Source organism: Oryzias latipes, chromosome 1 (genome assembly GCF_002234675.1).
Source record: "Oryzias latipes chromosome 1, ASM223467v1".
Classification (NCBI taxonomy): domain Eukaryota; kingdom Metazoa; phylum Chordata; class Actinopteri; order Beloniformes; family Adrianichthyidae; genus Oryzias; species Oryzias latipes.
In genome coordinates this window covers 13,348,870-13,408,132 of record NC_019859.2, presented here as the reverse complement: position 1 = coordinate 13,408,132, position 59,263 = coordinate 13,348,870, and the positions used below count along the sequence as shown (strand labels likewise).

Below are 59,263 nucleotides of genomic sequence, written 5' to 3'. Positions count from 1 at the left end.
CAACAAATTTATAAAGGGCCTATAGTGTGCTATTCTTAAGCTTTTTATAGTAAACAATATCCATGTACACGATACTATATTATTTTTGGCACACAAAAGAATGCATTTTTTTATATCCAATATTTAAAAACATTTCCTGAGCATTTTTCCAATCTGGAAGTAAGACGACCCGATCTCTGAGGCACCACTGGCTTTCGCTCGTTGTGGGTGCCGCCCATTTCACATTGTCAACCTAGAGTCGGTCTCAGCAACATCCAAACTTTTGCAAAGTTGGATGTGCAAATTGGGCTGTAAAATGAAAGCGTTTTAGCTGATTACTAGCAATGCGGATGGAGAAAGTGTTTGTGTCAGCCTGGGGGCGGTGCAGGCAGCGCAGAATCTACTTGGAAGGGACTGTTCTCACTTGTCTACATCACAATGTGAGGACCCACTTGTTTTCATGGGTTGGGAGGGGCTGGCTCTCAGAGCGCAGGTTTTTAGAGGAATACTCAGAAATGTGTGAACAGATCAAATACCGCTTTGGGGTTTCTTCAAGGAAATGTTAAAGTAATCAACATTATATTACACTTTAAAAGCTCAAAAATGAATTTCGCATGGCATGAACTCTTTAAATTCACTAAAAACAACAATTCCCAGAGCCCCAACCCTGTCATATTTAGTTTGATTGAAAAGCTCCAAATGTCATCTATAGTTACCAAAGCAGTTATTTCAGTAGTAAGTAGTGGTTGGGCAACATTCAGGTTTAGAAATGTCCTTTAAATTAGGCACATTTGCATTGCTTGTAGTCAGGAGGTTTATACAAAGAGGCAAAACAGTTTAGAATTAAATGCTGTTGGAAAATTAAACCGATGGCCTATTTCCATTTTTTAATAAGTCTTTTAGTCAAAGCAAGTTTTTGTGGGTAAATAAATTCAACAATACCCAGGTATTTATCCAAAATTACTTGAATTGTTTCAACAGCCTCAGTCAGTTAATAAAAAGAAATAAATTGAATGCTCAGTAAAGTAAATTGTACTGGTACTTTACAGAAAAATGAAAAGCACATCTCAGACCTTCTGTCAATTTGACTTTTTGTAGGCATCCTTTCATTTTTGTGCTTTTTTATGTGCCCGTCTTCAGCATTAGAATGTAATTGGATGAAACCTTGATTTTATTTCCCACCTGCATGCAGGTCCAGCAGACATTCAGGCTGGGTACCATCTATTTTGAATTGATTTCCGGAAACAGACGCCAGAAAATGAGGATCCTCGTCTGTCTGAGGATGAAATTGTTCCTCCTGCATGTTCCCATGGGTAAGTAGTTCTTGTCCACACAGCTGTACTGGCAGCTGTGGCTCTTTTACAACATCACACAAACTGCATTCAGCTGCCTTAAACTTGGAAATATTAGTGACGTTTATGAATGCTTCATTTCAGTATTTTACCCAGATTTACATAAATAAGGATTAACACTTACACAAAAATGTTACTCAACAATAAGTAAAACAGGGTTGGGCAAACTGCAGCCTGGGGGACAATGCTGTTTTAAACTATTTATTTTGGCCTGCCAAACTGGAATAATTCAAATTGATAAGCCTTAATAATGTATTTTCCCTGTAATTCTGGTGTATCTCAATAGATGGGGCATAACAAATAAACTGACCCTTGTTTAGGTAAAGAAAGTTATTCTTCATTCATATGGTGGTGGAATATTTTTTGTTTTTGTGACGTTCATGTGGGTTTTCCATCACATTGTGATCCCGTTGGTGTTATTTGTCTTTGCTCCAAGGCGGAATTCCTGGATTGGAATTTTTTTTCACAGGGTAAATGTAAAGACTGTGTGGATAAAAACTGTAATGTGTGTGTTGAGAAAGGCGTGGATATGTTTCCTGGTTATTTTTACAAGTTTTTTTAGGGTTCTTGTATTCTTGGTGTGTTAGTTTCAGCCAAATACCATTAGAATTTATTGAATTCAATCTGTGTTTTACAGAACTCCTCCTGTGTTTGCAGGGACCAGATGAATGGAACTTTAGTGGAGGTGAGTAATGTGTTCTTCTGATGGTGAGGAATGAAAGGTCTGCAGACACAGGCCTCTTAGCTCCTGCAAACACACTACAATAATACAATTGTCACGTCCATCAGTTTTCTTCAGACAAAACTCAAAGTTTTTCTTTTTAACGTTTCCTCTTTCTTTTAAAGTGGATAAATCTTTCCTTGTGTTGGAGAAAGCTGCTCCTCCGTGCACACAGTGGGGAAGGTTACAGATGAAGCTGAGCTTGTCTGTTCCAACGTGGTGTTCTGCAGCCATAACCTCTGTAAAAAGAGAACTGGTTGGAAAAAGAAAAGTCCTGTTATGAAGGTTTCCAGTTGAAAACCAGAAGATTTTCCTAAAGGTTTACTTACATCCGTCCATGTTTTACAACTCCATCCCTCTCCCTGAGCTCCATCCTGCAGACTGTCTGGATCCGTCTTCAGAAAACAGCTGCACACTCCCCAACCAGGCCATCATCTCCAAATGTGAACGTTAGCAATTAATTGTCCACAGTCTATACCCTTTATTGGAATTTCATTAGTTTTAGCCCAGAACATTCTGTTTATTATTATTTTTTAATAATCTAGGTTTCAGAAAGAAACAATAACTGGCACGCAGTGACTGTTGTTCTTCTGGTTAGGTCCTCCAATGAGTCAAATTGTTGTACTTTAGTCAGATGTCTCCATTAACACGAACCACATGCTGCAAAGAACATGAGGCAGAACTAAGGAACACCTAAGATCCCTTGGAACACTGAGTGCTTTTCATTAACAACTATATACATCTAAATACACGGTTAAATTCTGACCTAAACAAGATCACCAAAGGGATTCAGAGAAATAGAAGAGGACCACATTTACTATCACTATTTCCTGTCAAACTGCTCTGGTCCAGTGTTCAGAGAAGAAAGGGAAGGGAAGAAAGAGAGGGAAAGAGCTCTCACAGCACACCTGTGAAGTGTGCACCTGCGCTATGTGCCAGCACTGAAATGGTGCTGACCCATTTTTTCCTGCTCTCTAGCAGCAACAGACAGCTTGCATCCTGTCACTTGAGGGAATTTCTTCCCTTGGGTGACAAATTGAAAAAAAGGGCACTTTGGATATCTAAATTAATGATAAACATTTGAAAGGAAATTAAGATTAAAAAGAGAAAGGAAGGCATGAAGTTTAATGCATAAAACATGAAGGAATCTTTTTTTTAAGAAGAAGAAGACAAAAATGGAACTTTTTAAAAGAATAATAAATAAATAAAACCCTTTTTGGTTGTGTTTTCTTCGTCGAACAAGAAAGTAATCAATCCAAGGGATAGAAGACAAGCATGAAGTAGTCTAAACACCTACTATTTTTTTTAACAATAATGTTGATATTGATGATGTTGTTGAGCTGCTGCCACAACCAATTTCCCTCATGGAATGAATAAAGTATCTATTTATTTTCATTTTGTACCATTTTATCCCTTTTGGGGTCACGGGGGTGCCAGAGCCTATCCTGGCCACTTGTGGGTGAAGGCAGGGGACACCCAGTCTGTCACAGGGTCATATATCACACACACATAGGGACAATTTAAAGTTGCCAGTTGATCTATGAAGCATGTTTTTGGATGGTGAGAGGAGGCTGGAGACTCTGGAAAGAGCCCGTGATCGCATGGGGAGAACATGCAAACTCTTCACAAAGAAGTTCCCCATTGATGTTCTGTTTTGGGTCCCCCAGCCTGGGCTTGAACCAGGGGCCTTCTTGCTGTGAGGCAAGAAGCAAGTGAGGCAAGGCAAGAGCGCTACCGTGCAGCCCTCGTTTAGTTTCATTTTACTATATTTGAAACCATTACACGGGAGGTGCTCCTTTAATTTGTTCGTTAAACTTTATAAAACACGTAAGATTAATTCACATACTTTTTTCTGTTAAAGTTGTACTGAGCTTTGTGTGGGCTTATTTTGGCATCCAGTCCGAAAGGGGGCAGTACTGCCCTCGTGCATGTTCTGCCAAACGCCTTTAGACCATTCATTTGTTCTACGGTTACATTTGAAAACAGGCGGCAGTTTCATAAAGAAAAAAGCCACGACAATATTTATCGGAAATCACAAAAGTAAGTCGGTTTTGACACCTTAAGGTCAAAGCGTGTTGCAATACTATTGTGTAGTTTTTCTTTTACACAAGAGGCGTAAACGCTCTTTGTCATCGTCGGATTATGTGTTTTTTTCCGAGTTGTTTCCTGCCCTGGTTACTTTGTCATAATAGTTTCAGGCATGTTTGGTGTAGTTGTAGTTAACGAAACGACATGCGCAGTTGCCGCTAGAGAGAGCCGCTAGGTTCAGAAAACAGTGTTTCTCCGAGTCTGGGGTCTGTTTAATTAACTCTGTACGTCATTTTGTTCTATTCTAGGCAAACATGACTGCGGATAATGAAATAGACATCAAGGAGGCGTTTCAGCGAGCACAGAAAGGCCACAACAACAAGGCGAAGCTGGTGGCGAGTTTAAAGAGTCGCTACAACAAGGTATAGAGCTAACATTAACAAAAAAAAAACACACACACAGGGCCTACTATTACCATTGTTGTTTGGTTTTATATGTGTGTTTGATATTTATTATTGTTTATTTATATATCTTTTCTGTAAATGGAAAAATGTGGAGCTAACAACATAAGCAGACACAGGGATGCTTTTCCTTGTATTTTGTTTAACTTATTTCTCAACTATGACTTTTTTTGGGTAGGTTCTGAGCAACTGCTGTTGGTTTTCAAGTTGGAACTAGTTAAGTTATATTAACTTAGGTACTTGAAATGTAAATAATACCTCAAAACGTCAGTGGATTCTGTTCTGTTTTAAATTAAAGCAGAGTTTAGCTGAATCCTTCAACATGTTTGGATAAACTGGGATGAGTACATTACAGCAACAACTAGATTTCAAAAGAAAAACCCAACAACCTGTAGCTTGTTCTCCTTTCTTCATCATCTCCATCAATAATCCCTCCATCTCTCTTTTCAGCTTGAGGATAAGACTCCTTTCCATGAGGAGTTCATCCGCTGCCTGAAATATGCCATGATTGTCTACAAACGTGAGCCTGCAGTGGAAAATGTCATAGAGTTTGTGGCAAAGTTTGCCACAAGTTTTCAGTCTCCACCTAAACCTGAAGGAGAGGACCAGCAAAATGAAGAGGAAGAGGAGGAGGAGGAGGATGAAGAGGATGATCACCCATTCTTGAGTTTCATCTTTAACTTTTTGTTGGAGGTATAAAGATTGTTGCACACAGGATGCATCCCAGAAATTTCTGTTTTTTTCTTTTCTTTAAATCTTACATGTGGTAACTACCGGTAATGTAAACCATTTAATACATCTGCCTCTTATTCTAAAAAAAAATCTTCACTATGTTTTTTAGTAAGTAATTTTTATTTTTATTTATAATAAATAGCTGTATTTATAGATCCCTTTTTTTTTAAATGCCTTGGTAAAAGTAGGTCATTATCTTGTGTTTTGTGATCCCTTCCCGCTATATGTCGCTAATTCGCAAATTACCATTAAATCCAGGAATCCGTTTAATTTATCCTGGACCTGAACAGAAAACGGCTTTGAATAATTAATTGATATATAATTATGATTGTATATAATTAGAAATTAGCTCAGGAATTAATGGGTTAAATAAAAAATATTAAAGTAAGCATACATTTTTTTGTATTGATTAATCCAATCCAGTAATCTGTGTTCTAACAAAATGATTTCATTTTTTTAGGAAGCTTTTTGTTTGGTTTTCAATGTATTTTTTATCCCTAATATAATTGGTCAAACCATAAAGGAGTATTTCTATGATCAGACAAATCATTTTAGAAATAAAATTCCACATACTGATATTTAATTGAATTGGAAATGTGACCTTCAGAATGAAACCGATTGTGTTTTTTAAATTGAAAATATTTTTTTTCTTCTGTAAAGCACTTTGCATTACTAATGTACGATACGTTCTTTATAAAAAACGTAATTCTATTGTGTGCCTTGTTTACACTGAATAGATACGTATAAAATTCATGTTTTTATAGATGCATTTAAAAACTAATGTTAATAATTTTACCTTTTATTTCATAGAAACAATGTCTGCATGACTTTAACCTGTGTATTTTGGGTCTTCCTTCCTCTAAGTCCCATAAAGCCAACAGTCACGCCGTGCGTTTCCGGGCGTGTCAGCTGATCAACAAATTGCTGGGCAGCATGTCAGAAAATGCTCAGATTGACGATGACCTCTTTGATCGCATCCACCAAGCCATGCTGATTCGTGTCACTGACAAGTTCCCCAATGTGAGGATTCAAGCTGCTCTAGCCATGACTCGCCTTCAGCAGCCAAAGGACCCCGACTGTCCAACCATCAACGGTGTGTTTGCTCACTTTTCTCTGTTTCCTTCGGAATTTAGTAGAGTTTATTCAACTCACAATATGGAACGTTTGAGTTAGTCCATGCCTACAAAAGCTTTTGTACGCTGGTATTTATGATCAAATGTGTAACTCTCAGCATCTTGCTATTTTTCAGCCTACATGTTAATTCTGGAAAATGATACCAACGCAGAGGTGCGGCGCGCGGTTCTTTCCTGCATCGCTATGTCTCCTCGGACACTCCCCAAAGTACTGAAACGCACTCGTGACATCAAAGACAACGTCCGCAAGCTAGCCTATCAGGTAGCCTTAAGAAAAAGAGGGTTTTTTTCCCCTGAAATTTAAGCAAAAAAGGCATTAGTTCATTTTTTAAGCACTTTTGCAATGTTAATGATCAATATTTTGACTGTCTTCTATTGAAGGTTCTTGCTGACAAAGTTCATATTAAAGCTCTTAGCATCGCACAGAGAGTCAGTCTGCTGCAGCAGGGTCTTCATGACACCTCAGGTAAACTTTCATCAGTCAAAATACTGATACTTTTTGAGGTACTTTCAGTAAGTTGATGTAGAATTTTTATAAATCTGTATATTTAGAAGTAATAAAACTTCCAATGAATGATCTCTTTCTCACAGTACATGTGTTATTTACGTTTCCGTGCAGAGGCAGTGAGAGAGGTGGTCTGCAGCCGCCTCCTGCCAGCCTGGCTGCTCCGCCTGGACGGTGATGTCATCGAGCTGCTCCACCGACTGGATGTGGAAAACTGTGCAGATGCGGCGATGGACACGCTGAAAGCCATCTTCAAAAGCATGCCTGCAGAAGAACTGCTGCAGAACAGGGAGGGGCTTGACAACAGGTCCGCTTTTAGCTTTCCTACTATTTGAAGAGATGTCGTAAAAATGTTGGAGGGTTAAAGAATCTGTTGCTTTACTTTTTTCAACAGGAAGGTGATCCCAATTGACTCTTTGACCTGTGAAAATGTGCTTTACTGGAGAGCGCTGTGTGAGTTCATCAAGGACAAAGGAGATGATGGAGAAGAAATGCTGGAACAAGTGTTGCCAGATGCTGCTGCTTATGCTGAGTACCTTTGTGGGTAAGAGCATCAAAGGTTTTAAATTGCTTTTGAAAGTTAGTAAACGGCTTGTGCAGTCTTATTATTGATTAGGAAGAAATTTATGGAAGAATCCCATAATACTTACTCTGCAACAATTAATTTTTTAACTAAGCCGAGTTGTTAATGTATTTCTCTGTACTTATGTGAGAGCGGGTTCCGATTTCTCAGTGGAATTCAGCAATGGAGGAGGCTCAAAGAAATCCTAAGTCTTAGGACACTACTCTACTACACCACTTAAGTGCTTGTACTTTTAAATATAACTTTATTATATTACTAACCAGAACAAAAGAGCATGCAATCAGAAGTAGAAGCAAGGACACACACACACAGTTGGAAAAAAAACGCAAAACTTGAACAAAAATCTGTAAAACAGAACAGTTGGTCAATTCCAGTTTGAAGCCAAAAAAAAACAGCACATTTTTTTACAACTAACAGGTGAATGAAAGGGCTCAAACTGCTGTTTGTGAGGCCTGCTCCTTCCGGCCATTTAAAAAAAGAGAAAAAATCTGATTTTTAAAATCAAAGAGGAAAGACAATCAAGTTGGGATGATATATTCACTCATAAAAGAATAAAATATTCAGCTTTTCAGTGTAAAACAGTTTAAATAAATGTAAAGCTTGACAGGATTACAGATGTCACAACTCCAGAGTTTGGATTTTCCCTACATTCAGTGAATTGGTCAGTTTGCTGAAAACTGACAGATTGTATGTAGACAATAAAGTAGTTAACACAACTTTTCCTAAAAGCTGTATTAACGTTTCTTTTTTTTGAAAATGTTAATGTCATTTTGCGTTGATGTAAATGGGTTGTCAGCTGATTCCACGGCGTGCGTTAAACAGTGACACTGCACACTTCGTCGGCCATTAACCCTTACTTAACTCGCAGATATCTGAAGGCGGTGCCGTTGCTCACAGAGGAGCAGAGAGGCGACTTCAACCAGCTGGAGCTGGTCATGACCAAAGAATTTATCTCTCAACAACTCATCCACCTCATCCGCTGCCTCGACACGAACGAGGAAGGTGGCAGGTATGAAATCCTTTGAATCCAAGGAAAACTACTGGAAAACATTATTTGTTTGTTATTGTATGGAGAGGATTCAACAAAAGGAAAAATGTAAAAGTTTAAGCCTTATAGATTCACAATCTGATCCTAAGAGAAACAGAAACAACAACAAATACTACATGGAAATGAATTCTTAGAGATCAACCAAAGCACGTTTTTGATCTGGTTACAGTTGGTACAATCTATGTTTGAAGACTTCCTGTTGTGGATTGAAATCCAGGCCTTAAGCTTATTGTCAGATGGGATTGTGTAGATTTTTAGTGCATGTCATGGTTTTTAATATTTGCAGAAAGCGTGTGCTGGCAGTTCTGCAGGACATGATGGCTCTTCCACAGACCCCCTCCTCCCTGATTTCCCTGCTTACTGAAAAACTCCTCTCCCTCATCCCTGATGACCACAGGCGCATCCAGACTGTAGGTTCCCTTCTGCTGTGTTGCTTTACACTGAGGCTGACTTCTACTAGATGCTGTTGTCTTTTTGCAGGTGGCAGAAATCATCTCGGACTTGAGGGAACCCATCATGGAGCCCAATCGGGCTGTGGATGAGAATGAGAGCCGACGGCAGCAGGTTAAGGTGGGCAACGCTTGAATGAAAAACTCCAGCAGGATCTGGATTTTGCCATCCTTTCCCCTGCCTTTAGTGAATAAAATGTCTAAGTCTTTTCACTAGAAAAATTAAGGCTTTTAACATTTGCCAAAGAAACCTTTAAAAATGTGGATTTCCTAACTTCAAATGTTTCATGTTTTTTATCTGCTGCATTTCCTCCTCATCAGTCATTTCTTTGTTTTCTCTCCTTTAAACAATTAATTTTTGGTGTTCCATTCAAAAAAAGAGCATTTGAAAATAAAATAAAATGACAGTAAATACATTGAGAAACCGTAATATGAAAACTACCTAATAAATGTCCAAATAACAGCCAAAAAGTGATGTTTTATGTTCCTGCTGCTATTATTTTACCTTAATAAAAACAGATCAAGTTTCTGGTTTAGGAGTCACTCCCACATAAATTAAAGGTGCTACAGAGAAAGTAAAGAATGTGTGAATGTTTTAAACTGATTTCTTCCTGTTTGTTGGAAATTGTTGTAGCTGCATCCAAACGTTCTCCTTTCCTCCTCCTCCTCCATGCAGCTGGCAGAAGTAAAGGTCCAGATCTTGGAAGCTAAACAAACTCTGGAGGATTGTATCGCTGCTCAGGAGTTCAGCCGAGCGGCAGAGCTGAAGGAATCCATCACACGCCTCGAGGAGAGCAGAAACCAAATCCTTCAGGACATCGCCGAGGGCGGCCAGCCGACTGACAAGGAGCCCCGCACCGAGAAGGTCCGGTGAGATCCAGGATGCGTCATTGCTGGGTTTCATGGAACTGATGTTCTTTTTTTTATGTCCTTTTATTAGAATGACCCAGAGACTCTTCTGAGGTGTTTAACGATGTGTGCTGAGCTGATGAAGCAGATGAACATCAAGACTCGAATTGGTCCAACTATAAGTGCATTGATGTCTTCCTTGGTAAAAAGCGTTTTTTATTTTTACTTTATTATGCTGTCAAATACATCTTTATGCGTGTTTTTAGGACGAAATAATGATAATCATTTATTTTATTTGAAGCACTTGTCAGTCAAGGTCCTTAAAAAAACAAAACACACATGAACAAAGTCGAAGGATTTTGTTCTCAACCCTTTTGATCTACTGAGAAACAGTGGAGTTGGTGAAGAATTTGAGTGATGTGAAGAAAAGAGGGAGCAGTGCAAGTTTAGGGAAAAATGAAAAGAAGGGAGTTCCAGTAATGAAGACAGGAAATAAGCTGTGGATGTGGAGGGAGGGAGGGAGGGAGGGAGGGAGGGAGGGAGGGAGGGAGGGGTTATTGCAAAGGTGAAAATGTGCTGACTATCGATGGGAGCGTAAAAGGAGAATGTGTCGTTGAGAGTGACACCCAAACTCTTTGCTGGAGGGGAGGTGGAACAAGAAAGCCATTTCTATCCAGAGAGTAACTGTTGGTTTTTGAAAGAGCAGATTTAGTGCATTTAGTTGTTGCTTAGTTTTCAGAAAGAAGGAGAATGAGGATTTAATGACAGAAAAGCACTTGGTAAAGGAAGAGGGAGAAGTACAGAATTTGGTTTTACTGCTCAAGCGGGGAATTCAGCACAATTCAGTCCAAATAGTGCTGCACGATATGAGAAAACTCGATATCGATATTGTGATTAATATGGATAAAATAATGGTATAAAAAAATAGCAAAAAAAAAAATCATTCCATTCACTGCAACAGTTAAAAATTAGACTCAAATACCTTCGACGTAGAGCAAACATCAAACATAAAAGGTCATCTGGTGATCAACAACGCAAACGGTCTTCGATTGTTAATGCATAAAGGATTTATTTCATTTGTTCATATTTCAAGCTGCATGAGTTTGTTTTAGCACATTTAAGGTAAACATTTATTGCGATTTTCGCGTCTTTTGCGGTATGCATATTGCACAGCTAATGACGATAACGATAAATTTCGGTATATTGTGCAGCTAGTCCAAACCTGAATTTTTGGATCGTTGTTTTGTTAAAGTTCGATTTAGGGTTTGTGTATTACAAAAACACAATAAAAAAACTGAAAATTCAGAAGAAGATTTTTTTGTCTTGCAAGACACTGAAACCTTGTGTTTGCAGTGGAGCACCAGTGTGTGAATGTGTGTGATGGTGATGTTCTGTGACTGTAAGCGCTTTGGCTTGTAGGAAAAGCTATATAAGTATACGCCATTTACAGATTTTTTACAATTTGTTCTAAAGCAATTAAGAATGAAGAAAAACCTTCCAGTTGGCCAATACTAAGCCTGGTATAATGTAATAAACCAACTACTAAATCCTTCTCAAATTTAAGGCTACATGTTTGACACTTTGAATGTGAATATCCTGGTTTGCTGTAGGGATGCAACGATTCGGTGTGTCATATGGTTTGGTTTTAGGCCTGCTGGGTTTTAACGAGGGTTCGTCAAGTGTGTTTAAAATGTCATTTAAATGTTTGGCCTTCCTTTGACAAACTTATATTTGGTTAACATGAAACCAGATCTTTGCTTAACACATTAGATTTCTTTTCATTTCATTTCTGTAAAATCGAGTAGAAACTGTGATATAAATTGATGCTAAAAGTTCAGATGCTTTAAGGAGAATGACACAAAGGAATCTGCTGGTTCTGTGATTGAGCTGCAGAAGTGTTGATGTGTGAACCCCTCCCTGCACAGAGTCACCACAGCAATACCCCAAAATGAGCTTGAATACATTTGTGAATGTATTTGTGTGTTTTCTTTGTTAGATTTTACCCAGTATAGCAAACGCACACCCTGCTGTCCGCAACATGGCTGTTGTGTGTCTGGGAACGTGCACTTTGCACAGCAAGGAACTGGCTAAAACCCACATGGTCCTCCTGCTCCAGGTCAGTCAGCATTCTTCTGAGCACCAACAAAACTACAAATGTTACCAACTGCACTGAGTTTTCTCCGTCCGTTTCCAAGATCTCCCAACTCGACGAGGTGAAGATCCGCATCAGCGCCCTCCGTGCCGTCGTCGACCTGCTGCTGCTGTTTGGCTTCCAGCTTTTCTCCGACACGGCGTCCGCACAGCCCAGCCAGTCCCCAGAAAAGCAGGAGGAAGAGGCAGGACCGGCTGAGAAGGGAGATGCTCCAGAAGACACCACGCAGAGTATCCTTGTGATGCTTTCAGAGCTGTTGGATAGCGAGGCGAGTTAGTCTGTGTTTTTCTAAAAAGCTCTCTGCCCTTTTTGCACTTTCGACTTGCTCTCAAAATGAACCTATTTGCATATCTGCTCAAACACTCGCAGGTGTCTGACCTGCGCACAGAGGCGGCAGAGGGCCTGGCCAAACTTATGTACACCGGCCGCATCTCCAGCGCCAAGATGCTGACGCGTCTGGTGCTGCTGTGGTACAATCCTGTTACTGAGGATGACACCCGCCTGCGGCACTGCCTCGGCGTCTTCTTCCAGCTCTACGCCCGCGAGAGCAGGTGTGACACGCACACACGCCGAGCTGCGCAGTCACGGCTGTAGAATATTCTCCTAATGGGAAGACAAATGGGGGTTATTTCTTGATTGGCACAGCCGCAGTGATAGCTGTTCATTTAGGCTGTTCCCTTCAGGGTTCACCACGTCAAATCAGCTGTTCCCACCTGACACTGTTAAGTTTTCTTTTCTTTTATTTCATCCACAAATCCCTTTCACTTTTAGGTTTTACTTCCCGATTTTTTTCAGTTAGCCCCATTCTGCGTCATATCTCAGGGCATTTTTTGTAACCTAATATAATAATGAGAAAGCTGACGGAGAAGCTCCAATTTGCCACATCCACAGGGTGTCTTTCACTCATCCACAGTCGTATGCTGCACCCTGTAACGGATCTTAATGCTCTGCAGAACTCTGTTCATGTTTTGTTTCTTTTCTAATGAATAGGAGTCCGTTCTCAAGCCACAAAGAGCTCCCTTTCATTTGCTCAAAGAAGGCAGAACTATCAGAAAAATGTCCTTTGATCACTTCAGTTCGCTTAAAGACTCACTCCGATCATCTTTGGATCTGTTGTAAAAGTGTTCCCAATGCTCTTGTAATCATCATCATACTGGTTTAAGCCAAACTAAAGAAAAAAGCCTGTGTCGTTTTCTAGGACATAGATTCTGCAGAGCAGCAATAGTTTATTAGAAATGTCCATTGTAACAAATATGTACATCGCTTAAGGGGATGTATGAGAATGGAGCAGGGAGCTTGTGGTCCGCCAACGGTATTTTCTACCTAACAAATAAGATCTTTTTCAAACAGCATTTTTTTTTCGTCTGCTGTTTTGTGCTTATATGTTGTCCACCAGGAGAAAAATGTCACAAGAACATGTTAAAAACGGCAAAAACACCATTTACATTTGAGTGGGTCTTTAACATGAGCCAGCTTCCAGAAGCTGCAAGGATCCTTGCTCTGGCACCTGAATTAAAGACGGATAAATAAATGCTGAGAACAAAATAATGTTTGATAGTGCTGCACGACATGAGGAAAACTCGCGATATGCGATATTGGTGATTAATATTGCGATAACGATATAATTTGCGGTATATAAACAAATGGCAAAACAACCAAAAACATCATTTCCATTTCACTGCAACAGTTTAAAAGTTATACTCCAAATGACCCTTGTCGACGTAGGAGGCAAACATCAAACATAAAAGGGCTCATCTGATTGATCAACAACGTAAATGGCTCCTTACGATTGGTTAAATGCATAAAGGGATTTATTTCATTTGTTCACTATTTCAAGCTGCCATGAGATTGTTTTTTAGCACATTTAAGGTAAACATTTATTGCGATTTTCGCCATCTTTTGCGGTATGCATATTGCACAGCTTGATGTTGCGATAACGATAAATTTGCGGTATATTGTGCAGGCCTAATGTTTGATCAATTGCAAAATCTAGTCAACGTTTCCCAAAATGTAGCAAAAATGAAATCTTCCCAGATTTCTGTCCTAGCAGGCTGAACTTGTGCTTCCAGATCAAAGCCGTTTCTTCACACTGAAATCAAATGTGACGGAAAGTTTCTTTCTTTTTTTCTTCTTTAAGAGTTCACCAGGAGGTCGTAGAGGAGTGTTTCTTGCCGACGGTCCGGACTCTCCTGAATGCCCCCGCCACCTCTCCGCTCGCCGAGGTGGACATCAACAACGTGGTGGAGCTTCTGGTTGAACTGACGCGTCCAAGTGCGCTCATCAAACCCTCCAGTAACACAGAGGTAGATGCAGGGACGCCCAATGGAGTCTGCTCAGATGCTAACGGCCCCCACATGTGACTCGTCATGTTTGGTGCCGCGTGTCTTCAGGAGGTCTGCGTCCACGACTACCTGGCGGTGCGCTTGTGTGGCGAGATGCTGAAGGACCCAACCGCCCCTGAGGTTCGCCTTTATGCAAAGACGCTAAGCAACCTGGAGCTGAGCAGAGACAGCACTGTGAGGGAGGACCTGCTGACGCTGCTGCAGCAGCTTGTTCAGGTACACACACCTGTATTTCTATTCATATATTTGAAGGATTCATTATTATTACCTGTAATTAATTATAATCAATTTCCGTAAAAAGCCTCATTTTGAGGTATTTTTGTTGGGGGTGCAACAAATCTCAGTCGATCAATACAGACCATGAATTTCTGCTTCTTTTTTTTTTGGATGCTGGTGTGCCGCGGGATTTTTGTCAGGGTTAAAGTGTGCCGTGGCTCAAAAAAGGTTGAAAAACACTGGATTACATCACATCAGCAATGGATTTTATTTATCACAATTATTTGCAATTATTTAATTGTGATTACTGCAAGACTTTGGGACCCCTAATTTATAGTTTTGGTTTCAAAAGTTGACCCTGACAAAGAATCCAAAGCACATGATCAAACATTCGTGGCTGCAGAAGAAACGTCTGGTGTGGTCGCAACTTTTCTTCTAAATGTCTGAAATAAAAAAGCTTGTTGGGCTACATTTTAGAAACTGTTTTTTTAGGGATTTAACAGCTTTATGTTTTCCAAGCTGGGCTGCACAGTGGTTAGCACTCTGGTTTGAATCCTCACTGGGAGTTTGCATGTTCTCACTCTACATGTGCTGGTTTTCTTCAGGAACTCCAGCTTCCTATCAGAATCCCAAAACATGCTTCATAGATCAAATGCCTATTCTAAATGACCCCTAGATGTGTGTGTGTGTTTGTGTGAGAGAGACCCTGCAACAGACCGGCGTTCTGTTCAGGGTCTATCCCGCCTTTGCCCAACAATAGCTGGGTGGGCTCCAGCAGCCCGTGACAGGTTCTGAAGACAGATGGACGTTTTCCAAACGGACAGTTTGTTCCTCATAACTGACAGCTCTTCAGTTTTCCATTCTTGCAGGACTGGCTGTCGTTTTTGACAGTTTATCGTCATCCTAATCCCACTGTTGCCTCTCCTACCACCATCCTTGTTCACACTCCTCACCGCCTTTGCTGTAACTCTTCCATTTAGCCTCCCTACAAGTTCCAGTTGGCTCAGAGTTAAGCTGCTTCACTGTAACTCCAGCGACCCGACAGGCCCCGAGCTTTGAGTAGAATCTTCCTGTTCACCTTTCAAGCCACGACGTTTCCTCTCAATATCCATGTAAATGCAGAATGGGATTTTTTTTACTTCATGATTGTGAGCTGCATTTTTTATTTTTGTGCTTTCCTCTTGTCGGCTGCATTTCTTAAACTGGTGCGGTGAGTCCTGACAGAGGTGGGCCAGTTTCATGTCTTAAAGCTCTTCCTCCTCTCGCTGTCAGACGGTGAAGGATCGCATTTGCCTGCGTGCTCTGGAGAAGATGATGCATCAGCTGATTGACTCCAAAGAGCAAGCTGAGCTCTTAAGCGCCAGTGCACTGCAACCGCTGGATGTCAACGCAGACGGTGAGAAACTCCTACATAAATCATTTGGGACAAATGGTTGTTTTCTTTAGTCCAAGGTGCAAATCCAGAAATCTGAATTGTCCCTTTCCACAGAAGCAACAACAGACGATCCATCAAAATCTGCCAAGAGAGTCAAAAGAGGTAACATCCTGGACACTCAGCTTTTTGCTGCAGCGTCGTATTTTTAGAGCTCATCTCGTTTACCTGCGTGAAGATGTTGACTCAGTAGGGGGAGGTAACCTGAGCGCGTTTGTCTGCACAGGTCAAAGGAAAGTCTGCACCGCCAAAGGCAGCAGAAAGCAGAGCAGGAAAGCCGAGTCATCAGAAGAGAGGTGGGTTTAGAGGTATTCACCTTCAAAAAAGTGTTTGATTCCCTTCATCCACGCCTGAACTCGCTGCTTTGTTTTTTGCTGCAGCGATGGAGAAAACGTTCCTGAGTCCGTCCCTACAGCACGTCCATCAAGGAGGGCGAAGAGCGCCGCGATGGAGAAGACCAAACTCGACCTCAACCCCCTCCTCAATCAGGAGGCCAATGTGTCATGAAACCCTTTTCAAGCTTTTTCTTTTTTTGGGCAGATAATCTTGTTCCTGTGTTTTCTGCAGCATCTTTTCATAATTTCAGCTCGAGGTTTTATCAACAATAAACTTAATTTTGTCTCCATCTTTTTAGTTTCATGGTGGACTAACAGATGAAACATTTATCAATCACCACTTCCAGAAAAATTTGATCTAGAATGAGCATCAAGAGTCTAGAAAGTGAATTTCAAACAAACTAAATGTATTCTGAAGTCAGCTGTACATGATGCCTAGATTTCAGTTAGAAAGTTGAGGAGGAATCAAATTTCAGTCATAGGTAAATAGAGCGGAACAGCAGTAAATCATTTCAATCAGTTCTCCAATGTGAATTCAAAACATCCGTTCATTTTTATACTTCCCTGTTGGGGTCACATGGTTGCTGGAGCCTATCCCAGCCACTGTGGGGTTAAAATTGAGACACCCTGGATGGTTTGCCAGTCCATCGCAGGGACATAAACCCACATTCATACCGAAGGACAACATAGATTCCATAATCATCCTATGAAGCATGATCTTAGACTGTAGGAGAAAGCCCACACAGGCACAAGGAAAACATGCAAACTCCACACAAAAAAGAACCCAGCTGGGATTTGAATTGATGCTACAACAACCAAGCAACCTGAACTTAAAAAAACGCATAGTTAAAATATTCCAGACATCATACGTTGCAAAGTATTTGTAAGTTATTCAATGGGCTACGAAATAGAAACTGAAATTAATGTTAAATTATGTTTGGAAATATATTTTTAGAGGCAAAAAAACCCACAAACTAGATCCACCAATTTGTATAAGACAAGCACAGAGACTGGTTTGATCCTAATTACAGACCCAATAAAGTTCAAAGAAGTGAAGTGAGAGGCTGGTTTCCTCCTCTTAAATGTCGCACAGGAAATGACACATTTTACTTTAAAAAACACCTTTATTGATCAAGTCACAGAGCTCTTTGCTGCATCTGTAAAGGGTAGTATAAAAATGCTCCAAGAGAATATTACAACAGATGATTAGCACCAGGTTCTTCCAACAAAGGTCAACTGTTAAACGTCTTTCATGATGACATGGCAACCATAATTGATGCACAGAAAGGGACATTCAGGCACAACACTCACTACGGGGGAAGTTTTGACCCACAAGCCAGACATTTGGGATCTATCAGAGCAAAAAAGTAGCATATAGATCCAAGATTAGCGTTGAATTAGTTAAATATCCGGCTTCAGCTACGACACAACTGATAAGCAACAGCAGTGGATCTAACAAAGCCCCAGTACAGGGTATAAAAAAAACAGAACATAAAACTTTAATAATGCGAAAAAAAGAATAATGCTTCAATCAAAATTAGTTTTTTTTTTTTAAGGAAAGAAAAGCGGATGAGAAAACTGATTTTTAAAACAGATTTTTTTTTAAACCCAGAATGACTTCATTACAAAAAAAGAAGTACAGTAACATCCCAGGCCATTGTGTACATCCATTCGTCTGTCAGCAATCAAATCATTTTTTACAAAATGATCAATCATCTGGCTTTCTATTGCACCAAAGAGACGTTTGTGTTACAGAAGGGATCGGTATTGGGGCATGGGATGTGCAAAACATGGGATGGGGTGGGTAGTGGGATTATTAATCTCAAATGGTATAGTGCAAGAGGTCCGTCTGTCTGCAACATACAGTAAATGCTAGGGGTTAACAGGAAATACACCCGACAAATACAACAGAACCTATTTTTCTAAAACCGCAGAAAGCCACTTCATTATTCAACACGCATTTCGAGCATTTTGTGGACTACTGAGACCTAAAAAATGGGGGAACACACTTTTATATTAAATCTTAAATTAAAAACATATATTATTTGGTTTTTAGTTTGGAGTTATGGTTTGTCTGTCATTCACCTCACAGTTAAACAACCGGAGCCTCAACGAGTCCTTCATGAAAAATATCTGGCTCTCTTGTTAGAGATATTAAAGGGCTCAAATTCAAAATTAAAGTAAAGTTTGTGAAACATTTTTTTTAAACAATGAGTTATGTGTAAATTCAGAGAGTGCTTAAGTAAAAGTTATATTAATATAAAAAGTGTACAGTTTAAAGCAGGGCTGACTTAAAGGAGCCAAATTCTGTAAAAGGTCGGTCGGTGGGGGACACACTTAATGCAGTCACGTTTTGTCTTTCCTCACAATCACCTAAAAAAAAAAAAAAAGTCGTTTTCAAATTCTCTTTGATGGAACGAGCTGTAATTGTCTGCACATTCTGAAAGACACAGGTGGGTTTTACCGGAAAAAAAACGACAAAATACAAACACTTCCATGGATAAAAGTAGTGCAACATTAAGCTTTTAAGTTAGACTGCTACATAATGGCTGAGTGTAAGACTGAACCGTAGAGGGTCGGCCAGTCCGTGTGGTCAGCTCAATGTCCAAAGGCACCACGGTAATTAGTCTCAGAAACCGGAGGCCTTCTGCTTTCCCACTTCATTTACTTTCCTGTCGGGATAAACGAAGATAAGTTAATTGTGCAACTCAATTCAAATTCTAAAAATGAGTATTAGGAGAAAGTAGTTACCAAACACAAAGTCGCGCCATTTCAGCCCGGTCAGGCCCCTCATTCGCGATTGTCTTAACGTTTTCGCTGGTGGCAGCTGTGCTAAATCAGTAGACGCATTGTGACTTTTGGGTTTGTCCTTTTGCCGCCCTGCTGGAGCAGAGTCCTTCATCTGGACAGATGTGGGCAAAGGGCTTGATGGCTCTCTGGAGGCAGTCTTCTTCATCGTGTTCCTTTTTCTTTGACTTTTCGAAGCTTTAACAACTCCCCGCAGTTCCCTCTCCTTTCCTGCAAAGAGGTATGCAGAGGGTGACCCATCATCCAGTGTCACAGTGCAGGAGTTCCAGCCCTCCTCGGCGGACTCGTTGTTTGGAGAGTTGATCTTCCTCAAAAACACCCGGCATTCCTTCAGGGTCTCGGGACTCCAGGCTTTGGAACAGAGCTTCTGCTCTTTGCGTTCGCCCAAAGGCTCTAGAGTTTGCTCAACACAACAGGTGGCAGAACCAATCCTAAAACAACCATAAGACCCATCTTTTACTGATCTATGTAATCTTTTGTAATCTGGTTGTAATCCAGACCTTCTCGGACAACTTCTTGCTACCGTTCTGTTCCTCCTCTTGTCACTCCTCTTTAACCATTGCTCCTTTTCTATTTTGGTTAGAAACCTCATCTTTGCTCTAAAAAGATTGGCCTGGAACCTTCCAGAACTGGACTTCGAACCCCAAACTCTGGAATTGCCTTTGCCCCCCTCAGTCCTGATTGCAAACAGTTGTCGCATTACCTTGCATGCTCTCGCCTTTCTAAGTCTCTGTTGAGCCCGTTGGTGCTGCAGGGGACTTTGTGGCACAGCCGTTGCAAACTTCTTGGTGTGCCTGCGAAGGCGCTCTGCCTGAGGACTGGGGCAAACGCTGTTTTTGTTGGCAGAGCGAGGGAAGTGCATGACTTCAAAAGGGTTACGGGAGCTGTTCTTCTTGACGATGGCTAGAGAGTGTGTCTCTGTGGTCTGCATGAACCAGGAGTGGATCTGCTGCATGCTACAGGATCTAGGTTTGTTAAGTGGGCAGTCAAACAGCGTTCGGACTACAGAAAACTGTTTCGACTTCCTAGGAGATGAACTGTGACCTTTAGTATCTTGTTTAGGTTCACCAACGCTTCCCCTCTGTTTGTTCTCTGTGTTGTCAGACACCCAAGTGTCCGTGATGACTTGTATCCGCCGAGCAAGCTCCTGGTTTACAGCTTTCTCCTCAGCCGAAGATGACCACCACTTCAGCGGCTTTTTGGGGCTAAAGATGGAATCTACAGACACTCCTGCCACTCTGCTCAGATCCTGAGATGCTCTTCTCTTCTGTCCATGGAGCGGTGGTTTCTCCCCACACATTTCCACATCGCTCTGCTTCTCCTCTTGCCTCCTTTCATTGCTGGCCTTAGTAAGCAGGAGTTGCTTGGAGCGCCGCAGTAGAGCATTGCTGCGACTGTATAATCTGAAAGGGGAGGTGGCCACAGAGTGAAGAAAGTGGATCGAGGGTTTTCTTACCCTATTTGAGTGTCTCAAAGCTACAGACTCATCAGACAACTCCTCTTTATGTGAATCACGCGTTTGTAAACCCACCTCTTTTCGACTTGTTTCGCTTAGTGACTTGTGGCTAGTTTCTCCGGGCTCTTTTAAGGATTTGAATTCTGGCAGCAGCACCTTTTTACGTTGCTGTGTTTCAGATGGCGGCTGAACATCTTTATTTAGCTGAATCTGGCGCAGTCGAGGCGATACTGTGGTAACTGTGACTGAGATCCCAGTAATTTTTACTTTTGCTGGTCTGCCGGGTTTCCTCAAGGGGACCAATTGTTTTTCAGGGGTGGCAAAATTGATTTCCTCTGCATTTTTGTTGTTGCCAACAGAGTTATTCTTGGAACGCTGAGTCAAAAAGTCACTTTTGAGATCCTCTGAAAGCAAAGAATCACTGAAATCTGTTTGCAGCTGGTCGATTCCTTCAGACACCATTCGTTTGTTCCTCCTTGAACGGCCATAAACCACTGTTACCTTGAGGTTCTTGGTGACATTGTCCATAATGGGAGCGGCTGTAGATGCTTTTGGATTTGAGGATTCTGCCTCCACAGCAGCATTCAAATCTTTCTGCTTGCGTGGTCTCCCAATGGGCCTTTTGACTTTTTGCTCCAGCTGGGGCCCCAGCTTCTTTGGCCGGCCCGGACGTCTTTTTGGAGGAGTGGTTTCATGGACAGACACCAAATCGCTCTGTGTCTGATCGCTCTCAGATAAGTGCTTGGTTGGAGAACTTTGGCCAGATCTACGGTGGCCACTTTTAGGAGATGAAGATGCCGACCTAGGACAAGACACAGACTTTGGAGGCGAAGATGGTGATGAGGGCACGGGCTTGGTTGGTGAAGAAGATTTTTGTGGCGAGAAATGTGATTTCAGAGGAGATGGTGAACACTTACTTGTCTGTCTCTTGTGCTTTTGGGGTGTCCCTGACCATGAAGACTCCTCACAGGGGTCAAAATGATCTGTTTGAGTACTGGAACCACCGCCTGTTGACTTGAGACTGTACTTAACTCCTTCCTGGTCTTTTACAGGTGATACAAACATGAGCTTAATAGGACTGCTATACTGCAGTCTTGAGGTAAAGGGGCTGTCAGAGGTAGGTCGGATCCCACCGTCAACATCTACCAGGTTTTTGGACGTCATTGAAACTAATCTTCTTGGAGATGTTCTCAGTCTACCACATATGGCTGAGTCAGTGATGATGGTAGTCTTTTCTGGGCTTAATTTAGACTGCTTTTTATCATTTTTCTCCTTGATTGGCAAGGTTTGGGATAACAACTGACCGTGACCTTTTGACTCCATGCAAGGTTCTTCTGTTTGTGTTGACTCAAGTATTTCTGTCTCTTCGGGTGAGCACTGGCTGGCTTCTTTTTCTGCATTATCCTGTGTGATGTTTATGTTCTTACTTTTGGAACAGGTTTGTAAAGCATCAGGTGTCAGAGTCTTATTTTGAGTTGTGTTGTTAAAGATGCCATCAGAGAAACATGCAACAAATAGCATCTTTCTGGGCGCTGTCACGTAAGAGGAGAACCGCTGTGGAGGCATTATATTCCTGGTGGATCTTCTCATCCCATTCAAGTGGTTTGTAGAAGAGCCATGCTCCTCTTTGACCAGCTCTTCCACCATAGCCTGTTGATTTGATGAAGCTTCTTCACTCTCCCTCTTTCTTGCATCACTGGGAGCCTTGGAATCTTCACTGTTTGGAACTTCACACTGACTTGATGAGGTAGCAGTTGCTGAATGATCTTCAGCTGCCTTCTGCAGCTCAGGGATGGGTGCATGTACGATACCAAGATCTTTTTTCTCATCACATATTTCTAAATCCTTTACCTCATCCTTTACAATCTCTAGCTTTTCAGTTACGCTCACTTCCTGAAAGTCTTCTTTGACATCGTCCTGGTCTGTTTTTGCAGACGCACAGTTTTTACCATGGTTCTCTACAGGCTTTAAATCTACCATAGTTTCTGTTTTGGACATTTCTGTGACTAGGTTTGAGTTTGACAAAGTGTCTGATGTCACTGCACAGGAATTTGGATCTTGTAGTCTTTTCTTTGCCGGTGACTCCTTTCTTCGGTTGTTAGGCTTATCAAACATGGCAAAGTACCTTTTAATTTGTAGCTTCTGCCTTCTGGTGGATGCATCGTCAGCAGGTCTAGATATAGCTGCCAGGACTTCTTGGCGACGTCGCAGGCGGGTATTAGGTGACTTGGGTTCTCCGCTGTCGTGGCGGTTGAACAGCTCACTGAGACTATAGTCGCTGGCGCTGCCAGAGTGCAGTACTCGGGTGATGATTTCGGTCAGGTGGGCGTCGCCGTGAAATGGCAAGCTCTGGCTGGTTGAGGGAAACTGTTGCTCCTCCTTTTCAGAGTCTCTCTCTGCAGGTGCGATGGTTTCTAGCTTTTCGCTGAAGCGACTCACGACATCTTGCAGCAAAGTTCCGCTTGTGTTGTTTTCTGCCTGACGACTTACTGGGTTCTGAGGTTGCGGCTCATACTCTTTACCTGAATCTGCTGCCTGCAGACAGCCACTAACAAGACTGTTTATCATTACACCAGCTTCCCCCACCTGTCTGTGGTGAAGGAGGGAAGGCGGCTTTTCGTCGTTTGTCTTATTGATATCTGAGGGGATGGGTGAGAGGGGTGGAGGGGGAGGAGATGGGCTGTGCTCCCTGTTCAGGACACTACAATGATGCTCCCCATCTCCAACCGCTTTTTCTACTGAATACTTGGCTTGTGTTTGACAGAGGTTGCTCCAATGACAGGAGCATGAGAGGCAGCTGCAATGTTGGTGACACGATGAGCAGAATCTATGTGTGGACATAGGTAACAAAGGAGGGGATGCCGGTGAACTCACTACCTTGTTTATGGGTGTGACTGACAGGCTTTGGTGGCAAACGCAGTGCAATCTTTTGGAGCAGAGGCTTTCACAGCTGTCTGTTCTGCACCTCCAGACACAAATACAGCTTGAGCCCCAATGACCGTCACAGCTACAGTCTCTGACAGAGGCATGATGAACATTCCAGCAAGACTGAGAGTCTTCTGGGCCGCAAACAGCATTGCAATGACTTTGATGATCACATTCGCTTAAGGGACAGTGCTGTCTGCAGTTGCAGGCTTTACATCCACTCAGAGGGATAGAACGAGGTGACACTTTGTCCAGTGGGCTCGTACCACAGAGACAGGAGGGGTTTTCAGCATGACTGAGACACATGAAGGACATTAACTGTGCCTGGTGTGCAGCCTTCAGGATCTGATGGAGTAGAGACTGGTGCGCGGGGCAGAGAGAGCGTAGAACAGCTTCCAGGGCAGTCCTCGGACACACTTTAGTCCCTCGAAGACAAACATCTCCCAGTTCTTCCGTTAGTGACGGCCGCTGAGAACTAAAGGTAAAAAAAAAAAGACGTAATTTAGGGAGCTTAGCTAAAATCTGAGACAACAAATGAATAATAATAGCACAAAAACCCAGCAATGTCTGTAGAACAAATACTTAAATACTTGACTGGTAATATAAAGAACAAAGCCCCACTTTAAGATACACAAAAAGTGTCTGTAATCTTAATTTATGCTCTGGCTTCATCTTAAATTACAGCAAGCATCAAACATGAAGTTAAAAAAAAAAGAGCATCATTTATCAAATGTTCACCCTGTGATAGTTTTTGGAAATACATTTGATCTTTGATTACAATGTCAGCATTTTTCAAAAAAAAGTGCAGAAAGATGAACATTAGAGCTAAATCCTCACTTGGAACTGCTTTCTTAGTTCATGGGAGGCTGTTAGTGTAAAGAATGACGTGTTTCAGCAATAAAAGTAGGCTGGGTTGTAAACATGATGTGGTTTTGTTGTTTTTGTTAGTTCAAAAATTCTGTACAAGTTGAAGTGTGGAGCTAAGCTAAATGTGATGTCAGTCCAGGAAATGGCTGCATCTTGGATATCAACTTTAATCAAGATCCATTTATTGTTTGGGTCATCGTTTTCTGCACTAATGAAAATCTCAGAGTACTTTTTTGGATCAGTGCTGCAGAAAGAGGGGAAAAAAGCCCCCAAAGAAATGAGAATAAAAATGAAATGGGAAACTCAACAAGAAGGCTTTGAAGCTGCATTCAATATTTATCATGGGGGTCCAGAAAATAGTGTTGATGTTAACTGTTGCAAAGCTGAAGTCAAAGAGGAGCGGGAACAAAGTGGATCTGAAGAATCAGATAGAACCCCCCAATAACCCAAGTCACATCTGCCCCTGTAAGGAAAGACCAGCCATTATACTTAAAAACAAATAGCTTTCTTCATCACAAAATCCATCTGAAAACCCCCAAATATTTATGTGAATAAAAAACAAGAATCTGATGAGGTTATAGGGCCGTTTAATTGATATGACATTGAAGGGAAATGCTGACATTCTGCTGAAAGCAGGATTGTAGAAACGCCTAAATGTAAATGTCTTCTCACAGCATTTTTGCAGACAAATTCAATGTAATGTTACAATTAGCCAACAGGTAAAATAGACAGGTGTAAATGTCTATCTAGTCTGTTACAAGACATTTTCAATCAGCTCCAAGTAACATGTTATTGTTGAATTTGTAATTATAAAATGACATCATGTGATTAAAAAAAAAATTATTAATAAGTAGTAACAACCACAATAATTTAAAGTGTAATTTTTCTTTCAATAAATAAATTATTTAAGCAAATATTTAGAAGCGCTCATGCAACTGTAGCAATAGAGATATTACACTGCATCAAGGTGCCCAAAAATTAAAATTAAATTACAACCAACAAAAGGAAATTTGTAATCACAATCGATAAATAGGTAAGCACAACAACACAAAACCAGGCTCTACAATTGAAATGAGTCAAAAAGGATAGTGCAATCATTGATTTATGCATAAATATCCTGCATCTGCTTCTCTAATTACACGAGCGTTTTACTTCAAAATGAAAAATTCCCCACTAAGTAAACAAGACTTAATACATTATCTTTTTTCGGAGTATTATAGGATGATTGGGCCTTGAATGACATAGCAGATCCCTCCCAGAGTTGAGATGGTGGTGCGGCAAAGCTGCAACTGTGTACCAATTTAAGCAGATACATTCACTATTTGAGTAGATACCATGGTTACAAAGTTACATCTTTATCACTAAGGAGGTTTTAAAAAATTAAGCCCGCAATATTACATATCAGGGAGGGGGGAAAACAAAGAACAAGACTCATTTTATCTAAATTTAAATTAAATGTAATAAATTTCTATAAAATGGCTTACGATATTAATTTAGGTGCAGAGTTTTGCTGAGGTCTTTTTGATGCAACAAACGTACATTTAGTGTTCCTTCAGAGACAACGAAATAAGATGTGTTTGCACACCTTGTAGTGTAGGTTCAAGGGCTAGATGCTCAACCAAACGCTGAGGTTGTAAATAAAGTTCTGAGGTAATTAGAGTAAAAGGAGGCGGAGTTTGTGAAGACAAGCTGAGGCTGCAGCAAATCAAAGCAGCTTTGCGTGGCCGATCCCGAAAAGCTGCTTTGGTGGTTGCATTTTCAAAGTTTGCAGAGGAAGAAACCTGCAAACCTCGCACAAACAGACATGTCACATTGACTTCTCTAAACCATAACCTACTGTGACCTTGTGTAGCAGACACCATCACCAATAACAAGAAATCATACACATGCAACAAATGCTAAACTGGCTTTTAGGCTCATGCTATTTACGGCATATGTAAGTCGTCAGTGTTAGTCAAAGCTATGCATCTTTGTGTCAGGAAAAAAAACAGTCGATTCAAGCAGCAGTCATGTATGAGGTCAACAGTAAAGGTGTTACAGTAGCAGAAAAAAGACCTGCTAATAAACAAAACAACCTTCATCAACATTACACGTACAACAAAACGGCGAGACGTTCCCCTCAGCTCATCAGTGCACATTTTAAAGCATGCTTCATTCCAATGACACTCAATGAAAAGTTCAGACTAGCTTGTGCAAGGGGACGCTAAATGGCTTCAAGCTAATCTCTCACAAACAAACAACTCGGTTTTGATGTTCAGCCACCACAGAATTTCATATATACAAACTTCCCTGTGTGACTTGGTACCTTACAATAGTTTTACATTTCTTAGAATGGCTATAAGTTACGTGAGTAGCTCGGGTAAAAACAGAAAGCTATGACAATCATCATCACTCCTTTGCTTAGGATATTAAAATTGGACAAACCTGAATATTCTAATAAATCAACTATGAAATGTAATGTTAGCCAAGCTTTTCTTTCAGAACTGATTCAGCTTTTTTTCTGTCTGATCAAGGTCCTAACATAAGTTGACAGAAATGCTGTTTTAAGTCAGATCTGTAAAGGCCAGTAAATCACCTGACATAAGTTTAAATTTAGTTACAGACTGCATTAAGTAAATCTGTTAAAGCTGTGCATTGCGCAGCATTCATCAAAACATGAGGTAATGTAATTTCTTCAATAAATGAGGTGCTGCAAAGCTTTTTTTCCTTTTTCTCAGAGGTTTAAGACTCTCTAGCCCCGACGTAGGAGCAGATTTGCACCAATAAAATGGTGCACTCATTTTTCTAACTTGGAGCCAGTTAAAAACTCAAACTTTAAACTCAAACTCAAAAACCTCAGAAAAAAGAGAGCATCTCAAAGCATACAATTATTTTAAGTTTATCTTTTAACTGCAAATAGGTTTTTTGTTTTCAAATATGGCGATCCAGGACATGAAAATTTACATCTTGTTAGTCTTTTAAAACAAATGAAACATTTTACAACGTTGAAAAAAAAACAAAGCTTAAATTGAGGAAATCTGAAAGATATCGTATTACGTAACTGCCAAACGAACACAAAGATTTGTTTGTGTAATAAATGTACGGAGCAAATATACGAATGTCAGAGACCCCCAACTACCATCCAAAACATTTATATTCATATAAATATTAGGAAATGTATGCTTCTGCTGGATTTTACCAGAAGTAGGCAACTTCAAAAATGTAAATCGAGTCTCTGGACCAAAACTTTTTCTCCTTAGTGTTTGTTGATAAACAGGTAGGAAATACAAAACAATGCACAACGAATTCTTAAAACAGTTAAGAGTTTAGCAGCCCATGTAAACAAACGGTGCATGGAGCACCACTACTTTTTGTAGAAGGCTGTATTTCACAAATGCTTTGAGAACAGCCGAGGACTCGACGAGACGATTACATTGAAGACACATTAAATACCTGAATATTAACTTCTGTATGTTTTGTAAAGGCATGAGTCGTGTTTCTGTCTCCAGAAAATGCGTGTGTTGTAAAAAGTAATCTGTTCAAGTGTTGAGGAGTTTGAGGCGTTCCGTGGTCTAGAACCTCTTTGCATCGTAAGATGAGGCAACATTTCCTGAGTTAGCGGAACTGGTTATGGGACCAGAACCTGATGAGCAAAAGTTAGTAGATTTTCTCTTAGGAGGGTTCTTCAGTGTTCCAGTGCGCTCTTTAACTTTGTATTCCAGTGTGCTGTGGGGCACCCCGTAAACCCCCTGGGCCTTGGAGACGCTCATGCGACCAGCCATCACCATGGTGATGGCCTCTTCCATCATTTCGTGGTCATACTGACGGTATCTCCCACGCTTTTTTCTAGGTTGCTTATCTTTATCCTGGCAACCCAATCCTTCGTCTGACTCATCCAGGGGGAATTCTCTGGGTCCCAGGCCATGAGGTAACTGGCTAGCACTGCCCAGACAACCTTGTGCCAAGAGAGGTGGTTTGAGTTTGAAGAGGGATGAGGATCTGGCGGATGCCGTGGACAAACCATTAGTGCCTTCGGTTAGTGAGGTACGTTGATATAAGTTATCAGCAATGCTGCAATTCTCAGCCAAGATTGACCGGTTCTGGTCAGAAATAGGACGAACCTGAGGAATACGTAGAGGTGGCGGTGGTTCTAGACTGGGAGTAGGGCTTGGCGGGGGCTGCAGAGTATCCCTGAGCTGAGAGGAACAGTGGGGGAGAGTTTTTTGGAGACTGACTGGTTGATAGAGGGTGAGGGCAGACGAGGAAAAGTCAAAGTCTCCATTCTCCTCTACTTCTCCCCCAATTTCTGCTTGCTCAGTCCAAGCGGCCACTTTCTGCAGAAAGAGACGGGCTTCACCACCTAAAGTTGATATCAGACTTTGTGAAGTCAGTCCCTCGCTAAAATCTCCACTTTCTGACGTAAGCTGGCCAAGGATCGCCTGGCTTCCCTTAGCCCAGATGTCCAAACCTTGCCTCAAGGTCTGCAGTGGTATTCCATAAAGCAAAGCAGCCCGCTGCTCGTGCAACCTCCCTGAACGAATATCCTTCAAAGCCTTGGACAGCAACCCCTCTGACAGCTCCCAGCTCCTCTCAGTGTACTCAGGCTTGTGCTGCCTCCTAAGGATGGGAGGACCAAACATCAGGGTCAGGATGGAGGGGTTTGATTTAGGCATGGGGGGGGTCAGGGGGATGCAGACCCAGGGGTCCACTCCTTTATGCCTTGTGTTGGTAACATCACTGCGACAGTTAGTCTCATGTCTGTATGATCTCAGTCTGTTTGTGGGCCCTCAAACACACTCGTGCTGTGCGTCTGTCATGCGCACGCATTCTTTGTGCGTGGCAAAGCCTCTTCACGTCCGGTGGGACAGTCTGTGAATGGCTGGGGTTACTTTGGTGCTCACACACAGCCCCATGTAGTTTTGTGATATCCAGTGAGACTCCTACATGCTTGACGGTTGAGTCATCAAAAGTCATAGTAAATAGATCAGTTAAACGGAAGTAAAATCATTGGGAGGTACTTCAGTGTTCTTCTCATTGAACAATCATATATATAAATATAAAACAGCCTTTGGTGTGACGTTACCGCTCAAGAGATAAAAGAGTCAACCCCACAGAACCAAAAACATCAAACTAGATTCCCACAATTAATCAAACATTAACAATTCACTCCAAAAATAAGTGCATTATTCAGGCAGAGGTGGTGGTAACTATCCAATTTAAATTAAACATCTTAATGGCTTTAACAATGACACACCACAGCATACCAGTGTTTGTCATTTTACTGTTTGAGAGCAGATGCTGTAGCTAACAAGTGTATTTTTGCATTTGGGTCTTTTCTCAAACGCATCTTTTTCCTGTTCATTTGAAATAAAATGTTTAAATCGTGTGTTTTTTTTACATTGTATCAGAAAAATTGGAAACAAATACAGCAACACTTACCCTGAAGGTTTATGATTAGAAGATGATGTGGCACAATTCCGTTTGGACAGGTCCAGGGCGCCATCTAATCCATGAAAAATGTATGTCATCATGTATTTGGTTTAGTATAGTAATAAAGTTTTTCCCATGTTTTTTAATTTCATTTTTTTGCACATAAAAAAATGATGGAACTACAAAATTCTTAAGCAAAGTTAATGGGGGTCTCCTTACCGATTTCAGGTTGATCTTCCTTCTCCTCCTGTGTTCGGCTCACTGTGAGGTCTAGAGGGGCATCAGACGCTTCCGATGAGGGGGAGGATGCCCTTGAAATATAATTGACATTTGTGCACTTTGATGCATACTCCACAGCAAACTGATGGATCATTTTCTTCATGAGCTCCTGGGCAACCAGAGGTATGCTCGAGTCACAATCTGGGGTCACATCTGAAAATACATCAAAGTAATTGAATAAAAGGTGCCATTCAAACACATGGAAAATCAATCTATAGCCCTCCAGAATACAGTAAAAGGCTGAGAACTGGCAAAGTCCTCAAGCTTCATATTTAAAAATGTCAACACCCGAAGACAATGTGCTTTGTGAAATGTATTCAATTGTATACAATGATAAACATCACCAAACACCTAAATATTTGACCCATTACAATGATAGTGCCGTATTTACATAAATTGATTCTTTTTTAAAGTACCAATCATCCATCTCAAGCTGACAACATAGAGATGAATAATAGCTCTAAGAGCAACTTGAAAGGTCTAACCTTCACCAATGAAATGACTCACACTGTGCTGCTCTAAGCAGTAACACCACAATACTATATATATATATATATATATACACACATACATATATATATATATATATACATATATATATACATAAATATATATGTAGGGCTCTAGTCACTGTTGTATCTATAAGCATGTTTGCTATGCAGGTTTGCTATTCATCACTTTAGTAACTGTTATTTTACATATTCAACTGTGCTTGTTTGGTTGCTTAAAATACTTCTATAGCAGCAACTTCAGTATTTCATGTAAAGAATCAATTGATTTTTTACATACTGAATGTGAAATTTTATACCAATAATAAATTATCATAGCATTATTTTCTCTGAAGTCCCCAAAATCTATAAAAGGATTGCCAAAGTCATTTGACAAATGAATACTGTAATTTAACAAGCAATTTGGATTAAAAAAATTGTAGAAAATATATATAGAAAATAATGGTTACATGAGAGTAAAAAAAAATAGCCTCTAACGCCCAAGTCTTTTTCCTTATTAGGAAATTCATCTCTTTCCTGCAAAAAGCTGCTAATTAAAAAAAAAAAAAATTCTGAAAACATCTATGCATTATCCAGATAATCCAAAACACCAGATAGCGGTTCCAGAAGTAAATAGAGAGCTTAGTCTCTTCTAATAAACACATTCATACATGAGGAGAAACATTCCAGATGATAACCAGGAAGCAGGAAGTTAGACTGGGTTTGGGCTTGACGAGTGGCAAAAATGAACAAAACTCACCTTTTTTGTGAAACACAGCATGAAGAAATCTTTGAGCTGAATGGCTGCTGTCAGATATAGTTGGACCCTGACAAGAGGAGTAATGAGAGGGGGGAGAGAGAGGAGACGTGGGGGCAGCTTCTTGATCCTATAGAGGGGAGAGAAGAGGAAAAACCAACATAAAGACAATTTCAGCAGCAAATTAATTTTTTTTCTGACATTACTTCATGGCTGCCATATATGGTGTGAATACACACACACTCTTATTGCATACTGAGAAAACGCATTATTGTTTGTTAGCATTTAAGGAAATTTCTATATTTGTGTTGAAGACTAATCTTTGAAACCTGAAGATTGGCAGGGCTTTTTATAGTTTTACGATGACAACACTTTCTATTCCAATTTAAAATTTTGACAGGAAATTGTAAGCATCTTTATTCTTTGAAGATAATTCACAAGATGTGTCTTACACTGAGTTTTTCCAGCAGCAGTTTGCAGAATGAACAATGACTGCGGCTTGTTTCTGGGGACCAATCGTCCACTTCTTCAGGCTCGCAATCTGAAAAATAACACAAAATATACACAGGAATTAGGAATTAAGGTTAAATTTGGAGTCCAACATAGACATCGAAGAATCTACATTTTTAAAGTTGTTTTTTTTTAAATTAAATTTTTTTTTAAATAATATTTGACCTTTGACCCTTCGTGGATGCTCCAAACTGCAAAAATTGCACATTTTTGATATCATCAAAAAAACCTCAGGCTGTAAGGTTCTCAGGTTCTTCATAAAATAAATAATTTTTCATTCATCTTCTTCTGTTTTATCCCTTTAGGGGTCACGGGCTGCCGGAGCCTATCCTGCCACTAGTAGGCGAAGGCAGGCAAATAATTTTTAATATAAATATATTATAAACGTATACATCTTAACTTAGAGATATAAGCTGCTTCATTTTCTTATCGAAATTTGCCTTTCATTGCAAGAAAGGGTACACAGCTTTCATAAATTTTTTAAAATATATTATTACTAAATGCTTTCATTTTGAATTAATCTTAAATAATGCATGTGACAGGTTATATAAAGCAATAGATGTTTGAAAAGCTGAAGACAAAACCAACAATGGCTTCCAGCAGATTGAATGTATGAACAAAAATTACTTTGAAAGTTTGAGGTAAGGAGAAGGACAAAAATTTATGTTATATGATGTTTAATGAATAATGAAATGGACAATCAGAAGAGCACACTGACTAGTTAAGCACAAATGATCTTTGACAGTATTACAAATTTGAGCATTCAGTGCTAAAAACACTGAGGTTACACAGCAAATACAAGACATTTGTCAAGACCGTCATGCTTCATCATAAGGCTGCAATTTCAATCACCAAATGCATAAAAACAAAAAATAGGATTGTCTGCCAAATGCAAATGACATAATTTAAATTTTCTTTAAATGCAGCAGCCTATTCAAATTAAATATATTTGCCACATGTCTTTGCTTGACATTCTTTTGTTGTGGCTAATATTATTTCACCTTGCATTTTAATCGTTACTCTGCTCACAGATCAAAGCAACTACAGAGATAAAAAAGTTATTTCAGAGGCAGATTGCCAAATCTATTATTATTTTAGTATAAATTCCAAGTATTTTTCATTTCATCGTTGAAACAGTTTTTCAAAAATATGAAGAATAGAAATAATACTTTTTTTAGGCAATGGCAAAATATGCAAGTGGAATTGGAGGGTCTGCATATCGGTCATGCGGCTAGGCTCAAAACTATTGTACAATCAAGATAAAATATTTGTAAAAAAAAGCTGGATACCACAAGACAAGACAAGCATTGCATAAAGAAGCATTATTCTCCAGAACAATGCATACAAATACCCTATTATTGTTGTAAACCAACGTGGAGCAAAGCAATGAAAATTGATAATCACAGAAATTCAACCTAAAATCAAACAATATGAAAAACAGTTTATTTAGTTCAGATGGCTCCTCTACTTTTCTGTTGCTTTTTCCATTGATAGATACAAAAATGCAATCTACTACTTTAGATTTATACAATGTTACCTGATTAAACCCATTAACCAAACATCTAAGTAACAATAAAAAGTAAAACATATCTTTTAAAATGTGATAAAACAACAGAGACTGTCTTTTAATAAAATGTTAACGTATCTGCAGTTTCCTGTCATTTTTCCTGCAACTTCAAAAGCAAATCTAAACAAAGAGATTTAAATAAACCCCAAATGAATTCATGCCAGTAATCTAAAAATATTCCTTATAAAAAACATTTGCATATTTTGTGCCCAAAAATGACTGTAATGAGTATCACAATCATAAAAAAACAAATTAAGTATTTAAGAAAGAAAAAAATAGATAACACTTTTTGCTTTGCAAAATGATTTTTTTTTTTTTTACAAATAACTAATGAAGACATGCTTTTATAAAAACCCCAAAATGCTAGTGGCACAATTTAGCTATGTGCAAGGCCAAAGGAACATCAAATGAAGGTCAATTTCAGATGGGGGCGGGTTCTTAACGGATTTCATTATACAAAGTGTCAACAACGTCAAAGAACAATAGACTTGGCATAAAAGCAGAGAAAAAAAATATTGCTGCCTCAGAAAAATCATTATTTCAGCTCAATTTCCTTCCATCACCCAGAAAATCATTCTCCTTTCTTCACAGCAAAGCAAAACTAAAAGACAATGCATCAACATAGCCACCACCACCATAAAACTCAACATTTTTAATTGTTTAATACTGTTTTTTGCCTTTTGGGACCCATTAATTATTGTGAATGGCAGGTGCTGATTGGATTAGCAGAAACATCCAATGGCTAATTCATCAAATGTAATGTTTTATTTATGTTTGCAAAATCAATAACTTACCAACAAATAAACTGAGATCTTTCAGAAGCATCGGGCCATAAATTCCCTCCAGAATTGTTTCAAAGCCTGCAAAACAAAACGAGCAATCAATATTGGTGTGAATTGGACATTCTTGACATTTGGGTACTGCCTGTTCTCTTCAGTTTTTCCTTTCACTCACGTAAAACATGGCCAACAACCTAGTCTCTGACACTGAATTGTTGCAGTTTTCAGTAAAGTTGAAGTACAGCTAAGTCCTCGTTAGGTTAGTTTTTTCCTCACCCAAACAATACCACATCAACTAATATATAGTCATATTTTCTTACATGCATTTACATTTTTGTTGTTTTGTTTGCACGGACTATAAACACCACAACTTCCAAAGGAAATTACCAGTAGAAATTGTCTGCTGTCTGTCTATGCCGGCTTCCTCGGTAAACTGTCCACAACGTTGTCAGAAAAAAAATGGAGGCGACACATTACAAACCCCTGAAATAAATGATTTTCTCAACACCAAATTACACTAGTTTGTTTAAAGTGTAAACAAAAATGTCCCCTAGAAATAACAATAGCCCTAGCTTAGCAACATTTAGCCTAGCCAAAAAAAAAATTAATCATGTGTGTAAACATTTTCAGCTCACGAAAAGAAATGAAAAACAAATATGCCTTGGTGATGTACAAGTATAAATGTAATACTGGGATTTATTAAAGCGTTTACAAATAACAACAACAACCCGTTAGTAAAGCTAAATACCTGTCTGACTGGCTTCGGGGACAAAGACTAAACGCAGAGGTGCAGTTATGTACGTTAGCCGCTACTGTTCACCTCCTATGGAGCTCAGGGTTACCAACGAACTGAGAGCTAGCTAGCATCAAGTAGCGCTACAACATAGCTCGCGGGAGCAATTCTTTCCCTGTCGGGTTACGTCTTTGAAGTCCATTATTTTTTGGCTCAAAATGAATAAATCTTTTGGCTCATACCGACGCAGTGTATCAGTCTGTGTCGCCAAGAATCCAGTTCCCGCCGAAACCCTTTCCTTTCTGCCGTGCATTTGGAGCACTGCACGGCCGCCATTCTCACTCCTGCCCCCCTCTCTCCCTCTGGCCGAGCGACAAGAAGAGGCAGACGGACAGAACGACAATGCCCACAAACCACCACTGGGGGCAGTATTTCACCCCTTTTCTGGTCCACAAGACTTTCGGGTCGATAAAAGTAAACATAATATAATATTAGGAGCATATACGTTGACAAAGGCAGATCCTTGTGCTATACATTTATTTGAATTGTGGAGCATTGTCATTTATTCTCCTTTGTCTTTGGGTAATTCATTCACCCACCTCCATCCGAGCCTCTCCCATGATCCAGTCTTTCTCATTCACACCAAACACATCCATGTACTCCTTTACTACATCCATGGACAACTTCTTCAATCTTTCTCCAGGTCTCATTACTTGCAGCTCCAACCTCTGCATCCTTTTATCAACATAATCAGTGTCCCTCCTTTTAACACTCAAAGTCCTTTACCTTCTTCACCTCTGTTCCTTTTAACTTCACTGATTCATTTGAGTCCTTTTTAATTTACAGACAAATACTCTGTTTTGCTTGACTGACCTTCATTTCTCCTCACCTTTCCAAAGGAAAACCTCCACCTCTCCAGATGTTTGTCCACAGTGTCGTCTTTAAGCATCATCCAGGGAGATTCCAGTTTAACTTCATCTGTCAGTCTGTCCATCAGCACAGCAAACAAAAAGGAGCTCAAAGCTGATCCCTGGGTTGCCCCACCTCCACCTGGAACTCGACTGCCACACCTGCAGCACATCTCACCAGTGTCTCACAGCTCTCATATGCTCTAAACATACTTCCTCGTACGAAAAAACACACAACTCTTGTCTCAGTATTCTGTCAGAGACTTTCTCTTGACCCACAATTCAGCTCCTTCTGATCTTCTCTGTTCTTCTCCAGAAGCATCCTTGAAGCAAATAATGCATCTGTGCTTCTCTTCATGCCTTGAGCCAATGGGGTTGCTCACATTTGACCTCAGCTTAACTTCCACTATTCTGTGATATATTTCTGTATAGATATAAAATTCTGTTGTTTTTCTTCATGGTTTAATTATTTATTTATTTGAAATAAAGTATTTCCAAACCCAAATCCAGATGACACACCAAAAACCTTCCCTTCAGTTTCCCTAATCACTTTAGTTTCAGTATCCAGTCATCTGGAACCTCCTGATCTCCCAAAACCTGTTTGAACTCCTCCTAAAAGCCATACAGCACACAGGGACCGGGACACAAAAGTCCCTTAGTGTCCCTTTGCAGTTGCATTCAGAGCATTATTACTTTTAAATGTATTATTAATATGTGTATGCTATTTATGACATTCATTTAAACAAAGTGATAATTAACAAATAAACTGATGTATCCAAAGATGACTTAATTATTAATTAAATATAAATAAAAAAAATATATATATATATATCAGAAAAACCTTAGTAGGGTTTTTAAAGAGCAGTGTTAAAACTAAATTTAGTTTAGTTTTTCTGATTGGTATTTAAACAAATGTTACTGTATTATACTGTAATTAAGGCCAGGGCAGCAGAACGGTCATAAAATGTACAGCATTAGTAGGACAGATGGTGTCCATCCATATCATTGGCTTTTTTCTTTTTGTTTAATTTGCCACAAACAGAAGAGCGGATCATAAAATCTATGGACAGACTTTTCTTAAATAGCATTTTTTGTAACACTTCTGTGGAAAACTGCTTTACTTCAGTGCAAGCATGAACAATTTTCTTTATGTAAGTTTCACCTTTATTTAGTTTCATTCAAAGGTTTGACAAAAACTGTTTTCAGAACCTCACTGTTTTTTTTTGGAAAGTTTGTTAAATGAATTAAATGTACTGAAACTTTAAAAACAAAAATGTAAATGTAATCAAAATCTGACCTTGATAGATTCTCATATTAAGCTGTGATAATCAGTCTAAGTATTATTGGCCCACTACGCTAATCAATGGATTGAAGTGAATTTTAAGTGTGAAAACAAGGCTTTGTGGACACAAAGAGACAGTGAGACACATTAAGAAGACACACTATGCATATTCAAACTTAAATGTATGAGGAACAGAATATGAGTGAATACAGGTTGGTGCAAAGTTTGTTGATTTGCCTTTCGATAAAAGTTAAAAAAAAAACACCAAAAGTTTAAAAAAAAACACCAAACAAAGAAATGAATATGGGTAGAGTTGCTGTTGTCCCAAATTAATTACGGTAAAGGCGGCAGAGGAAATGAGACACCGCCCAGCAACCACATGAGGGCAGCAGAGCACCAACACAATGCAATGACTTTGCTGTTACCCCTGTGTGGGCTCCATTTACTCCTCAACATCAAGGCAAAGCAGAAATGCATTCGCCTGTTTAGGCAGAAACACTTCAATGTAATTACCCAAACGCTTCATTAGTAAAAAATGAATTTACATTGATTAATGACTAGTGGTTTTGACAGGTTGACCATACCTCAGCATTCCATGTGGCATCAAAGCCCTCGCGGTCTCACTTTTCCTTTCTATTCTTATCAACTGTAAATACATGTAAATGAAACGGGACACCATGGTCACAAAATGCATTATGCACTTATTTTTGACCTGCGTTGTGCCAGAGGTGGAGACAAATTAATTGTGAATTCTGTTCTGATTTGAATTGGTTGTGAATATCTGTGGATAGGGAGAATGAACCTGATCTTGCACTGTTCTTTATCACCATTTGTGTTAACAGTTCTGCAATAAAGACATTCACTGCAGCACTTCGGTAGAAGTTGCATCAGTTCTTTTTCACTTTGGGGTCTCTTGTCAGATTAATTGAGGTACTTCATTTATGAAGAACCCCTGCAAGGTGTGAGCAACCCCAGTAATCGCTCTGTTGCAAGAATGGAGGTGATTGAGAGAAGGAAAGAGGCAGGGGGTGGAATGCGCAGCACACAAAATGTAGTTATGCAGAGCAGAGGCTCGTGTGATTGAATGTGAAGCGCGGTGCAGGCAGCGAGTGTCACATACCCAGGTGGAATTCATTGTCACGGCGACTTAAGGTGCTGTTGCTGTGGAGATAGTGATGAAAGATGGCAGTCTAGTGGATGACATTTCTAAGCTAGAGCGTGACCAACAGACCACAGTCCACTGCACCCCGGGGACAGAGGTGATTATATACAGGGTCACAATAATGTTGTGAGCATTACCACTTTATGTGTGGAACAGGGCAGGGAGTGTGTGTTTGCAGGGAGGGAGATCAGAAAATGAAGAACACCCAACTCGGTAGCAACATGGAGGAAGTTCAACAGCTCACTTATGTCCTAACTAGCCTCATAAGACCATTTGGAGGTGTGCGTGTCCCTTTGGGAAAGCCTAACTGAGCAGGCCTGGATCCTGTTAAGTATTTCAGAGGTGAAACACAGTAGCTACCCATAGGGAAAAAATGAAATCAACAAACTAGAAAAACAAACATACCTGGAGGATGAAATCAGAAAAAAAAAACCTTTAGCAAGATAAGAGCAATCGATCAGTTTCACATGGTCAAAATTCTTCTTCCCTTTATACATTTTTTCAAATGCCTATTACTTTCATTCATTTTTATTTTCTGTTCCTTTCAAGGTGGCTTTGAGGATGCAGCTCTTCAAGAGGCTTTGAAGTCATCTAAATTTACAGGTGCATTCCGCCAATCTGAGCTTTTTTCATTTAAAGGAGATTAGATCCAGCTCTGCACGGGCTATAAACGAAACACCTCACATATTTACTGCCAAAAGGATTTGGCCAGTATTAGTAGGGTTTTATTGTGCACACTAACAACTGAAGGGGCTCAGCATGTTTGTTATGTATGGGCTCACTCTCCTTGCCTGGTGTGCACCAGAAGTGAATGCAATCCATGTTCCCTTATTTTTTTCTGCTTTTTTTTTTATACTGAGACTAACACAAAGCCACTTGCTGAGTTTACTGCAGTCTGAGTGCTCAGTTATGTATGTGGCAACGTTTTCCTCTAAAATTTGGAAAAGATTTTATTGAACCGCTCTGTGGTACGAACCAGCTGGAGTCCAAGTTAATTAAATGGGGGTGGATAAATTGAAAAATAGGCTTTATGCCGAAAAGCTCAGACTTTGTATCAGTTGACAGACAGAGTGGTGCTTTTGCCAATAGTTTTATTTGATACATTAAAAAATGTGTACATTGAATGGGTCAGTAGTAGAGAAATCCCCTCCACATCAAACTGCTTGAGTTTAAGTGTGTCTTTAGAAGTGCTCTCTGTATCACCTGATGTCTGACACACAACAGATGCCCACCACACTTTTGAAAAGAATTTACATGCATCACAAGAAATGGCTTTTATATAACCCGCTCGGTGAGCTTTTACATTGTTCAATGAAAGCTTATGAAGGAATTTGAAAGAAAAGAAAATAAGTATGGAAATAATTACCGTACTTGAATATTTTTTTGAGTATGTGTGTTAGTTTCTGCGTGACATACAATTTTTTGGGCATTAGTGTTATGGTTGGAGCGTGTCCAATGTGGTTGTTGAAGAGTGGCTATGCGCAGGTCCCTGCAGAATCCAAAATGGCCCCTTGTTGAAGCTTGTCAGACATACAGTCACACTTGCTGTAAGGCAAGTGGACGCAGGGAGTAGTCTGTTTGGAATTCCTGCCTTTGAGTGAGAGATGGGATCACTCAGTGCAAGGTTGATCTCTTCTTTCCTCGCACTCTAAAATAATCTGATTTGACCAACAGCTTGGCCAAGGAGCTATCCATCCAAAAACTGTGGCAAACAGTTGAGAAGAGGAAGGAAGGAAGGTCAAAATAAGTAAAAAGAACTGTTTAACTTGAGCTGGATGATTGTGGACATGCATGCAGCGACCAGGAGAGCTTGACTGCTGTGCCGAGACATGCTGAGCTGCTGCCGATTTGAAGAAGCCTTTCATAGTTTCTGCTCCGTCCAACTGGCTTCAGCTGACCCCCATCCCTCTCCCTCTGCGCCTGTGCTGTCCATCTTCTTTGCATCTGGATCTGAAGGCGGGATAGGGAGACGCAAGTTGTTCTGGAGGTAAAAGGTAAAAAGCAGCTGGAGGGGATTAAGCAGCACAGCAGCACTACAAAGGATTATCATTAATTCCCTGAACAATGAAGCATTTGACTTTGAAGACGAAAATTCATGCACGCACACACACAAAACTGGGCCGATGGTGCACTGTGGAGGGTCACTTGAAGTGGCGCTGCACAGGGCCAGACTTTGCTCCAGGGATGATGGGGGAGGAGGTGAAAGAGCGGCGAGAGGAAACAACCCAATGAAAAACACATGCAAGGTCAAGTATCCACCTTCATCAGGAAAATCATTTTCCTTGCAGAAAATATGTAATGGGTAATCCAGCACCTTGTTTTCAATCCCAAATATTCGCCAGCAGGTTTGATATTTTCATAAGAAGTTGATTTTTAAGATTTCTGCACTGTGGTGCGCACCGAAATACACAGCAGGCACCGCCAATGAATGGTCAACTTTTGAACCCATGTTAAATAAAAGGTGCACCAAACTATACGGTGCGTTACGTGAGACAATAGAGTCAGAGATAAGTCCGTCAATCACTCAGACCTTATTCACTGTGTTCAAAATATCTCTTGAACTTGTTTGTAACACGCTACACGTTAGGCACATAAGAAGCTTTGGCATATTCCCGATATCTGTAACTACCAACATTGTTTCAAAAAAACGTAAAAAAAAACAGATTGATGTCGTGTTTAACAAATTTTACTGTGACAACGCTAACTCCCAACCTTCTTAGTAACGCCTTCTGACACCACTACACATTTGCCGTGGTAGCGTATTTACCCCCAACATTGTTTACAACAGAAACAGAGTGGCTGTCATGGTATGTCTTAACTTGATGGACCCAGATGCTGGAACCCGGAAGAAAACCGAGGAGGCGAGAGGTAAGAGAGAGGTATTTTATAATTGGTAAGGAATATAGCTTGAAAGTTCGAAATATGGAGGAATGAGCTAGAGTCCTTGGCTTGAAGGTGCGGCGTGGCCGGAGGGTTTCGGCAGGACGTTTCCAGAACAGCAAGGCAGTTGCGGACGGCGGGACGTGGAACCAGGGAAAACTTCGGTGACCAGGTGAGCACCCGTGGATGTGTAATCCTGTAAGTGAGGCGTAGCAAGATTATCGAGAGGCAGATTAACATGGAACATGATACTAGATTTGACCAGACTAAGCACCGTTGAGGAACAACGAACTGGCGTAGAAGAGAGGCAGTGGATCTCCTTAAGTAGAAGTGGCTTGATGAGATGAGTGAAGTCAGCTGGTCACCGTCAGGAATGGAGCAGAGGAGGAAGGGGGGAGGAGTCTGACAGAGGCACCATGTCAGTACCCCCCCCTCAACGACCGCCACCTGGCGGTCCAGGACGCCGATCCGGGTGGGCACGGTAGAAGTCATCAATGAGGGTATGGTCCAGGATGAGGGAACGGGAGACCCACGAGCGTTCCTCTGGACCATAACCCTCCCAGTCCACCAGGAACTGCCAGCCACGGCCACGGCGCCGAACATCCAACACCCGACTAACCGTGAAGGCAGGAGCGCCGTCGATGATACGGGCGGGCGGCGGGGAAGTGGACGGCGGGCACAAAGGGCTTTCATGAACAGGTTTAATTTGGGAAATGTGAAAAGAAGGGTGGACCTTGAGTGCTGCTGGGAGGCGTAATCGGACACAAGAGGGGTTGATGACACGGTCTATGACATAGGGACCAATATAGCGAGGTGCCAACTTACGGGATGTAGCCTGGATGGGAATGTTCTGAGATGACAGCCATACCTTCTGGCCAGGTTGGTAGTTGGGCCCCACCACCCTGTGACGATTGGCGATCTGGCAGTTGCTCTCCTTGGTGCGGAGGAGAGCTGCCCTGGCCTGGTGCCAAATACTTTGGCACCGCTGGAGGTGTAGTTGAACCGAGGGCACTGCCAGATCGAGTTCCTGTGATGGAAACAGAGGTGGTGAGTACCCTAAGGAGGCTTTGAAGGGGGACATACCCGTAGCCGAAGAAGGGTGCGTATTGTGGGCATACTCCACCCATATCAGGAACTTGGACCAGTCAGCACTGTTCTGGGCGACCAGACACCTAAGAGCCGCCTCCAGCTCCTGGTTGGCCCTCTCAGCCTGCCCATTGGACTGTGGGTGGTATCCAGAAGTGAGGCTTACAGAGGCTCCGAGGGCGGAGCAGAATGATTTCCAAACGTGGGACGTGAACTGGGGACCCCGGTCAGAGACGATGTAGGTGGGGATGCCGTGATGGCGGAATACTTGGTTGACAAGGATGTCAGCTGTTTCGGAGGCGGTGGGTAGCTGAGGAAGGGGAATAAATTGAACAGCCTTAGAGAAGCGATCAATAACGGTAAAGATGACGGTATTGCCTTGAGACGGTGGTAGTCCAGTTACGAAGTCCACGGCGATGTGGGACCAGGGTCGGCTGGGAGTGTGGAGAGGTAGCAGATGACCAGCAGGCGGGGAGTTTGAGGTCTTGGAACGAGCGCAGGTTGTGCAGGCAGCCACATACTCGCGAACATCCTTCATCATGGAGGGCCAGAAAAAACGTTTCTTGAGGAGGTTAAAGGTTCTGTGAACCCCTCCATGGCAGGCAATGCGAGAAGCATGTCCCCATGTGAGTACGTCGGATCTAAGAGAACAGGGTACAAAGAGAGTTCCAGGGGGGCAAGTTACATGATCAGGTTTCTCACCTTGGGCCTGCTGGACCTTTGTTTCAATATCCCAGGTGAGGTTACCCACAAAACAGCTGGTGGGAATAATGGGAGAGTCAGTAGTGGTTTCGATGGAGCTATACTTCCTGGAGAGAGCGTCCGGTTTGATGTTACGACTGCCTGGACGGTAGGTGATTGTAAAGTTGAACCGGTCAAAAAACAGACACCAACGGGCCTGACGGGAGTTGAGTCGTTTAGCGGATCGAAGGTATGCCAGGTTCTTATGGTCCGTCCAGACGATAAACGGTAATTCTGCCCCCTCCAGCCAATGACGCCATTCTTCTAATGCCAGTTTAATTGCCAAAAGTTCACGATTTCCGACATCATAATTTTGCTCAGCGGGAGATAGCTTTCGGGAGTAAAATGCACAAGGCTTGAGTTTGCCGTAGTGATCCTCACGTTGGGAGAGGACTGCCCCTACCCCAGAATCTGATGCGTCAACTTCGACAATGAATTGTTTCTTAACGTCGGGTTGAATTAGGATGGGAGCTGAGACGAAAAGTTCCTTGAGCTTGGCGAAAGCTTTGTCAGCGGCAGGACTCCAAACATAGGGCTTATTGACAGATGTGAGTTGGGTGAGGGGTGAAGCAATGCTACTGTAGTTTCGAATAAAGCGTCTGTAAAAGTTAGCGAAACCCAAAAATTGTTGCAGTTTTTTGCGTGTCTCGGGAATCTCCCATTTGGCGACGGCCTCGATTTTGGATGGGTCCGGCCTAATGCTACCGGCCTCAATAATGTATCCCAGAAAGGTGACAGTAGGTACATGAAATTCACATTTTTCGGACTTAACATACAGTTGATTTTCAAGCAGTCTTTCCAGGACGAGGCGGACATGATGTTCGTGTTCGGTAGGGTTGGTGGAGTAAATGAGGATATCGTCTAGGTAGACAAAGACAAAGCGGTTGAGAAAATCACGTAAAACGTCATTTACCAGTCTTTGGAATACCGCAGGGGCATTGGTGAGGCCGAACGGCATGACGAGGTACTCATAATGGCCTAGCGGTGTTTTAAAGGCAGTTTTCCACTCGTCGCCTTCTCTGATGCGGACCAGGTGGTAAGCATTGCGGAGGTCTAGTTTAGTGAAGATACGAGCCTCCCGGACAGAGTCAAAAACGGAGTTAATTAAGGGAAGGGAGTATTTATCCTTGACCGTGATTTGGTTAAGTTCTCGATAGTCGATGCAGGGCCGCAGAGACTTGTCCTTTTTTTTCAACAAAGAAAAACCCTGCACCGGCAGGAGAAGACGAGGGGCGGATGTGACCAGAGGAGAGGGCTTCTTGAATATATTGCTCCATGGCTGTTTTTTTAGGACCGGACAGGTTAAACAGTCTTCCCTTAGGGAGGGTGGCACCACTAAGGAGCTCAATGGAGCAATCATACGGCCTGTGGGGAGGTAACGCGCTAGCTTTAGCTTTACAAAACACGGGCTTGAGATCATGATAGCAAGAGGGGACTTTGGACAGGTCGACATTATTTATCTCGCCAGAGGAGGTGGTGGTAGTCGGCGGAATAGCAGAGTGTAAACAATTGGCCATACAGTAAGTGCTCCAGTTAGTAATGCGGAGGGTAGACCAATCGATGTGGGGGTTGTGCAGATGTAACCATGAAAACCCCAGAATGATAGGAGTTTGTGGCGATTGGGTAACAAAAAATCTTATGTATTCACGATGGTTACCGGAAGTAAGAGCTAAAATGGGTTTAGTTCGGTGAGTGATACGGGAAAGATGTTTGCCGCCCAACCCGGCCGCAGTAATAGGATTGCTAAGTGGTTCAGTGGGCAAAGAAAATTGTTTGACAAGGTGCTGGTCAATTAGACTGTGCTCAGCGCCAGAGTCAATGAGGGCCCTGCAATCATGAACTAGCCCATTATGGGATATTTTGACAGGCACAAACAGAAAGACGTTTTCTTTAGTGTTAAAAGAGTCCTTCCCCTGTGACCTGTCGCCTAATGGGGTACTCAGAGGTTTACGGAGCGGGCACTGCGAGACCATGTGATTTGAATGTCCACAATAAAAACATAAACCCTCGTACTTGCGTTTTTGTCTCTCTTCTGCTGTCAACTTGGAATGACCCACTTGCATGGGTTCCTCAGTGACGTTTACACAAGGTTCGGGACTAGAACGAGAGGAAACATTCCCCATAGGGGTATGGATGGGTGTGTTGTAAGTTTGCTTACAGTTCTGTTGATTTCTTTCATTTCGACGGGCTCTGAGCCGAATGTCAGACCGGAGGGCTGCAGAGACGAGTTCTTCGAAACTATTTGTTTCAGGCTGTGAGCAAAGATGGTCTTTTATAGTTTCGTTCAGTGATTGGTAAAAGATCCCTTTGAGTGCAGTGTCGGGCCAGCCTGCCTCCACTGCCAGGATCCTAAAATCAACGACATGATCACAAACCAAGCGGTTGCGTTGTTGGAGGCTAAGCAACCGTCGGATAGCTTCCTCCTGTTTACGAGGTTGATCAAACACAAGACGGAACTCCTCAATAAAACGGTCAAAAGGCAGGTGAGTGATGGGATGGCTGGCCAGAAATGCTTGAGCCCACTGGAGAGCTTTATTCCGTAATGCAGTGACTATCAGGGTGATTTTGCTATGGTCAGTTTGGTAATACCTTGGTGCTTGTTGAAAAATGAGATTACACTGTAGTAAAAATCCGCCGCAGGCTTTGACATCCCCGTAGAAGGGTTCCGGTTGGAGGCGGAAGTTTTCTGATGACGTGGCGGAAGTAGGAGTGTTGCCGGAAGACGGCGGCTGAGTAAGCGCTGCGGGAGTAGAGACTTTTTCGGTTAGTTCCAAAAAGGTTTGTGTAATACCGTCTAGGCGATGAAGAAGGTCCTGTTGAGCCGAGGACATCTGGGCGAGAGCATCCGCTTCATGACTAAGAATCATTCCTTGCTGCGATATGGCGAAGCGGAGTCCTTCCGGATCAGCTGGGTCGGGCGTCGGGCCAGTTCGTTCTGTCATGGTATGTCTTAACTTGATGGACCCAGATGCTGGAACCCGGAAGAAAACCGAGGAGGCGAGAGGTAAGAGAGAGGTATTTTATAATTGGTAAGGAATATAGCTTGAAAGTTCGAAATATGGAGGAATGAGCTAGAGTCCTTGGCTTGAAGGTGCGGCGTGGCCGGAGGGTTTCGGCAGGACGTTTCCAGAACAGCAAGGCAGTTGCGGACGGCGGGACGTGGAACCAGGGAAAACTTCGGTGACCAGGTGAGCACCCGTGGATGTGTAATCCTGTAAGTGAGGCGTAGCAAGATTATCGAGAGGCAGATTAACATGGAACATGATACTAGATTTGACCAGACTAAGCACCGTTGAGGAACAACGAACTGGCGTAGAAGAGAGGCAGTGGATCTCCTTAAGTAGAAGTGGCTTGATGAGATGAGTGAAGTCAGCTGGTCACCGTCAGGAATGGAGCAGAGGAGGAAGGGGGGAGGAGTCTGACAGAGGCACCATGTCAGTGGCATTTTGCCAGAGCACCATGTGGCAAAATGAGAGGTTTGAGAGGTCTCTCAAAAATGCTTTGACAGGCACACTGTCGTTTAAAGAAAAAATTATAGTGCGAAAAATACCATAAATATGTGCGCAGGAGGAATTGAGGATTACCAATTTAAAATCTTTTTAATGTGACAGGAAATCACTTTGAAAGCTTTGTCATATAAACAAGAACTTGTGATTTCTTCCCTGAAGAAGAAAATGAAAAACAACATACATGAAAATCATATATTTTTCCAATTGGATAATTTTAGGTCATAAAATCCAAACCCTTCCTTGATTGTTCACATTTTAAAGATTCACTCTGGGCAACAATTTCAAATGACTAAAACACAAAGAAGGCTCAATGAAGTCTGCTCTGACACAACTCCATGGACCTTGGACAAGATCTGCTGGCAGCAGAAACTGTTGAAGATGAATAAAAGCCTCAGTTTATCCGTCCAAATTGAAATTAGTGGGTCTCAACAGACATGGCTGTGGAGAGAATTAGATGGATTGTACAACAGAGGGTGCTCTGGCAGCAGTAACTCAAAGTAGAAACGTCACTTTGAATTCTCATTTGTAAGGCATGGAATGTGTATAATGTAAATGCAAATTAATTATTAATCATTGTGTTTTTCCGCTTCGAAATGTAAACACCACCCACTCGAGTCCTGTAGCTGTTCTAGTGGTTATGGTCCAAAATGTGCTTGCCACTCATCAGTCTTTACCGATGGTGTCCAAAAGTTTAGATGGGATGATGGAGGGACCTGAAGTCATTACTGCAGACTTCTGTCTGCCAAAGCGGAAGACCACCAAGACGGAGAGAATTTTGGAAACAGGTACGATTAAACAATTGTTCATCACAGGGCAATCATTGGTTATTTATTCATCCAAGTTTTCTCTTCTCAGTTCCTTTTCGACATAATGCCATTATCCCAGTTAAATGAGTCTCTCTGCACATGTTGCAATTACTTTAATTTGTCCATTGTGGGTGATTCATTCATCATAACAGTCAGAAACATTCAATATGTGTTTTTATCAAAGGAACAACACTTTCACGTTTTCTCTCAAGCTGGGTTACAAATGAAAGTAACTGGAGACAGATCACCAAGTAACCGCAGGGAGCCTTGTTATGCAGGCAAGTCAGTTCCCAAAATTACAAACACGTTCTGGTTCAAAGTTTCCTCACCTTTGTGGTTATATTAAAAATCAAAAACAATTTGACAAGGTGCTAATATTTTTCAAGGTTGTTATTTTATATTACGTTCAAGATTGAATTGCACTTATGGGGCGTGGCCTTTTGAGTAAAAGGTTATTATTAAATCAAAAAAGGTCCAGAAGTGCCTTTCAGGGTGTTTGTGTCACCCATGTGCCCACTTTCAGAGAGATGACGTCACTTTTGACCAAAACCATGACTTACAAATGATTAAAATGAATAAAGTTTGGCCTCGATTACAAAAAGGGTTTATTCAGACATACCTCTGGTTTGTCAGAAGATTCATAACCGCTGTTGTAAAAGTACAATATGTCCAACACAAGAGGTCTTCAGCTCTCATCTGTCTGCCCAGCTGTTGGACAGGACAAGTAAAAAAAAAAAAAAGAAATTTACCTCTGAATTGTAGATGGGACCAATGGTACAGAGCAACCATGCCGGTCACCCATAACTGAGAGCTCTCTGTTTACACGCTGTCTTGCTACTTAATAGCCCTTCACACCCCCAACCTAACATTACCGGTGCAACAAAAATGGCGAGCAATATTGTAGCTATCCATCCGTATTTTGAGCCAGATGTAAGCTCAGACGAGGAAAACAGAGACGTCCTTGGATCTAGTCAGCAATAATTGGGTGTACTGTAATGGAACGGAGCAGGGAGCTTGTGGCCCATCCAGTGTATTTTCTAAGTCACAAATAAGCTCTTTTCCCAGCATTTTTTTGTCTGCTCCTGATTCACGAAAACTCAGAAATCCAAATTCAAGCTTAATTTTCTTCAAATATGTTCTCCATCTGAAAATGGCACAAGAACATAAAAACACTAAAAACCTAATTTTTTATCAGAATAGGTCTTTAAAATGGTTTAATTTTCTTTCATTTTTCTAACTAGAAGGGAAAATATCCTTCTTACATATAATGCCCATGATTTGGTAAGTAACAGTTTTATAAACAGATTTGATGAGGAACAATGGATCTGTCTAACTGCAAATGGGAGAGCAACTAGGTGGTTGCTACTAGCAACAGATGCTCAAATGAACTTTGATAGTTTTGTTAAGTGTATCTTTTGTCCTGGATGATCCTCATCCCTGATGGTTCTGGCAAGATGCTGAAAATGCAACAAAATGCCCTCAATCCATTAAGAGCACATGGTAATTCTAAAAAAAAGTCATGTCATTTTTAAATGAGTACACTTCCCACGTTTACAAGTTCTTTTGCGCTTTAGTTGACACCTCATCTACATTCTCACCCGGCTTTGTGTCTCAATTATACCTCTTTCTGCTAGAGACATCAGTGAGGACCTCTGCCCACCTCACTTTCTCTCTTTTCTCAGTCTCAGTAACAGCACAGCGTTTATGAGACTTGGCAGGCCTATCTAATATAATCCACATGCCAGCAGTGCAATGGCATTCTGTCTTCTGAAATAATGACTGCAAATTACACAAATGCTTGTGTGTCTGTGTGTGCACTTCTGTGGGAACCCCAGACCTGGCAAAAAATAAAAACTCAGCTTCAGTCTGGGCCAACAATGAGACACAGCAGGGAGGGACAGGGGGAAAGCTCAGTTTCTCACTTTAAATCAGTTATGATTCACACACACCCTCTCACACATGCACACACCACCCTAAAATCATCCACACACAGATGTTTCTGCTAATTGATTGCAAGCCTGTGGTGACTAGACTCCTTGCTTAAGATTGGTTCTAAGTGTGTGGTGTGTTTCTGGCTGGCTTGAACAGACCACACAGTAGACTCCCATCCTTTCCCGCCCACACAAATATAATTTGATCAAGGGGTTTTGCCTAATGTGACTAGGGTGAACTGTTGCACAGGTTCTCTGGAGCTTTTTTTTGTGTCCAAGCATAAAGTTGTCCAAACAATACAGGAACTGTGCAAGTGATTGATGTGTATGTGCGTTGGAGAATGCATGCTATGGTATAAAGCAGGAAATATCTGTCGGTGAATGTGTGAGTGACAACTCTGACTGATGAACTGCGGGTGTGTGTGTTCTTAAGGGTGACTAATATTGGCTATGTCATGTCACGCATTCACGATTCTCAGCTTACCACCATCAGATCCAAGACAGACTGCAGGAAACTACGATGAGGTGTCCTGCCGACTTGTGAGAGTGAGTGATTTCATATTTTTCCAAGTGACTGAAGGGAGAAAAGAAAAGGGAGGATTGTGACTTGTAAAAAAAAGTGTGTGTTGAACATGAATGTGTGTGTGCATGTGTAGAACTGCTTAATGGTAAATTCTCCTTAAGAAAGCTCAGCATACAGAGCCATGTCCCATCCCAGCTCCACTGCAGTAAACATCAGCGAGCCTGCATTTCTGCTGACAGAACTTAACATTCAGTCAGTTATTCTGTCTCCACCTCGTAACTCTCAATATCCTTAAAAATCGATGTGGGATTGAAGGAGAAAAGTCAAAGAAAGATTAAAAGTGAAAGAAATACTGAAGTTGGACAATGAGTTTGTATCCTCCAGGTGACACTATGTCTTGTCTAAAGGATCTTTATCACCAGATAACCTTTTTTTTGAAAATATAACAGCATGCTGTGATAATTTTCAGTATAGTTTCAGTTTTCAGGTTTCCTGACAGACAAAAGACAGTATATGCATCCAAACTACCTTCTTCTTCTTCCACTTTCGGCTTCTCCCATCAGGGCTCGCCACAGCGAACAAGTTGCATGGTAAATTTGGCAATGTTTTACGCCGGATGCCCTTCCTGACGCAACCTTCTCAAACCGGGCTTGGAACCGGCAGAGGTAGAGAAGGGAACAGGGAGCAGCCCGGAGTCGAACCCTGGTTTCACGGACGGAAGGCGCCGCAAACCAGCACGAGCTAAACCGGCTCCCTTATGCATCCAAACTACCTGAAACTTGTAAAAATCCAGTTTTCTCAAGCAAAAACATGTTTTTTCAGACTATCTGAAGTCTGTGTTCAACAGCGGTCTATGCACCTGCCAGAAAAAATTTGTATGCTTTAAAAAGGGCTGCTCTCTGAGGTGTAACTTTGGTGTGTAATGTATTTTGTCTGGAAACTGATTATGTCCCTAGTCCCAATGGTGGATTCGCCTGGAGTTCTCCCAAGGAACCTTTGGAAGAACTTTCCCAGAGAAAAGTTCCTGAGTTGGAAAGGATCTGGATAACTACTGATGCATTTCTTCCCCTATTCTGGTTCTGCATCTAGATCCTTTTTGCTCCCCAGTAGCCATGATACCATCTGGTTTTCAGTTCAGATCAATTTAGTTGTTTCTACCGCTGCTGGTCATGTTTCAGTTTGGTCAAACTTGAGTTCTGTCATGCGAAATTTTGTTGTTTGATTTTTGCTTTAGTTTAGTCATTACATTAATTTTATTTTTCCATGGAATTGAGTTAAAATACCCATGATAGACACTTATAGATACTTGAAAATCTGGCAAAAGGTTAGCTCTATAGAAAGGATACAGATGAAGATGTCATACAATGTAAAGTATATAGTCAGACTTTTTTCAGTTATATATTTTGACTAGAAATGGCCTTGCATTTCTGATGTTTAACATTGAGGAATCGAATTCTTGTTCATTTATTGAATCTTATACACACTGAACCATTACAATTCTGTATAAACTGGATGACCGCCGGAGATCTCAGTCCCTTTCACTCCTCATGCCTTTGTGAAGTGATAAAGGACTTGGCTTCCACATCATGCAGGAAAACAAGATAATTTAGAATGGAATAGAACTTTAATAATCCCACATGAGGAAATTCACCCTATGTTGAAATTGGTTTCAGTACAACCTAGAACAAGATTAAACAGGCAACAGAAATACACACATACAGTTCAAAGTTGACTGTGATTCCATCTGTGACCTCAAAACTATCTGTGACTGTCTGATGAGGTCACAGATGATTTTATTGTTTTTATTCACTTCACCTGCACGGAGCCAGTTTAGCTCGTGCTGGTTTGCGGCACCTTCCGTCTTTGTAACCAGGGTTCGAATCCAGGCTGCTCCCTATTCCCTTCTCTGCTTCTGTGCCAGTTCCAAGCCCGGATAAATTGGGAGGGTTGTGTCAGGAAGGGTATCCGGTGTAACACATTGCCAAATTAACCATACGACTCATCCTCGAAAGAGAGGTTGTTTCGCTGTGGCGACCCCTGATGGGAAGAGCCAAATGGGAAAGAAGATTCACTTGACCTGTACATGTTCAAGAATTATCATTTAGTGTTTGAAGGCTCTCTGGTTAGTAGCAATTAAATAGTAGTCCAGATTATTCCACAAATTGTCAACAAGTGAATAGTGTAGTTCAGTAAAAACTGCATGAAACATTCCCAAATTTGATGCAAACAGGAAGTACCAAAAGTTTCAGTTCCATCAAAACAATTGGAGGCAGATAGCACAAGAAAAATGTCTCCTTTGACTCAAACATTAAAAACGTTGGTTTGACACCAAAATAAATGTATTTCCAGTCTCAGTTTGAGGATCTTTACTTCATATATTGCTTTATCTCCTATTTGTGACAACCATTGCATTCGGAAGATGTTTAAAGAAACTGTTGTTTTTCTTTCTGTAGAGCTCATATTTGTGAGATTTGGGGGCTTTTTTTTGGATTGGCAGGTGGGTGCATCCATAGGTAAATCTAACAGAGCTTTAAACTTTACTTTGTTCTGCCAAAAGAAATAACGTTTTCAAAGTGTTATTGAGTTGAGCGGACTTCAGTCAATGTTCCGTTCTCACTTTGAAATTCCTTTTCATTGTTCGGGATATGCCTCGCAATGCAATGGCAAACTGTCCAGGGTTTACCACATCTTTACCCTTCAGTAGCTGGGTGGGCTCCAGCAACCCGATGACCCCAAAAGAGAACAAAGCGGGTTTGGAATATGGATGGATGAGTGGATAGATACAATACAATCCTTGATGTGAGAAGTTATCAGTATAGTGTATACATGTTTATGGTGAAAACAAAATGAAAACCGTACCCCTCCACACACACAAACACAAACAATATCTGACAAGAAAGAAAGATACATCTAACAAACTCCTGTTTCATCTTTTTTGGCTGCTTTCCTCACAGCACAGCAATCACATACATTCCAAGAGCCCCTGATATGGAGCTTCTTTCCTCCAAATGGGAAGTGATAACACAAGAACTACAATAAATTATGATTGTGGAGGTGATAAGTGCTTTAACAGATGATCCAAACACATGGTTCCACTCCTGTCCATCTGGAGCTCATCCGAACGTCCTCAGCATGCTTTGGACTTAAAATAGAAAGTCTTTTGGACAAAAAGAGTAAAACTTGGTGTGGACCAACTGCATTTAAGTCTTTGAAGTATTTCAGAGAGATATATAGCCCATGACCTGAGGCAGTTACATGGAAGGTTTTCTGTAAAAGTTTGGCTCAATTTGTGAGTCTGTTTGTGCGCTTATGTGCATGTTAGTGCATGACCTTTGTGTATTTTACCATACACTGGCAGTGGGTTATTGATTTGAAAGTGTGAATGAATGATGAAACTCAAGGTGAACCTCCAATCTTGTCAGTTGTCCTTGAAGAGCTGCCTATGGATTTGCATAAACTCCACACACCCTGTATTTTCTAATTCATTACTTTCAATCACACATCCATCAAACGCGATCCTGCGAGGAACTAGCTGCGGAAGCAAGTCTGCAATTTTACCTTTTAGGAGGAGGAGAACAACGCAATGTGCTGTACGAAAAAAGCAGCATTTCAATACTGTCCCATCAATGCTGAGCCAAAAATCTTTAAGTCCAGAGTACCATCCATGAAAATATGTGTGCATTGATGGGCAGCTGATGCTAAATTTGTCTACTAAGCCTCTAACAGTCTGGGCTAAGAAAAAGGTGGACTGATGCATCCTATCTGCTGTGGACGTTGTGCCAGTCAATTGTGGTGGGTGTTCAGCTGGACTAAACGAGAACTCCTTGGTGTTGAAAACTTTTGGTGAACATCTGACCAAGCTTGCCTTGTAGACATGTGCCAGTTGAGATTTTGGGGAGACGCCTTGGGAGAGACTCAGGCTTCACTGGACAGGTTGTGTCACTTCACAGGCACAGAAACACATATACAATTCTCAGTAATGGACAAAGGATTCCCTAAATGACATAAAAGAAGGTGAAGGTATGGAACGTATGTCTTTTCTTTCCTTTTAACCCAGGATGGTGGAGGTTTTCACTCTTGCTGCACAGTAAGATGGGCTTGGTTCAAATCCCAGCTAGGACCCATAGTGTCGGGTTTGTACAATCTCCTTGTGAATGCACTCCATCTTCCGCCTATGGTCCACCAATAGGTGTAATTGGTGACTCCAAAATGTCCCTCGTAGCGTAAAGGATCTTGTCCGAGGACCCACACTGGATGAAGCTCATTGCACCCCCTGGTAGTCAAACCCTGATTTACCGTGTGACATTCCTATACCTAACTAACTGAGCTATCTAGCTGCTAACAACTAGCAGCTTTACTAAATTGTGTAATTAGTGAATTGTTGAGACAGCAATAAGGCAACTAAAGTGTGGAATACCCCATGGAAAATTGAAACAGGCTTAAACAGGCCAAAGATAGAGAAGTAAATGTATCTGTCAAAGTTGTAAAAACTGCCTAATTTTTTATCCTGATCATTAATAATTATTTCAATTTACACCAATTCTTTACAGAAAATATATTAACATCAGGCTCTTTTATTCACAAAGTTAACCTCTAAATAAGGTTAACTTTGATCTGTGTTACAAGTGTGAAATGACGACAATCAAATGAACCATTTCTTGTGTTCCATCCATTATGTGAGGCCTGGATAAATTTTACCATTTTAACTTAAATTTTGTCTACAGAAATGAAGTAAAATCTTGTTCAAAGCATTTTTGTGCTGCTGGTTGTTTGAAAGTTGCACTTTATAGTTTCACTGCTGACATGATATTTTCTGACTGAATATTGTAGTGTCTTTTGCTTAAACTTTTAAATAAATTGTTCGTGAGTCGATGCAGGCTATTTTTTTTTAAGTTTAATTTTTGTTTCACTTAGGAAGGAGTAAATGGAACAGCTCATCAAGCGTCTCAGAGTGATCTCTCATGTGTTGACCTCTTCTCGAACAATGCCCTCAGGCCATTTTGGTTAACCACCACCCAACTAGCAGGATGTGTGTTTATTCAAAAGAGAATGAAAGCGTCTGAGCGTATTTGTGCGTGCCTCTTTGGGTTGTACGGCTTTGTAGGTAACAGTCAAGCTTTCTATGTGTGACCTACATAAAAGGTCTTGGTGAGCCTCCGGACACGCTTACATGTGTTGCTCCATTGCTCACACATTCACACACACACACACTGACACAATAGTGCTCGGTTCCCATGGTGACTGTCTTCCAGCGTGTGGGATTTTCCGGGCGGAGACCAGAACAGGGGACACTCCAAACAGTTTGTCCTGGACGTTTGCTTTGATCTGAGTGGGTAGACCATCCCACAGGGAGGACAGTTCCTGACCCCTGACACACACAAACACACGCACACACACACAAACTTGCACATCAGTGCTTGTCAGGATACAGAAATTACAAATGCAATCCCAAATTTAAAGAAATGCAAGTGACATTTCTTAATGTCAGCATTTTACTGACAAAAAGACATGAAGGTTTAGTCATCAGTATGTATGCTGCTGTTTGTAAAAACTTTTTCTGATGGACTCACATCTCGTTGATTTCCATTTGCAGTTACCTGCTTCTCACAATGTGATTAGTTTCAGCATTTAAGTGTTGTTATTGTTTGGTCTGAGAGCATAAATATTATTTTGTGCATTGAAAGGGATTGATGTTAGAAAGAAGAGCATGGAAACAGAAAAAAAGAACTGCTGCAACATGAAGACAGATTTTTAGGCTTTATTATTACTACATTTTAGCCACTTGAGCCACAGTCATTATATAAATATTGATTTGTTGGAGCCTAATCTATGGGGGGGAAAAAACAAACTGTAAGAGACCTTTGAATAAGTCTGAATCTGAAAAAAATTCAATTTCTGCTGTGAGGTTTCAACCATCAAATTAGCCATTAAGAAATGAAAGCACAAACAACTGTGTTGACTGTAGTTACAATGTTTATGGAGAGCATTTATGGTGGACTAGACCGTGATCATAAACCATCTTTGTGAAAGACTGACTCAGACATCCAATTTTATAGAGTTGGCACTGCCTTCGTGTTAATGTTTATTTTGTATGTGTAAGTTTTGCAGAAGTCAATTTTAAAGGTTTAATGTTTTTTTTTGTTTTTTGTGTGTGCCTATTTCTAACGTAATTTCTGCACAACAAATTCACAAATTAGCAAAAAATGTCGGAGGTGATAAGGAATAAAGGAAATGCTTTTGTTTGTGGTCATATTTTGCGCAACAATTTACATTCTTTCTATAGCTTGTTTTTTAAAGATCAAGCACTGATGAGCCTGTGTGGCCAAAAACGGGACATTCTGTTGTAGGATTTGATTATAAGTTGCTTAGTATTATTGTTATTGCAATTTCTACTCTAAAGTACATTGACACATTATACATTATTTTCTTTAGAAACAGGATTCCAGTATTTCATAATAGATTTATAGTAAATCTGGATTCACTCATTTATAAGAATTATGTATTCTGTTTTTTGCATCACTGCATTATTATCTGCCTTCTTCATAGACACCTTAAAAAGACCATTTCATGGTGTTTTAAAGCTTTATCATTTAAATCATGTATCCCTTTGCAACAGCTTGCATTTACATTGTTAGGGAAACCTCACGTGTGATAAAACAAACCTTTTTGGTCTTCTTACTCATTCGTGTTGTTTGTAACAAGATAATGCCCACCTCCAAGGACACATGGTTTTCTAATAGACAATTGTACAGTGAGTGTCTCAAACGGGTGGGTTTGCAAACATAAAGAGAAGATACACATTTTTTTTTTGTTCCAGGCAAAAAAATTTCTGTTTACCTTTTGTCCAACATCAGTATGAAGTTGTTTGCGTTCTTCTTTGGCCTTAAGAAAGGAATACAAGAGGGAAATGTTTTAAATTTTGACTAAGAAGCAACACGTTTGAACTTTGATTCAATAATAATGTAATTTTTTTAAAGATTGTGGCCACATATTTATAGTTAAAAAAATAAAAATACCAAAGACTTTTTAATGACAAATCATGTGCATAACTTCTGCTAAATTCCATACTCAGAAAAACTCTTTGATCCTTTTTCGTGTCAGTTTGCAAATGTTACAGTGTTTCTTTCTGCATAGCCAAAAAGGCTTTCTGTTCAAATTATGGTACTGGACTGGCACTATTTGCCTATGTGTCATAAACAAATTCGCTGTCTGAGGGAAAATTTCCAGCAGCGTCCAGCATCCTTTATGTCTGTCTGGGCCGGGGCATGTTTTTCAGTTTAGGTTTTTGTATTTGTGTCAAATGATCTGAAAATAGGTGGTAATTTTTTTTGTCCTTCTTTTGAGTTTTTTTCCCCTCACTAGATCAGTTTTGCTGTTAAAGAACAGATGCAAACATCTTTTAATAGAAAGGTTTATTTCCAGTTATATTTCCATTTATTATAGCTTAATGATTAAATTTGAACTTTTCTAATACTTTGAGATATTCAACAAGTTACTTTTTTTATGTATAAAAAAGTCACAATCAAACATTTACCATATCAGAATAAATCTAATCACAAGACAAAAGCATTTTGATATTGATGAACAAGTTGCGGAAACAGGAAATTACAAAATAGAGTAAGAATTTTTACAATAAATGTGATGATTTAATTTAAATTTTAAAAGAAAAACACCAAGACACTACAAAAAGAAACAAAAAAAAGGAGGAATAACAAGAATGACCCTTTGCATTGCCTTTGTTGCATAAGATGAAATACAAATTTTACACAGCAGCCCTTGTGCTATCCTATGACCCCACCCTTACATTGACGTGTTTTCCCACCATGACAAAGGTGGATAAAGGTGAAGAGGATTTCATGTAATCCATGGACACCAGTGAAGATCACAAATCACTGAAGAAAAAAGGTTCAGCGCACTGTCTAGTGGGGTCCAGATGACCCAACTCCCAATGTTAAAGTGCCTAGGATAGCACCGGGTTAACAGTTTTTATTTAGACTGGAAACCTTAAGCAACTGGCTTAAAAAAGGGCTCAATTGTATTTGAGGAAATAATGCATGAACATTTTAAACAAATAGCAACACCTCTCCTTGCCCTGAGTAATTTAAGTTTAATCAATTTATCTTGTTGCACAATACGTTCAACTAAAACTAACACATGTTGGCTTTAACTCAAGCTTTTGTGACCTGCTACCAGAGCATATAAAAGCAATAATGAATGGGATTGGTAAATTAAAGCAAAATATACTAGTGTTCTTCTTAAATACCTAAAAGAACACTAATGGTAGTATGTACACTATATTTCAGCTGGATTTGTGTATTTTTTTGCAGCAACCACCCTCAGGATCTCCATGAAGGTCATACCTAAAATGTGATTTGTTCATGCAGTTGTCGCTGCAGTGGTGGTGCTAAAGGTGCTGTTGTTGTTGAGGAAACGGAAGAATGACTCTTGTAAGAGGCCAACAGCAGGTGGGTTTTTAACACACATCCATACCATGGAGTAAAGCAGGCGTGTCCAAGCACTTGGACCCCCTTCACTTGCAATCTGCCATTCACTGATCTACAAACACATGCAGCATTTGCCACATGCTCCACAGGCAGACACTGAAACTTTGAGTCTTGTGTAAACAGGTTCCAGGTAAAAGTACCTGCTGGGACGAGTCCAGATGCTTCAGTGGCTTGTTCCTTCAGTTCCTCTCGTACTCTGCTTTACCCCGCTTCTTGTCTCAGTGTGAACTCTGCCGTGCCACCCTTGCATCAGATTTGTGCTGATGGGAGCCTGGCACCTCGGATGTGCTCCTGCATGAGAATGTAAGCCTCCATCATCCGGCATGATTGTTACATGAGCTAACCCTCAAACAGAAAACTGTGCCGATGATACCACACAAGATGCAGGGTGGGGATTTTCTGCAGTGGCAAGAACAAAAGACCAAATAATAGCGAGAAAAAAGGCCGATTTGTGATTCAGAGTATTTGCTATAAAATTGTCTCAAGGACTATAGAGTTAAACTCTTAATTGGCATATGTTATCACTCAATGACATTTGAGAAAAAGCATAGTTAGCTAATTGAAGTTTTGGGATTTTTGCAGCTATTACATTTATTTCCTTCACCCCTCCTCTTGTCTATTTAAAAAAACAAAAACAAATGGTGTCTTTTTTGGAAAAGGAAAATTATTTGTTTTCCAGACTCACCATTGTTTGATAAAAGACTGGATTTCACGATTGGACTCTAGACCTGACAGGCTAGAGCTAATTTATCCTAACTACCTCACCTCTAAAAGCTATTTAAAGGACCATTCATGTCCTCACATGCTTGATGCTATTACAAAGGTATTGTCGACAATGCTAAACTGTCTGAGAGACTGTTTCCAGCACTTCTTCGTCTAGACAATCTCTCTCATTTTAACTGGCACCAGAATACTTTTGTGCATGAAGCACCACTTCTGCTTACTTTTGTTGTCCTGAAATCTTTTCCTCAGCTGAAGAGCATCAGCGTTTCAAAAATGTCAATTTAAAACCATCCCTTTAGCAATAAATGAGCAG

The 59,263-nt window shown here is 40.9% G+C and overlaps 2 protein-coding genes and 2 long non-coding RNA genes across 7 annotated transcripts; 2 read left to right on the top strand and 2 right to left on the bottom strand.

Moving 5' to 3' along the window:
- The first annotated feature begins 217 nt into the window (after positions 1-217).
- LOC110015098 lies at positions 218-3,435 on the top strand. Its single transcript, XR_002872953.1, has 3 exons — positions 218-1,292; positions 1,969-2,016; positions 2,178-3,435. It is a non-coding gene; the product is annotated as an uncharacterized LOC110015098 (long non-coding RNA).
- Positions 3,436-3,993: 558 nt separating this feature from the next.
- Positions 3,994-16,607, top strand: ncapg (non-SMC condensin I complex subunit G). The gene is made up of 22 exons (XM_011475079.3): positions 3,994-4,092; positions 4,389-4,502; positions 4,992-5,234; positions 6,138-6,366; positions 6,523-6,668; positions 6,788-6,872; positions 7,026-7,218; positions 7,306-7,455; positions 8,363-8,503; positions 8,829-8,952; positions 9,023-9,112; positions 9,668-9,856; positions 9,932-10,042; positions 11,837-11,956; positions 12,036-12,260; positions 12,362-12,543; positions 14,130-14,295; positions 14,383-14,550; positions 15,823-15,946; positions 16,040-16,087; positions 16,209-16,278; positions 16,363-16,607. The coding sequence occupies exons 2-22, from the start codon at positions 4,395-4,397 to the stop codon at positions 16,487-16,489; spliced, it is 3,039 nt and encodes a 1,012-aa protein (XP_011473381.2). The 5' UTR covers positions 3,994-4,092; positions 4,389-4,394; the 3' UTR covers positions 16,490-16,607.
- Positions 16,608-17,421: 814 nt separating this feature from the next.
- Positions 17,422-35,270, bottom strand: lcorl (ligand dependent nuclear receptor corepressor like). 4 transcript variants are annotated; one of them, XR_002873527.1, is made up of 9 exons: positions 35,138-35,270; positions 34,178-34,243; positions 31,759-31,847; positions 31,310-31,436; positions 30,002-30,214; positions 29,792-29,855; positions 19,829-23,981; positions 19,069-19,335; positions 17,422-18,989 (listed from the first exon to the last, which is right to left on the bottom strand). XR_002873527.1 is itself a non-coding variant. In XM_023956661.1 (8 exons), the coding sequence occupies exons 1-8, from the start codon at positions 35,229-35,231 to the stop codon at positions 18,982-18,984; spliced, it is 5,574 nt and encodes a 1,857-aa protein (XP_023812429.1). In that variant the 5' UTR covers positions 35,232-35,270; the 3' UTR covers positions 17,422-18,981. The 4 variants fall into 4 exon arrangements, 3 of the variants coding, with proteins under 3 accessions (XP_023812429.1, XP_023812431.1, XP_023812439.1); XM_023956661.1 differs by having other exon boundaries at positions 19,069-23,981; XM_023956663.1 differs by lacking the exon at positions 35,138-35,270 and adding an exon at positions 34,911-34,989 and having other exon boundaries at positions 19,069-23,981.
- Positions 35,271-45,959: 10,689 nt separating this feature from the next.
- Positions 45,960-46,357, bottom strand: LOC110017726. Its single transcript, XR_002293225.1, has 2 exons — positions 46,245-46,357; positions 45,960-46,166 (listed from the first exon to the last, which is right to left on the bottom strand). It is a non-coding gene; the product is annotated as an uncharacterized LOC110017726 (long non-coding RNA).
- Between the last annotated feature and the right edge of the window lie 12,906 nt (positions 46,358-59,263).

Bases quoted from the DNA above. Each gene is read 5' to 3' on its own strand.
- ncapg (XM_011475079.3), top strand. From the start codon at position 4,395: ATGACTGCGGATAATGAAATAGACATCAAGGAGGCGTTTCAGCGAGCA. The intron at 7,456-8,362 runs GTAAGAGCATCA...CTTAACTCGCAG, and splicing joins TATGCTGAGTACCTTTGTGG to ATATCTGAAGGCGGTGCCGT. The intron at 8,953-9,022 runs GTAGGTTCCCTT...GTCTTTTTGCAG, and splicing joins ACCACAGGCGCATCCAGACT to GTGGCAGAAATCATCTCGGA.
- lcorl (XM_023956661.1), bottom strand. From the start codon at position 35,231: ATGGCGGCCGTGCAGTGCTCCAAATGCACGGCAGAAAGGAAAGGGTTT. The intron at 31,848-34,177 runs GTAAGTTATTGA...GTTATTTTTCAG, and splicing joins AGATCTCAGTTTATTTGTTG to ATTGCGAGCCTGAAGAAGTG. The intron at 23,982-29,791 runs GTAAGTGTTGCT...TTTTACCTTTAG, and splicing joins TCTAATCATAAACCTTCAGG to TTCTCAGCGGCCGTCACTAA.